Source organism: Ictidomys tridecemlineatus, chromosome 1 (assembly GCF_052094955.1).
Source record: "Ictidomys tridecemlineatus isolate mIctTri1 chromosome 1, mIctTri1.hap1, whole genome shotgun sequence".
NCBI lineage: Eukaryota > Metazoa > Chordata > Mammalia > Rodentia > Sciuridae > Ictidomys > Ictidomys tridecemlineatus.
Window position 1 is genome coordinate 249,490,204 of NC_135477.1, and position 72,089 is coordinate 249,562,292.

Here is a 72,089-nt window from a genome sequence, read left to right on the forward strand (position 1 = left end):
AAAAGTGAATAACTCAATAAATGGGCCAAGGACATGAACAGACACTTCTCAGAAGAGGATATTCAATCAATCAACAAATATATAAAAAAAATGTTCATCATCTCTAGCAATTAAAGAAACGCAAATCAAAACTACTCTAAGATACCATTTCACTTCAGTCAGAATGGGAGCTATTATGAAGATAAATAACAATAAGTGTAGGCGAAGATGTGGGGAAAAAGGCACCCTCATACATTGCTGGTGGAGACTGCAAATTGGTGCAGCCAATATGGAAAGCAGTATGTAGATTCCTTGGAAATCTGGGAATGGAAACACCATTTGTCCCAGCTATCCCTCTCCTCAAACTATACCCAAAGGACTTAAAAACAGTAAACTACAGGGGCACAGCCACATCAATGTTTATAGCAGCACAATTCACAATAGGGAGCCAACCTAGATGCCCTTCAGTGGATGAATGGATTAAAAATGTAGCATATATACACAATGGAATTTTACTCAGCATTAGAAGAGAATAAAATTATGGCATTTGCTGATAAATGGATGGCATTGGAGAAGATAATGCTAAGTGAAATTAGCCAATCCCCCAAAAACAAATGCTGAATGTTATCTTTGATATAAGGAGGCTGACTCATAGTGGGGTATGGAGGGAGAGGATGGGAGAAATAGATGAATTCTAGATAGGGAATAGGGGTGGGAGGGATTGGGATGGGGCAGGGGAGTAGCAAGGATGATGGAATGTGATAGACATCATTATCCAAAGTACATGTATGAAGACATGAATTGATGTGAAGATACTTTATATACAAACAGTGGTATGAAAAATTGTTCTATATATTAATAAGAATTGTGATGCATTCCACTGTCATGTATTTAAAAATAAAACCAATTAAAAATAAAATTTAAAAAAATAGAAAAAAAAGGTTCAAGTATTTTTAGGTCATCATGTTTCCTGTGCTATATTCTTCCTGTGGAATCATGAGCTGAAGTCATCTGTTTGCCCCACTTGATTCATGCCAATAATCAATCAGGTGATATCAGAATATTATATGCTCTTCAAGCCATCTATAAACATTTCACCTGACTTAGCATCCTCTGACAATCATTGTTGCCTAGGCCAAGTGTTTTATTATGTATTAAAATGAAGTAAAATCAAGAATTAATAAATGGGATGTAATCAAACTAAAAAGCTTTTCACAGCAAAGGAAACAACAATGTGAAGACAGAGTCTACAGAATTTTTTCTTTTCTGAACTTTCTTCTGTATTAGTTAGACATAATTCTTCTGCAAAGAAGAATTTATCCTCATCAATTATTTGTTTGCTTTGAATATAGTTTGTATAGGAAAGGCAGGGCAAATTCTTTTTTCTATCTACATATTTATTAATTTTCAGTAACAAGATGGTGCCTTCATATGTTTTAAACATATCGTGAATTCATTGATTTTTATTATTAATATTTTAATTGAGTGAAGTTATTCTTTTTGTTGGTTTGTTTTTTATTTGCTCTTACTAGTTATACATGATAGTAGAATGTATTTTGACATATTATTCATATACAGAGTATTAACTTCTCATTCTTCTGGTTGTACATGATATAGAATTACATTGGTCATGTAATCATACAGGCATATAGAATAGTAATGTCCAATTCATTCTCTATCTTTCTTATTCCCATTCCCTCTCCCTTCCCTTTATTCCCTTTTGTCTAATCCAAAGTACTTCTATTCTTCCCTAACCACCCACCTTTGTGCATGGTGAGAGATAGGGGTATAATTTCATTTTACTACATATGAATTTCCAGTTTTCCCAGTGCCATTTGAATGTTAGAGAATCGTTTTTTGGGGATTGGCTTATTTCACTTAACATGACAGTCTCTAGTTTCTTCCATTTACCTGGAAATGCCATAATTTCACTCCTACTTATGGCTAAGTAATACTCCATTATGTATATATACCACATTTTCTTTATTTTGAAGGGGACCTAGGTTGGTTCCACAACAGCTATTGTGAATTCAGCTTCTATAAACATTGATGTGGCCATGTCACTATAGTATCCTGATTTTAAGTCCTTTGAGTATATACTGAGGAGTGGGATAACTGGATTAAATGGTGGTTCCATTTCAAGTTTTCTGAGGAATCTCCATACTGCTTTCCAGAGTGGTTGCATCAATTTGCACTCCCACCAGCAATGTATGAGTGTACATTTATCCCCACATCCTTGTCAACATTTATTGTTGCTTATATTCTTGATAATTGCCACTTTGACTGGAGTAAGATGAAATCTCAGTGTAGTTTTAATTTGCATTTATCTAATTGCTAGAGATGTTTAACATTTTTTCATATATTTGTTAACTGATTGTATTTCTTCTTTTAAGTATCTGTTCAGTCTCTTAGCCTATTTATTGATTAGGTTATTTGTTTTTTTGGTGTTTTTTTTTTAGTTCTTTATATATCTTGGAAATTAGTGCTCTATCTGAGATGCAGGTGGCAAACATTTCTCACATTCTATAGACTTTGTCTTCACATTGTTGTTTCCTTTGCTGTGAAAAGCTTTTTAGTTTGATTACATCTCATTTATTAATTCTTGATTTTACTTCATAAGCTTTACAAGTCTTGTTAAGGATGTCAGGTCCTAAGCTGACATGATGTAGATTTGGGTCTATTTTTATTCTGTTAGGTGCAGGGTCTCTGTTCTAATGCTTAAGTCCTTTATCCACTTTGAGTTGAGTTTTGTGCATGGTAAGAGATAGGGGTATGACTTTATTTTGCTACATATGAATTTCCAGTTTTCCCAGTGCCATTTGTTGAAGTGGCTATCTTTTCTCCAATGTATGTTTTTGGTTCCTTTGTCTAGTATGAGATGAATGTGGGTTTGTCTCTGTGTCTTCTATTCTGTATGGTTGGACTATGTGTCTATTTTATTGCCAATACCATGCTGTTTTTTGTTACTATACCTCTGAGTTGAATTTAAGGTCTGGTATTGTGATGTGTCCTTCACTTTTCTTCACTTTTCCTGCTATGGATTGCTTTGGTTATTCTGGGTCTCTTATTTTTCCAAATGAATTTCATGACTGCTTTTTATATTTCTATGAAGAATATAATTGGGATTTAAATAGAAATTGTATTAAATCTATATAGTGCTTTTGGTAGTATGGCTATTTTGACAATGTTAATTTTGCCTATCCAAGAGCATGGGAGATCTTTCCATCTTCAAAGATCTTCTTCAATATTTTTCGTTAGAGTTTTATAATTTTCATTGTAGAGATCTTTCACTTCTTTTGTTAGATTTATTCCAAAATATATTTTTTGAGGTTATTGTGAATGAGGTAGTTTTTCTATTTTTTCTTTGGTAGATTCATCACTGATGTATAGAAATGCTGTTGATTTATGGGTGTTCATTTGTATCCTGCTACTTTGCTCAATTCATTTATGAGTTCTAGTAGTTTTTTGGTGAAAATTTTTGGGTTTTCTAAATATAGAATCATGTCATTGGCAAATAGGGATAGTTTGAGTTCTTCTTTTCCTATTTGTATCCATTTAATTTCTTTCTTCTGTCTAATTGCTCTGGCTAGACAATGTTGAATAAAAGCAATGAACCAGGGAATCTTCTTCTGTTCTCTCTTTGTCCATCATTTGAAATTATAAACTCTTTTGCATATTTACTGTTTTTATTGTAAGTAATAACTGAACACATGACTTCTGTTTATTGCAACAAAATTGTAGATGTCTTATTAGGAGCTATTTGTTTTAAGGCTATATATTGTTTGCATTGGATACTGTTATTATTTGTTTCCTTCTTAAAGGTGAGATAGTGAAATCCTTCAGTTACACAGTAGGTCTTCTGTTTAGAAAGTGGACTGCTTCAAATCCACACTGCTAGGTGGATAGACAAACAACATGAAAAAGCAAGGGACCAACTTGCCCTAAACAAATCAAGGTGCTCCAATAAAAGAATGCATTGACACCACAGTGAAAGAAATGTCAGAGAAAGAGTTTAGAATGTACATGGTTAAACTGACCTGCAAGGTAAAGCATAATGTAAGGAGTAAAATTAGAGACAAAATTCAGGAGGTGAAAGATCATTTTAATAAAGATATAGAAATTCTGAAAAGTAATCAAACAGAAATCCTCAAAATAAAGGAATCAACAAACCAAATTTAAAATTCAGACCAACAGACTAGGACACTTGGAAGACAGAGTTTCAGGAAATGAAGACAAAATATATAATCTTGAAAATAAAGTTGACCATGAAGAGATGATATTAAGAGACCATGAACAGAACTTCCAAGAAATGTGGGATAACATGAAAAGATCAAATTTAAGTTTTTTATTGGGATAGATGAAGGCATACAGTTATAAACCAAAGAAATGTACAATCTTTTCAATGAAATAATGTCAGAAAATTTCCCAAACCTAAAGAATAAAGTGTAAAATCAGATATAGGAGGCTTACAGGACCCTAAATGTACAAAATTACAACAAACACGCACCAAGGCACATTATTATGAAAGTGCCTAACATACAGAATAAGAATAGACTTTTAAGGGTTGCAAGAGAAAAATGTCAGATTACGTAGGGGAAAACCAATATAGATCTCAGCTGATTTCTCAACCTAGACCCTTGTTATATAGAATACCATATACCAAGCTCTGAAAGCAAATGGATGCCAGCCAGAAATACTATATCCCAGAATTAAGCTTCAAATTTGAAGATGAAATAAAAATCTTTCATGATAAACAAAAGTTTTAAAAATTCACAATTAGAAAGCCTGCACTACAGAATGTTGTTATCAAAATATTCCATGAAGATGAAATGATGAAAAAGAGTTAAAACCAGCAAAGGGAAGAACTAAACTAAAAAAATAGTCAATCAAAGAGAAACTAATTCAAATTAAAAACCAGAATAAACCAAAATGACTGAGAATACAAATTATATCTCAATAATAATCTTGAACATAATTATTTAAATTCATCAATCAAAAGACATAGAATGGCAGATTGGATTTTTAAAAAAGACCCAACAACATACTGCCGCAGTCCGGCTGCAGCAAAATAACCGGGGGGTGATGAACAATTTGTGTAGATTGATACAGCAGGAGTGGGAGCCGTTTATTCTAGGACAAGAGGGGTATTTATACATTCCACATAGTTAATTAACATAAACTAGATACAGCAGTCAACCAAAAAGAAATCTCCACACTTATTGGCTTGCTGGAGTTACTTCACAAACCACTCCCTCTAACATTTGCCAGGCGCCATCCTGACTTGTTTACAGACTCTAACAATATAATGTCTCCAAGAGACTCATCTCATAGGCAAAGACATCCACAGATTCAAGGTAAAAGGATGGGGGGGGGAACATATCACTCACATGGATTGTGTAAAAAAACAGAGTTTTATCCTTATATTAGATAAAGGGGCCTTCAAGCCAAAGTTAATCAGAAGTGACAAAGAAGGATATTTCATACTGCTTAAAGGAGTTATACATCAACAAGACATAACAATTGTAAATATTTATGATCCAAACAATGGAGCATTATGTATATCAAAAAACCCCTTCTCAATTTCAAGAATAAAATAAACTACAACACAATAAATAATACTGGTGGTTTAAATACACCTCTCACCACTGGATAGATCCTCCAAACAAAAACTAAGCAAAGAAACTATAGTAATTTAGACTTAACAGTCAGTAATTTTGACTTAACAGATACATGTAGATTATTCATCCGTCAATGATGGGATACACTTTCCTTCTCTACTGAGAAGAAAGCACACAGATCCTTCTTTAAAATAGACCACAAAGTAACTCTTAGCTAATATCCTTGTCTTGTTTCCCATTTCTAGGGGAAATGCTTTTAATTTTTCTCCATTTAGAATGACATTGGCCTGGGGCTTAGCATAAATAGCGGGTTGTTTCTGTTCTCTAGGCCTCATACTGTACTTTCCAATATCACCTAGAACGGAAAGAAGCAAGATAACTTCATTAAAAGAAAAATAATTCCTCTACCACAAGTCCTATAGTGTTGATTAAAATCCATTTGTGATCCGATCCATCGTGTTCTCTTTTGGTATCTTTCATGGTCAATTTAATCTGCTTGTCTCTTAACAGGATTTAATGCAAATTATATAATAAAGAAAAATATTGATGTAACTATCCACTGCCATCTGCTTCCGTTCTCTATGCCATGCCGTATTGATTGCAGCAGACCAGGTCAAACCTGAGTGTTTCCTGCTCTCAAGGATGGCCTCTCAAGGCCTCATGCTATGCCTCCTTGCTCCCAGGGGGGAACGTCTAAGTTCTTTGTTGACAGCCCAAGGCAGAACAGTAAAAACAGGAAGTAAAATAATATCTCCATTTGACGTGCTTGTAAATCAATATTCCTATGGGACTGAGTTGTTGGTGTTGGGCACTCATAAAAAAATATTTTTATTGATCAGAAAACTAAACCAGTTGACTTGTCAAAGATGTTTTCATCTAGTAAAACTTTAAAAATATGGGAATTGTTAAAAAATTTTTTGAAATTGTTTGCAGATATTTCTAATTTAGGATTCAATCTGATTTTCACGAATGATATTGAGGTTCATAATTTCATCTTTTAAAATGTATAATAAAATTCAACAGACATTGGAATTAAGAGAGGATGACAATCAGAAATCAATTTTAAAATTTTTTTCCTATAGGAATATCTTATTTCAAAACATAATTCGTGACTTTAATTTTGAAAATGTATAAGTCCTACATTTTGGAAACTTGACTATGGTGACCTACTTGATTAGTTCTAACAATGAATTGCCTCTGACAGGTCTTCAGGTGACTTTGTATGAAGGCACATGGAAATTCAGCATCCTGGTAGTTGGAAACAACTGGTAAGGGTTGTTTTATTCACTTTCCTTTCCCTTTATGATATTCCTAACTGATGAACTGATTTTGATGCTGATCTGTTCATGAGCCAAACCCAAGCTCTTGGCATCAGGATCATTGTCACAAAAAGTACAGTTTCATTCAATAACACGTCTTGATTGAGCAGAGCACTTGTGCCCTGGTGCAGGTTCTCTGTTCAATGTTAGAAATACGTTGATGAATTGATGATGGAGACATAGAGCCTGCTCACAAAAACCTTGCAGCCCAGCTAGCAGACTGGACGTGCACACTCCAGAGGCTTGCAAGTGATGTGTGATGGAAGGGAGCCATCCCGTGGATGGTGTATTAGGGTTTCTCAAGAGAAACAGAAACAGAATCAATAAGGCATCTCTCTCTCTCTCTCTCAGAGGGACTTATTTTAGAGTATTGGTTCCTGCAGTTGTGGTGGCTGACATGTCTCAAGTCTTCAGGGCAGGCTTGCAGGCAGGAGAGCTAGGGAAGGATGGATTTTAAAATCTCAAATCTGAGGTAGGTCAGTGCAGGGCTAGAATTCCTTCTTCCTCAGAGGATCTGAGTGTTTCCTTGTAAGGTCTTCAGCCAGTTGGATGAGGCCACCCATCTGCTTTACTCAAAATCTACTGATTTGAGTGTTGAGATTTCATTTTTATTTTTAGAAATTTAAAAAGTGATTGTTCTTTTTAGTTGTACATGACAGTAGAATGTACTTTGACATATTATACATAGGTGGAGTGCAACTTCCCAATGCGTGTGGAGATTCAATCTAAACTTTGCTTCACAGAAACATCCAAACTGGAGCTTGGCCGCACACTGCCCTGTGTCTGGGCACTATTGCTAGACTACGTTGACCCGATCAACTGTCACAGTGGGGGAGTTATTTCATGAAATACATCGTTTGGATCTGGAGTGGTTCTCAAAGTGAGGGCTTTTGGAGGTGAGGCTTTTGGGAAGTGACTGGATCCTGAGAGCCCTGACCTCATCAGTGGACTAGTTCATGGATAGATTCAAAATTCTATGGCATTGTTGGGAGGTGGTGGAAACTGCAGGAGGGGGACCTCACTGGAGGAAGTAGGCAATTGGGGTTGTGCCCAGAAGGTCATATCTCGTCCCCTGGCCTCTTCCTCCCTCTCTCTACTTCTGCTTCCTTCACAGGAGGAGAGCAGCTTGCCTCTGGCATGCCCTTCGGCCGTGATCTTCTGCCTCCCCTCAGGCTCAGAGCAATGGAGCCGGCCAATGGTGGACGGAAGTGTCTGATACCATGAGCCGATTTAAACCTTTCTTCCTCTAAGTTGTTTTCTCAGGTATTTTGCCCCAGTGTGCAAAGCTGACATGCTGAGCTAGTTAGGAGACTTACCAACAGCCAAAGAAACCTGAGAAATTAGGTTCCCTGCTGTTCCCTAGGAGTCTGATCTGACAGTCCATAAGCAGTTAGGAAGCCGGGAGGTGGAAACACCCTTTCCCCAGCTACACACCCATGAATATTTACCACCTTGAGTCTTGGGAGGGACAGTGCTCCCACCAGCTGATTTGATTTGTTTAGACCTGGCCTTCCAGTCCCCTCACACTACTGTTTCTTTCTCTGCATATTTACTGATTACTTTTTCATTGTCTTTTTACAGATCCATGATTTAAAATTGATTCTTTCCATTTTACGGGGGGTGGGGGTGGGTACCAAGGATTGAACTCAGGGGCACTCAACCTCTGAGCCACATCCCCAGCCCTATTTTGTATTTTATTTAGAGCCAGGGTCTCCCTGAGTTGCTTAGCACCTCATTTTTGCTGAGGCTGGCTTTGAACTCAAGATCCTCCGGCCTCAGCCTCCTGAGCTGCTGGGATTATAGTGTGTGCCTCCGGCCTCAGCCTCCTGAGCTGCTGGGATTATAGTGTGTGCCACCACACCTGGTTCTCTCCATTTCTAAAACATGAGCATTTTACACATCAATAAGTTTTTAACTTTTAATTATATATTATCTTGTATATGTGACTGATTCCAATGACACAGACTCACGAGTCAGGATATAGTGACAGTAAGTATCCCTTTCAGTTGTGATGTCAAGCTGCTCTAAGTCCTGCCTCAGAGGCAGTGGCTATTATCAGATTGTTGATTTCATTTTAGGGGTAATTATGATCAGAACAATGGATTATAAATACTTTAAAAATATAGGCCTATAGTGGTACCTTCCTTCTTTCAGTTGTCAAAATATGGGGGAAATTGTATCACTTGAATTTAAAGCTGAGTTATTTTTTATGGCTACGTAACATTTCATTGTGCAAATGTACCATAACTTTCTTAGTCAGTCCTTCGATAAGTTATTTCTAGTCTTATGCTAATATGACATAAATATTTTTGTATACATACTTTATTCCCCTTATATAAGATAAATTCCTAAAAGTGTAGTTGCTAGATTAATGGGCACTCCTGTTTGAAATTTTGATATATTAGCAAATTGCCATAGAGACATTGAACAATTGTGTCATAGAACATACTTACAGCTAATTATGCCCAGCTCCATCTTATAGATGCACAAACATGATGTCACCTGAGGTTGTTTTCAAAAAGGCAGATACATTTTGGTGGACCATTCTTTTCTTTTCCCTGATGCCCCTGGTGACCATTCACACGTTTTTGCAAGTCAGCTGCTTGGATGCAGAGGAAAGGGGACAAAGCGAAATGAAAATGTGAAAGGCAGTTTACAAGCATTATTTTAAAAAAAGAAGAGGAGGAGAAATCAAAGCACTATCTTACCAATGGAGACATTGACCCCAGAGAGCCACATTGTTATTATTTGTATCTGCTTCAAGTACAAAAATGTAGGTCACTTCTTTGTGACTTGTCCAAGTTCATATAGCTCTTAGGTGCCAGGACTAGAACTTGTACTCTCCCGAAGGATTTTTGTGACTCTATAGGTCATATATTTGTCACCAATCCAAGTGAGTTAATTCACATGCATCATTTAGGACACTGCCTGGTCCGTGTAGATACTCAGTGAAGTGAGTTACTGTTGTCTTGTTCATCGGGAGATGGGTGTGGAATGAGTGGGGTCAGAGGGACTGAGGGGACCAGGAGGAAGCCGAGCCTTGGGGGCTGAAGCACCAGAGAGGGCTTGGATGCCCTCCCCAGTCCTACCAGCTGTGGAATTCAAACAGCTCCAGCTCAGTAGCAGTGTTGAGCCACGGAGGCGGCTGAGCATTATTGTTAATTGGGCAGGAGCTAATGAGAGCTGTATTTCTTTGAATTTGCCCATCGAATGAGAACAAACATTAATGACCACTGGGCTGGAAAGGCCAGATACAGTTTACCAAATGAGAGGGCATCTTCCCCCATCAGTTATAGAACAGTGTGCCGAGGGCCAGGGCATGCTTCCTGCAGCGGAGTCCATCACCGGCTGTGGTGTTAAATACAGAGCGAAGGCCCCATCAACTGGCATCCGAGTGTGAAACAATTAAACGCGGTGCTGCCCCTGCAGCAGCGCTCCAGCAGCCACCCTGTTGGAGTTTTCAAGGCTCAGCAACCCTTCCCACGACAGAGGAATAGGAATGTGCTGATTTTCTTTATGGACTCAATGAAGAAGTCCTCGGTGGGGAGCTCATCTCTCCTAATTGAAGCAAGATGCAGAAGGCACAGCCTCCCCTGGGTCCCCACCGAGGGCAGAGCTAAGCTGTGCCCTGGTGGTGCCACCTAGCAGCTTCCTGTGCCAAAATGGATTCTAAGGTCTACTGATAGCTGAAATGAGAGACATCAGACACATCTGGTGGGAAACCCGCAGTCCGGGGAACTGTGGTGGTTTGATTTCTTCTCCTTTTCTTTGTTTTTAATAATGCTTGTAAACTGCCTTTCACATTTTACTTCTGTTTCACCAGATTCCTCGTTCTCCTCTTCCATTTTTTGTTTGTTTGTTTGTTTTTTACCCAGATAGTGCCCCTGGGCCTCAGGGAGGGTGGGGATTATTCTGAATAGGTTTTGGAGATGGTGCCGTTAGCTGGGTTTATGTCAAGAGCTTATGTCCCTCCATTTGATGCCGATGATTTAAGGGATTGAGACCATTGACGTCAGACCAGGAAACGTGTGAGCATGGAGGAAGAATGCAGGTGGGATATTGTGGAGTTTCTCTCTCTCTTCTTTCCCATCACCTGCAAGAGCTTAGAGAGAGTCCCACCATGTCTCCAGGGCACCCCCAGACCTATTTGACCCTGGACAAGTCTGCTTGGACCATCTGCTCCTGGTCCAGGGCCCACTGTTTCTGGCTGCAGTGAGCTCCTGCACTGCTCTGCAGCCCTCAGGGCTATTTACTTCTTAGGTCCTAAGGGTGCCAAGCAGCCACCTGGTTCTGAAAAGGGTGGATCAGAAAAGGGAAAGTTACATGTCACCCATGCTCCCAAACCATCTGGCCTGCGTAGCTGTTGCAGTGTTGCCCAGTGGTTAAGAGTTGACCGCCTCTGCACCTCTTACTGTGTGTCTAGGGGGGAATTGCTTATCTTCTCTGTAGGTTATCTATATCTCTAAAATATGGATAACTGTAATACCTACTTCATGAGACTGTTGTGAAAATAAATATCATGTACATAAAGCAATTAAAACAGTGCCTTCCATATGAGAGATCCAGTCCCTGAGCAGAAACACTCCACACTTTAGGACCTCTTCCCAGAACTCGAATCTAGTGAGGTTGGGATGTAGTGGGGTTGGGTAGGATGTGAGAGAACAGCTACCATGTGATCCCAACGTCACCTTCATCCTCCCTTTGTACAAGGAATCTGATAAGCTGCCAACCATATCAGTGGATGGACCTGGGCACCCACAAGGCCACAGTTCTTAACATGCAGGGCCTGGTTAGGCCTCTGAACCACCCGGCTCATGCCGGTCATCCTCTGTAGGCCCCTGGCTGACACCCACTCTTAGGGCTTTCTTGCCCTTCTAAAGCCCACCTTGCTGTCTGAGGCCCGGTGCATCACATTTGAATTTAATTCCCAAGCCCATGCCAGGTTCATTGAAATGAGAAGACATGCATTTATGAATATTCCCAACCCTCCCATCAGTTTTCTGCAGGACTCTGTCAGGCTGAACCCAGGGTTCATCAGCTCTGCCTCAAGAGTTCATGGGGTTTAGCATGTTGCTTAGTCCTGCCCTGGGAGATGGAGAGCTGCTCCTGGCTTATTTGCCCTTCTTGCTTTGGAAGGGGCATCAAGGGTGTCCCTTACAACGTTTTAATATTTTATTAAAGCAATTGAGGTTCTTATTCCCTTCCTTTTCATCTTCAACTTAGATACCTTCTTCATATTTCCCTTTGACTTATGTTAGCTTTTCCCAGAATTTTTTTTTTTTTTTAATCATGAGATGCCCTCTCCTCTTATATCACAATATTGGGCATGAATTTTGAATTATTTGTACTTTAATAATAATTGAATGAGACTGACAAATAAAATGGCCAATAACTTAAACATTAACATTTAATTTTTTAAAAAAGAAGTTCATTGATAAGCTAACCTTATTTTTAACAGAGCACAATCTCTAAAGAGATCTTGGAAAAATGTCTGGGTCTGTTTGTCTGTGGGTTTCTCTCTCTCTCTCTCTCTCACACACACACAAACACACACATTGATAGTAAGTGATCTGTGTTCTTTTTCTTAATGGCTTAACTGGGGTTTTAGTGTAGACATGACAAAATGGGGTGTGGTCCTGTGAGTTTGTGGACAGGTTGCACTCATCAGCGATATGCACCTGTGAAGTCCACCCGTCACTCTTAGCCCCAGTTTCCTTGTCTTTAAAATGGAGAAATTTGACTTCTTATTCTAGAAAGTCATTTCCAGGCCTTATAGTCCACAACTATATGGATTCAGAAGACAAGGGCTCCAATTTATAGTGGAGATTAATCCACAAACAAAAGCAAGTGGCTTATTTGCATACAAATAGAATGCTAATCAGGAGATATGGGTAAAGCTCACCAGAAGCAAGATGGACTGTCAGTACACCATTCCTCTGGAGGTGCCCAGACAACACAAGCCCAGGCAGGAGAAATTAATTTCGCAGGAGTGGTAGAGTGCCATCTGTTATCAACAGCCCCAGGCGCACTAAATGGTTTCTGACCCCCAAGTGCTGAGCAGGGGAGCCCTTATCTCTGCAGTCCTGGAATTTGGAGCCATTATCTGCTGGAGCAGAGGGATTAAAAATGATGTTTGGGGCTGATGGACAGTGGTGAATAGTCAGCCATGTGGTGACGTCCATTGCTTGTGGGAAATGAGTCTTGGCTGTGGAAGTCAGGAGGCCAAGGTGGATGGATTCTGGACCAGTATCAGAGGATCAGAGTCACCTCAGAAAAGTTCAGTAGCCTTCTCTGCAACTGAGTGTTAGCCTTCAGTTTGCAAATAGTTATCAACTGATTCTTCTTTATTAAAAAAATTATTTTTTAGGTTAAAGTGGACACAATATCTTTATTTTACATTTATGTGGTGCTGAGGATCGAACCCAGTGCCTCATGCATGCTTGGAGAGCACTCTACCACTGAGCCACAACCCCAGCTCTCAACTGATTCTTGTGACAAGAATACAATGTAATAAGATTGCAAATGACCTTTGAAAAATTATAAGTACCATTCGTATAAGGGATCAACTTTCAGGCAACAAGCATTCATCATTTATTATATGCTTGATACATTAGCCAATGTGTGTTTTGTGATTATTATAGATGCTTTACATATATCATTTCAGTTCATTCTTACAACCTGTAAGATAGTTGACGTCGTAATCCCCATTTAGGTATTACAAAGTGGAGGTAATGTAATTTGTCACAGCTATTATGTGGCTGAGCTGAGATCCCCAGCTCACTCTAGAACCTGTAATTATAACCACAGTGATATATACATATGTCCTTCAATAAAATTTATGGTAATAGGCCTTATTTAGAAGTAAATTTAATATTTTGTGTAATGTATATTTTACTTATTTTGAGATACTATAATCTTATCTACATAGTTAATAAATAATACCAAATAATAAGCAAATTCCCATGCCTTTAAATCTATTTCTAAACATAATCAAAAGCACATGTCATTATAGTATAATCTATTCAATTTGTAGTTTGACATTTAGCTCCTTTTCATTATAAATCTTAAAATGAATATCTAATTTGTATCCTTTTTTAAAAATGGAATTATTGTATAAAAGTATATATGTTCAATTTTAAATTTGATTCAAAATATTTTAATATAATTTCTAGTATGTCTGAAAGTAGGGAAAATAATCTTATGATCTCAGTTCCTTTCACTAGCTTTAATAATCATCAACACCCAGCCAACATTTTATTGTTTATTTTCTCCTTACTCTGCAATTAATATAAACCAAATTCTAGATTATATATCATCTGTAGATATTTCATAACATATTTCTTTCTAAAAATACTAGGCCTTTCTAAAAATACTATATCACTGTCCTACCTAAAAAATTTAGCAATAATTCTTTCGTATTACCAAATACCATTTCATTTCACATTTCTTTGATTGTTTTATGTATTTGGATTGATATTTAAATAGGTTCTACACCTTGTGATCGGTTAATAGTTGCTTTGGATCTCTTTGTGTCTATAGGTTCTCTCTCTCTCAGCCACGGGGTACTTGGCGATCATATTTCTTATAAAGTCCCTCAGTTTCCAATCGTATCACCAAAGTACTTAACATGTTCTTTTCTCCCACTTATTTCTTATAAACTGGTAATTAGATCTATAAACTTGATCAGATTCATCCTCCCAGGTTTAAGTCTTCTGCGCTCTCCTCACAGGTTGAAGGATACTCTTGGACAAACTTGAGTTAGTTATTCACAGGCCAATCAAACATGGAAGCCAAAACTATAGAATGAGCCTGACTGGTCTGTGGCAGGGGTTGGGGAGGAAGAGGCATTCATCCAAGCCACATGGACTGAGAATGGGGAGGTGGGTGGATCATAAAACAAAAATTGCAACTTTAAAATAGAACACAGTGTTTTAAACTGAACAGAGTAGGAATGAATGCAAAAGCAACACATGATCTCTGTCAGCAATATACTGCATTAATGGTGGTGTTCTCCTAGGATTGTAACAGCTGAACGTTCCTATCCTCTAGTGATGGTGGAGCTGTCATAATTGTGTAGCGTAACACGTTACTCACACGTTGACACTAGTGTCAGCAAACCCATGGTGCTGCCTGACATATAAAAGTATAGCACTTTTAATTATGTACAGTGCATAATTCTTGATAATAAACGATTATTTAACTGTTTTGTGTATTCACTATACTATATTTTGTCATTATTTTATAGTGCCTTCCTTCTGCCTGTTAAAAAGTAAGTTTAGCCAGCAGTGGTGGTGTACACCCATAATCCCAGCTACTCGGGAGGCTGAGGCAGGAGGATCCCAAGTTCAGGCCAGCTGGGCATCTCAGCAAAACCCTGTTTCAAAATGAAATATAAAGGATATGAAGACTGAGATGTAGCTCAGTGGTAGAGTGCTTGCCTAGCATATGTGAGGCTATGGGTTCAATCCCTAAACACACACACACACACACACACACACACACACACACAACACACTCACAAGTTTACTGAAAAAAAGTGTGCCGTGTTAGGCCTGTAGCAGCCTCTAATGTCTCATGGTTACTGTGTCTCTTGTACCAGAGGCCACCTGGAATGACTGACCCACACCATCTAGGTTTGTGTAAGTACACTCTACAACATTCACACAATAATGAACTTGCCTAAAAGCGCATTTCTAAGAATATATCCCTGTTGTTAAGTGTCACAGGACTGTACTGACCTTGGAGCCCAAGCTATAAATCTCACGTCAGAGGGAACAGTCAACCACACAGGAGGTACTCATTTCTGATGAAGAGAAGGTGTGGGCCACCTACCATTGCACAACTCAGCCTGCAGGGACTTTCAAGAACCCCTTAAAAACCTTGTCTAATCTTCCTGTGGAGAGCCGAGGAAACTGGAATCTCACAGAGCCAAGGACACCCCCAGTCATATTTTTAGTTAGTTGTGTGCTTGGAATGTGGATCTTTCAATCCCTCAAGCCAGGGTTTTTGCTGAGAACACTGCCATTCTCATCTCGAGATAAACTACATGGTCCTGTGAGGGCTGAGCAAGAATGAGTGAAGCTTAGACCAGGCACTTAAAGTACTCTCATTACTTATTTCCTTCTAAGTAACCTTTTCTGGCATGGAAACTGTAGGTTTTATATGTGTACACACACGAGCAAAGCATGTATGTTTGTGTGTTTATGTGGGACTGGCTTTTAATTGATATTCACGGTTGTATTTATATATATTAAAAACTCAAGTAAAATTTAATTTCATATCCCTTTCTCTATGTCATTCACAAAAGAATAAAATGTCTGTTGAACATTTTCATTTCAGTTCCCCTTTCCTTCAAAGGGACACACATACCTTCCAAATTCTTTATGAAGAGCCCACCTTGATGCTAATCTAGCCATGTGCCTGTCACCTGCTGATGAAAAACCAGGCAGTCTTCATGACAGCTGGCCCATGGTACAATGAGCACCATTAACGAAAAATCCCATGTCTCTATTTATCCCATTGTTACCGTTCTCCTTTTTTGTTCTTTGTTCATTATTTGCTGTCTCCCAGAATTTCCTAATGAGCTGGAAGGAGATGAATCTCAGTATCGTGGGGTGAGGAAGAGCAGGAGTGGATATGAAAGGGGAAAAAGGTACCTGGTGGAGAAAACACTTTAAGCATGATTTTTTCACATCTATGTTTCCCAGAAATGTCATTCAAAGAAGTGAGTGTTATTCAAAGAAGTATCTAATTGTATTGAGGGACTCTTTGAGGGGCGGGGAGGTGGAGATTTGAGGTTCTGTTCCTAAGTTAAAGCACAATTTATTGTTGTTTTTTTTTTTTGAGAAGTATAAAACAAAAAGAAATAACAAATAGCCCCTGACAGCTGGGAGCTGGTCTGGTCCTCCCAGCTGGACTCAGGGTCACTGCGAGCTAGCCTGGTGCTCAGGCTGGACCCTGCTGTTTTTCTGCTCACATAATCAACCTCACGGAACAACGGACATCAGGCAAGGTTACTCTGAGACCCTGATGAAGTGAGACAAAACCAGGTCACTGTGCAACCCATAAAGTTTCAAATATCCTCTCTCTCAGCTGAAGCAAGGGACTGATGTGTCTTCACGAATCAGAGTTTTGTCTTTGCTCTAGTTTGCTCTCCTGTAAATAATGATTTATAATATACCCAATCATAGAATCCCCCCCCTTTCTGACTACCCAGTGTAGACCATTTCCTCTACACCTACCCTCACTATGACCTAACCACAGCCAAGAGCCTATAACAGGTCCCTCCACCACCCTCTTTGTTTCTTGTGCTGCCAGCTTCCAATTGGTGTGTTCCCGATGGTCTTTGGCTGGAGGGCATTGATGGGGTAGGAGTGGGGTCACTTTCTTTTCTTGGATCCAATGATTAGTCACAACAAATAAAGGTTTGAGATCATCCATGCTATCCTTTTTTTTTCTTTTTCTTTTTCAAATTACCAATGACAAAAATTATTTTGTGCTTATTTAGACTATAATTTTAGGTGTTATCCCAAATAGGAAACAGATGAAAGGGAACTGCTGTGGCCCACACATGGTGGCCCCCAAGCCTCATCAGCTTGGCTCCCCTTACCTGTTCCCACAGCAGCCTTAAGACACTTCTCCTTCTCCACAAAGAGAACCCCTTGTCTCATTTAAATCCCCGTGGATCAGGCTTGCAAGACCTAAATATTGTGGATCCCTAAAGGTCACTATTTGTTAGGGGTATTTGTTAGACGACCTTTCTGGTTCCCTGATTCTGAAGGCAAAGTCATCATTCAGTGATGGTGCTCTTCTCTGTTCATGGTAGTTCAGTGCTGGTTCACCTGCCCTAGCACTAGCTCACCTGCTCTAGTGGCTGGAGGAAGCAAGATCAGGAGGCTCCTGGCCCCATAACAAGCATCAGATACCTGAAAGCTGGGTGCAGGTGAAAGAGCTGAGCAGGGTGATAAGCAGGGCTCCAGAGGCACAGAAAACACCCTCTCTTATCTGTAGAGGTCACACTGTCATGAAAGTTTGTACAATTGCCAAATCTCTGTAGTAATTTTCACTGGTGTCAGGGAGCATTATGGTGCTAACTTTCGAGCTCGCTGCATTTGCAGTGCCTTCTGTGTAGGAACAATCTTGTTTCCTCTTGCTGCTGACCCAGGACATGCCGCACAGCATTTACATGATGTTCTAGTGACTCCTTGCTATCTGGAGGGCTGTGTCCAAGGTTGCACCATGATCCACGGTCAGGATTTGGACTTAAGCCCAGAATCTGACCTCTAAACCTCTGCTCTAGTCATTATTGCTGATATTCCTTGTTAATTCTCCTTATCCACAAATTTTCAGGCTTTGTAAGCTCTAGAGTGAAATTAATTTCTGCCATAGCTGGTGCCTTCATTCACTTTCCTTTGGTTGAGCTGCCCTCTGAGAGACCCAGATGAGCTCAGACACTGTTTGGTGTTTTTGGAAGACTTTGCTTAGTAACCAGGAGCTGGACTGTGAGTCTAGGCACTGCCAATCACCCCATTTCCTCCTCTCTTTGGCCTTGATGTAGACTAAATGTTTGTGTTTCTCCCAAATTCACGTGACAAAACTCCGAGTCCTAATTTAATGGCATTAGGAGGTGGAGTCTTTGGAAGATACTTAGTTCATGAGTGTTAAGCCCAAATGAATGAATTGGTGCCTTTATTTGAAGAGCAGAGAGCTAGTCAGCTCTCTTTCTGCCATGGGTGGACACAGAAAGAGGGTGGCCATTTGCAAATTAGGAAGAAGGCCCTCACCAGAACCCAGTCACACGGGCACCCCAATGCCAAACTTCTAACCACTAGAAGAGTGTGAAGTAAATTACTATCTTTTAAGCCACTCAGCCTATGGTATTTTTGGTGCATCAACTTGAGGTCACTGAGGCAGACCTTTATAGTATATTATATACTAGGTAGTATATATAAGCTTAAGAATATAATGCTTTCTCAAGTTTCTCCTGGCACCTAGAAAGATGGAAAGTGGCTCTGATGTCTAGTAGCCCAAACTGGCGAAGCCCAAATATCTAGACCTTTCCTTCTGAGATAAGTCTAGCTATGTAGTGAGAGTGATCATTTACGGTTTCTAAAACAGCATCAAGCGGGATTACCCAAGGTTCAGGCCAGAAAAAAAAATGTTTCCATCCTTCTTCCCTCTCAGTCCTGTGCCTTGAGACAGCCAGTCATTCACTTAACAGTCATTCTGCCCCTGCCTCTCTCCAGTAGCTTCCTTTTCCCTGAAGATCTAGCTTCCTACCATGGGCCACACTTGCTCAGTGTTCAAGTTCTCAGATCTTGTCAAGCTAGGACATGGGCTTCAGATCCAGTCCTGGCAAAGGGAACACCAGGAAAAGGTGCTTTGTGTTTTTGTATATGTGTAGAGTCTTTAGGAAAGGCTAGCTCCCTAATTCAAAGACTCACCGGAGGAACCACTGGTATTTTTTCACTGGATGTGATCCTGACATCTCCCAGTGCCAACCAGAGACACTATAGCGCCTGTGGAACTGCAGAGTCAAAAGATGGACAGAATCTTGATGCTATCATTGAACTGCTGTACCATTTGTGGAATCACCCTTCCCTGGGTGGCTGCAGTTGTGGCCCAGTGGTTGAGTGCTTGCCTAGCACATGTGAGACACTGGATGTGATTTGCAGCATCACATAAAAAAATTAAATAAAGATATTGTGTCTATCTACAAATATTTATATATGAATCCCTTTCCTGGGTTTTCCTGCTTTATATCGTTATTGTTTGAGCTACTTTTAATTGAATGCTTACTAACCTGTGGCTGAAAACATCCTGCTACAGGTTTGTTTCCAACTTCTTACACACATTCTCCTTGGAGCAAGGCCCAAGGCAGCACGTTCCTCAGGAACATAGCCACAGTTTCCAGCACAGTTCTTTTGGCACCAAGCTTAAGAGCTACAACTGTGCACATACATGTGTATCATATACACGCTATGCCTGGAGCTTCCTTTCTAGTTCAATACATTTGTGTGTGAGAGATCTATTTTTAAATGACAGGCTGCAATTGCAGAGGATGCAGGGACGTGAGTGAGGGTGGAGAGATGTGGGTGGAGGCCTGTCCTCACCACTCAGGGATTGCTGGGGATTTTCCAGAGGCACTTTGCCAAGGAAACCTTTGCATTCTTTTGACTCAGCACCAGAAGGAAAATTCAAAACAGACTGAGTCTGATTTCCAGAGCTAAAGACACCCAAATATTGGGTGCTTGGTAAAGGACAGAGAGCATCGATAGTGAGGTCAGGAAAAGGGAACCTCTGCTCTGGATTTTCATGACTATTTAGGACCATTTGATGCTGAGCACAGGACAGAGGCCTTGGAAGAAAGTAGCTATGTGATCATGGAATAAGAACTAAGCAGAGCTCACTAGACATTTGCCACATAGATACTCCAGATGATAGGACATCTGATGCTGAAGTTCAGGGGCAATAATATACAAGAAGCTGAGGTTATTTGGCTTGTGGAGAAGCTGGGCTCAGGAGAGTTGTGTGCAGAGAATGGGACCTGCTGAGAAAGGAAGAGCTGGGGGAGCAGGCAGGAGCCAAGTGCGGTGGGAAGAGGGGGACTCAGCTGACTCCTGTGGGAGGAAGGCCATCAAGGTGGGCTTCTAGAACATTACTAGTCACAAGAGGTTGGCCACGACGAGGAGAGCAGATATTGATCAGGGCCACTTTTTTTTTTTTTTTTTTTGATGCTTGGGGATTTGAACCTAAGACCGCGTGCATGCCAGGAAAGCATTTTACACTGAGCCACATGCCCAGCCCTGGGCCAGTTTTTCACACACAAAAAAGCAGAATCTGAATGAGGCCCAAACCTGATTACATTATCAGAATTATTGGATGGAGAGCTTTTGTAAAAACTGCATGTATACACGTGAATCCCACGGTACTCCCACCCCTGAGATTCAGAGGTGTCAGATTGAGAGGGTCTAACTTTATCCATCCCTGGAATTTTTAATTTTTGAGAGCTTTTCAGGTGATTCCGATGATCCGACGGGTTTGGGAACTTCAGAAATGAGCAACATGGCTGTTGATAGATGGCTTTGGAGCAGATGATAGATGTACTGACGTTGACAGGCAGGCAGGCCTTAGGGATCAAGGGTTGATGTTAAAAACTCCATTTCCTGGCAATGTGACTTCCCAAGAAATGACAGAATTGCATACCAGGAGGCTTGACATCAGCCATCCTGGGGCAATTTTATATGCGCCGGTCATCTGAGGCATCTGCTGATGTCTGTATTTTACACATGATAGAACTGGGGTATGTAAAGGGTAAAATGGGTTTGCCCAAGATTGAAATTCCTATAAATGTTGAAAATGGGAACTAGAACCAGGTTTTTTTTGTTGTTGTTGTTGTTGTTATTTGTTTGTTTCTTTGCACCAGTGTCTGAGAGTGACTTCAAAAATCAATGGAGAACTAACCATGTGCACCAAAGAGAAATAGAAACTGAAGGAGAAAAAGAAAGAAAAGAGCAACACCTAAGACTTGATTAGAATGGGAACAGGGCGGGGTGGCTTAGTCTGTTCATGCTGCTTTAGCAAAATGCTACAGACTGGGACTTTATAAACACCAACAATGTATTTTCTCAGAGTTCTGAGAAGTGGAGAAGTCCGGGTGTGGGCTTTTGGCATCTGGTGAGGGCCTTCTCATGTGGTAGAAGTGCAGAAGGGCAAAGGGGCACAGGCTCCTTCCCTGGGTCCTTTTATAACACATGAAATGCACCCCTTAGGGTAAAGCCATTTATTTCCAAAAAGGAAACCATAAGAGGGATTAAGTTTCAACATGAATTTTAAAGGGGATACCTTAAAATCAGAGTGGGGGCAGGAGAAAGAGACATTAGAAATGAAAGAAAACTCTCTCATCATTTTCATCTGGCTTCATTTATTCGCCATTCATTCATTACTAGCTCCACAGTTAGAACCTCTTTCTTTCTTTCTTTTTTCTTTTTTTAGCTCATCTTACTAGAGTTCCTGCTTCCTGATGGTGTGAAGCCCCTCCTAATTCCCAAAGCCCCGAGTTGCTCCTCACACTTGGGCCCTGAGACCACTATCTGCTTGTCTCCTGGTGAGTGTCATGCAACGGGGTAGCTCCTCAGCCATTCCACATGGACATCCTTCCTACCCCATCCCTGGGGACAGTGAGAAAGTAGAATGCACTGCTGGACTCTGCAAGGAGCCAAATGTCACTCTGTGGATATTGTCTTCTTTGATTTTGTAAATAGTAACTTTTCTGCAGCCAGATAAAGAAACGACCCATTTGTTTGATACTAGGCAAAACAAATCCATAACTAGTTTTTATGAGACTCTGGATTTCTGGATAACTTTGTGCTAAGAATGGTGGAAATATTTAGAGCTCTAAAAAAAAGCAAAGTTCAACCTGTCGATATGCATTTGTGAGAGCTAGGGCACATTTTGAAGCATCTGCCCTCCTGACCATAAATACTGGGGTTCCAACACAACTGTGCTTGAGCTTCCAAAGGATGGTGGAAAATGCCATTTATGGTGCACGCCTTGGCGCCCTTGATAGTCCCTATTGTTCACGTTGAAGAGTAGGAAAAAAAAAATCTCTGTGCCCAGTCTCTCCAGAGTTTACCAATCATGGCTAGAATTATGTTCTTTAGGTTTCTGCAGTAGACACTTTGGGTAGTAATGCATTAAGCTTTAAATTAAAATAGCAATTAAAATATTATGCTAAGCATTTTCTTATTTATAACATACTAATTTATTGTAAAGTAGTTTGCTTTCTTCTATGGTTGAGTTTAATGAGTTTCTTTCAGAAGAACCATAAAAAGCATACTTGGAGAAAAGAGACGGTGTTGTTTTTTTAATAAGCAATGTAGCTGTCACCAAATGTTATAAAGATTGATTACTAATGCATTTTTAATGCAGATAATTTATTAGATAATAAGTTTTTTTCCCTTCTAAATTTCCAGGAGGAGGAAATCATTGAGTTTTCTATTTTAAATTAAAGGCTTTCTACAATTGGTTTTTCACTAAGCATTAAAAAGGATGGTCAAATTCTATTATGTAACAAACATACTTAGGATAAACCTGCTGCACCTTCTACATACGTTTTTGTCTGCTTCAAACCTCTTGAGAGCAAGAACCAAATAAGACCCATACCCACCCACTGTGCCCTGTAGGGTGCTATTAATACATGGTGGTGCTCCTTAAGTGCTGTTAGATGGATGAAAGTCCTGTGCTGCTGTTTTGTTAGAAACAAATGATTCAAAAATTCCTCCTGTGAGGACACTTGTCCTAAACTTGTTTATCAATGATGGATTGCTCAACAGGGTGTATTTCTCTCTATCTTCCAGCAGCCAAGAAGGGGGTGGGGTGCAGATGTTAAGAATCCTTTAGCCCAACTATATCACTGTTTTCTTCTCTGATGAACCCTGTCCAGTTTTAGTAATGCCAAGTGGTTAGGCTGTGGGTGCGCCGTTTAGGCAGCTGATGGAAAATTTCCTATTCAATGTGACCAAGAGTTCTAAGATGACCAAGTGATCACACAAATCTCCCCCCCTTTTTAAGCAAGGATTGAACCAGGAGCATTTAACCACTGAGACACATCCCCAAATCCCCAGATCCCCAGCACCACCTCGTGTTTTTTAATTTTTTCTTGAGACAAGGTCTCAGTAAGTTGCACAGGGCCTCGCTAAATTGCTGAGGCTGGCTTTGAACTCATGATCCTCCTGCCTCAGTCTTCCAGTATGCTGGGATTACAGGTATGCATCATCATGCCCGGCACAAATTCTTCTTAAACTTTAGCATCTGATGGCAAAGAAATGTAAGTTTACAAGGAATTTTCTCTGGGATACACTAAGAGAACCCAAAAAAGATTTTGAAAAGAAAAACTTTTCCTGAAAAATCATGTTTTCCTTAAAAATGGAGAAATTTGTATTGTAAACCATAATACAGCTTTTTGTTATATGTTAAATATGTTAAAATAAAGCAGGAGATCCCTACTTATCTTTGGTCAATACTGAATTGAGTGTAATTTCAGAAAAAGTGGACTGGGTTGAAAGGAGGGGACATGAGATTCAGACTCCATTTAATGTTCTGTTTGGATTTGGGCTGGTGTTATTTTGGAAATGTAGACTTGTACAACAATGATAAGCACGTCTTCAGTGCTTGCCAAGTTACCCCAGGGTAATCACTGAGAACAGGCCTAAGTACAGTGTTTTCAGCTATAGTTCATGCAACCTTGGATAAGTGACTCTTATTGACAGCGGATGCCATTTGGATCTTGCAATGGTTAATTTTATGTGTTGACATGGTGCCCAGATATTTGCTCAAATGTTACTCTAGATGTTTCTGTGAGGTAACTTTTTGATGAGATTAGCATTTAAATCAAAGGACTTTAAAGCCAATTGCCTGCCACACTGTAGATAGCTGGAACTCATCCAATAAGTTGAGTTTAATAGAAAAAGACTGACCTATTCCAGGCGGGCAAGGGAAACTCTGTCAGCAGACAGCCCCACCTCAAGATGAAGAAGCTCTTTCCTGGGTCTCTGTATGAAGGTTCTTCATACAGATTTCCGACTTGCCAGCTTCCTCAATCACATGAACCAGTTCTTCAAATTACTCTCCTTCTGTACACATCCTGTTGGTTGTGTCTCTCTGGGAACTCTGACTCATACTGATCATGTAGTAGATTGATTCATTGGTCATAAGCCAAGAAACTAGTCATCAAAGAACTTCAGAGAAGAGGAAATAAGGAAGTGTGTTCTCTACTTTACCACTGTGACAGAATTTTCACACGTGTGCTTGTGAACTGTCACTAGAGCCTCATCACCTGCACAGAGAGGGACTCTAGCAAGTGAGGGAGGCTCTTATAGAGCTTCCAGCCACATCTTCCTGCAGCAGTGTCAACAAATATGTTGACACCAGTGTCAACACAGCTCTGCTTTGGGTTAAGTGTTTGAGAAAAGTCATTCTGAACAATCTGAGAAAGTCAGTGATGAACACTGGTTCACTTATCTGATTCATTTTCCAAATTCATTTTTTTAACTTTTTGTAAAGATACCCTTGTTTTCACTTCAAGAGGAACAAATCTCCCTACCTGTATGAATTTAACTTCTTTTTTAAGATTCCACATATAAGTGAGATCATGCAGTATTTATTTTCCTGTGCCTATTTCACTTATTGGAATACCCTAAAGGTTCATCCCTGTGGTTGCAAATTACTGTGTTATGATTTAGAGGAGGTGTCCCTCAAAAACTCATGTGTGAGACAATGCAAGAGGGTTTACAGGTGGAATGATTGGGTTATGAGAACCTTAACGTAATCGATGCATTAATCCACTGATTGGGATTAACTGGGTGGTACCTGTAGGCAGGAAGGTTGTAACTGGAGGAGACGGGTCACTGGGGCCTGCCTTTGGGTTTATATTTTGTACCTGGTGAGTGGAGTCTCTTTCTGCTGGCTAGTGGCCATGGCCCCAGCTGCTTTCCTCCACCATCCTCTTCTGCCATGATGTTCTGCCTCACCTAGGGCACAGAGAAATGGCGTAGGCCGTTTATAGACTGAGACCTTTGAAACCGTAAGATCCAAATAAACAGGTTTTCCTCAAAAATTGTTCTTGTCAGGTATTTTGGATACAATGGTGAAAAAGCTAACTAAAATAGAATCTGCCTTTTAAACTTAATGTTGAATAATATTCCACTATGTATCTATATCATATTTTCTTAATTCCCAGAAATGAGGAGGCAGGTGGAGGGCAGGGTGGACTGGGAAGAGGGGATGTGGAAATGGTGAGGAAAGGTACATATTTTTGGTTAGACAGTGTTATAGTTTGGATGTGACTTATCCCTCAAAATCTCATGTGTGAAACAGTGCAAGAAGGCTTGGAGGAGAAATGATTGGGTTATAGCTTTAACCTAATCAGTGAATTAATCTCCTGATAGGGATTAACTGAGGGATAACTAAAGTGGTAGGGTGGCTGGAGGAGGTGGAGATTGGAATGTGGCTTTGGGGTACATATTTCTCTCTGGCCAGTGGATTCTCTCTCTGCTTTCTGATCGCCATGTGAGCTCCTTCCTTTTGTCACACTCTTCTGCCATGATGTCCTGCCTCACCTTGAGCCTGGAGGAATTAAGCCAGCCTTCTATGGACTAAGACCGCTAAATAAACCTTTCCTACTTTATAGTTGTTCTGGTAGGGTCCTTTAGTCATAGAGGTAAAATAGCTGACTAAGAAAGGAAGAATAAATTTTTATGACCTATTGCAAAGTTGATTGTAGTTAATCATTAGGTATTGTATATTTCAAAATTGCTGCAAGTGTAGATTTTAAATGTTCTCAATGTAAAGAAATTATAAGTATGTGAGGTGATGAATTTGTTAATCATTTCCCAATGTGTGTATATACCATAACATAGCATCATATCTCATAAGTATACCATTGTTTCTGTTATCTACGGGGGATTGATTTTAGGAAACTTTACAGATACTGAAATCCAAGGATGCTCAAGTCCCTTATAGAAAATGTTATGTTTTTTGTATATAACTTGCACATATCTTCCTTCATACTTTGAATAATCTCTTTGATTACTTTGGATACCTAAAACAATGGATATGCTATGCAAATTGTTAAAAACTATATTCTAGAGAATAATAAAAAAGGTAAGAAAGTCTGTTCATATTTAGTACAAATGATATTATTTTCCTGAAGGTTTTCAATCCACAGATCTGTAATCTACAGAGACAGAAGAACAAGTATATACAATGGTTTATTAATTATAAATAAAATAAAATACAAGAGGGGAAAGTTATCAATTCAACTCTTGAGTCCCTAAATTCTGATACATGATTGTTCCTAATGAGGGGTTTCCAGGTATTTGGAATTTTAGTGCTAAAATGGAATTATGCAAGGCAAACTGAGACTATAATCAGCTTCTATCTCTTGGTAATAGACCATATTTCCCAAATATCTTCTTTTGTCATTACTAATTTATCTAAAATAATTAATCTCCAAGTAAACAGTATTTCATTTTTTAAAAAATCACTCATTAAACATAAGAAAATAAAGAGTCAGTCATGTAAGGTGGTCTTGGTATAGCTGCTAACCTTCAGGATGCACAGTGACAGTCCAGAATTTGACCACTCTGATTAGTTTCCATCTCTCATATTTATATTTTTTTTTATTAATACAGTGCTAATGATATCTCACACTTCTTTCTAATTTTTTAATCATGTGATACCACTGTGAGCTCCTGCATACCCTGAACAGTCAGATATGCCAGACCTATTTCCAGGGGGACCAGTACCAATCCTAGGGTCCAGGTACTCTTGCATAATCAATTTCTCCTTCAGGACTGCTCCCTACAATAATATTCCAACCCAGTTCCCTGGTCGTGCAAGAGAACCAAGTGTGACTCTATCACTCTAGGTACACTGAAAGTTTTTACTCTAGTCTAATAAAAAAAAAGTCTATTTTCCAATATAAAAATAGTGGGATTCTTCACATTCCTTTTGTATATGGTGTGATGACATCTACTGGAAGGAAGGAATTAAAAGTTTTTCCTTAAAGTAGTTGGTAAAATCAGTGTCCACGAGGATGTCTTGACATGTTTACGGAGCCAGAGGGAAAGCATTTCGGTGGTTCTCTGGGATGAGGGGCCTCCCTCTCTGTTATCCTTGAAGTTAGAGATGGGATGAAACATGACATTTTTTGAAATAGGACACAAAAATGACTGTGTGTGGCTTAAATTTATTGACTATGAGAGGGCTAAAGGCAAGAGAGACAATGGAAAATAAACAACTCTGGCCATTAATCTCTATAAATACCATGAAGATTTCAAATAGTCCCAGTTTCAACCAGTGGAACTAATTGACTGAGTTGTTCTCTAGACTACAAAGTTCTTGTTTGCCCATCTTAATATACCCCCTAGCTCCTCACCCAGTGTACTGTACTAAGGAGATGATCAATAATAGTGGTTAACCTATTGCCAGCAGCTTTAATTTGTAAATGATTGAAAAAAGGTGTGAAATCCACGGTCATGCTTTCTTCGTGTGCTGCATGTACCCAAGAGGACAAGGCTAGTGTGATATCAAAGTCCTGCAAACTCATTTAAACAACATAAAAGTGACCTCACTGTTCAGGCTTCCTTCACATACATAATAATACAGCAAAAGTTTATTTAGTTAACAAAATGTCAGTGACAAAGCATAGCTAGTTAAGAGGGTGAAGTGAACACAGAACACAGAGCCATGGAAGTATCCTCTGGAGGGAGGGACACACTTCCAAGACAAGATTCTTCCAGTAGGATTTGGGAGTAAGGAGAGGAAGGTTTTCAGCCATGGCTTTTTTTTTTTTTTTTTTTGCTCGAGAAGATGACAGTTTAGGTTTTATACATAATCAGTTTGAGGATTTCATGGGGGTACTTAGGTGGGCAATTGGAGTTGGGAAATGCAATGCTGTTGTTTGACATGAGAATTTGGGGAAAGGTAGAAAATGGTTAGACTCAATAAAGGAAATGCTGTTCAGGTTGTTCCAGTGGTCAATCTTATCCATGTCTTTGCTTTAATCTTAGAGTTACTTAGGTACACAATGGTGGGGTACAGGGTGGCACTAAAGGGAGTGCATTTCACTGTACTGAAAGCCTACGTTAAATTCAGATCAAGTTGAGGACTCCCATATCACCCTACACACACATGTCCTGGAGGGGCTAGCCGGTTGACAAAAGATTAAGGGAAAAATTATCTATCAGAATTAGAAAGGAAGAAACAAAGTTGTTATTATTGCAGATGGCAACTTAAAAAATTATTAGCATGAGATAGACTAAGAAACAAAAAAAGAATTACATTCCCACTGACCAGTAATAAGATTGTAGAAAAGCAATAATGATAATAATATTAAAAATAAAAGTCACCAAAATCTAAAACTACTAAAATAGTTGAAAGACATTTATGGGTCAAATTTTTAAAACTTTAAGGATATGAAAGAAGACCTAAAGAGAGAGAGAGAGATACCAGTTTCATGGTTACTATATCTTGGAAAATTAATCTGTTGATTTTTAAATTTTGTTTGGTACCTGGGATTGAACCCAGGGGTGTTTAACCACTGAGCTATGCTTTTTATTTTTATTTTGAGACAGGGTCGTGCTAAGTTTAAGTTGCTTAGGGCCTTGCTAAGTGTTGAGGCTGGCCTTGAACTTGCCATCCTTCTGCCTTAGCCCCCAAAGTTATTGGGATTAAAGGTGTGTGCCACTGTGCCAGGCTTGATCTATTGATTTAATGTAATTCTCATCAAAATCACAATAGCATTTGTGGTAGACCTTGACAAGTTGTTTACAGAATTTTCATGTAAAAACCGAGACATTTATGACTTTCTCTATCAGATGTCAAGACCTAGCAAGAAGTCTATTTATTTAAAACAGTAGTATTTGACAGTGTTAAACAATGAAACAGAATTAAGAATGCAAGAATAGACTCACATGTATGGAAACTGGACATCTCTGAGAGTTGGCATTGCATGTCAGAACTTAAAGGAGGAACAACATGATAAAAGATAAAAGATGCCAAGACAAATGGTTAGCTGTATGAAAAAGGAAACAAGAAGGAACTGCTTCATTCCATATAAAAAAATGGTCATATGCCATCCTGCAGTTCCTAGGACCATTCAGAGTCACACTCCACCTCCTCTGCCTACGCTCTGTAAATGGCACAACAAAACCTGGATGACAGCACCACTATTTACAACTTCCTGAATATTTTCAGCCTACCATTGAGACCTGCTGCTTAGAAAAGGAGATCCCTTTCGAAATATTTACTGCTAATTGACAATGCACTTGGTCACTCAAAAGCTCTAATGGAGTTGAGAGGGAGACGTGCTTAATGTTCATGACTGCTCACTGACATTCATTCTGTAGCTCATGCATCAAGGAATAATTTGGACTTTCAAATCTTACTACTTAAGAAATGGATTCATTCATTACATATAAGAGGTTGTGAGGGGAATGGGAAAATAAACAAGGAGAGAAATGAATTACAGTAGATGGGGTAGAGAGAGAAGATGTGAGGGAAGGGGAGGGGGATAGTAGGGGATAGGAAAGGTAGCAGAATACAACAATTACTAATAGGGCATTATGTAAAATTGTGGATGTGTAACCGATGTGATTCTGCAATCTGCATTTGTGGTAAAATTGGGAGTTCATAACCCACTTCAATCTAATGTATGAAATATGATATGTCAAGAGCTTTGTAATGTTTGAACATCCAATAAGAAAAAAAATGTAATAAAAAAATAAAAATAATAAAATAAAATAAAAAGTAAAAAAAAAAGAAATGGATTCATAAGTCTGTACCTGCCATAAATAGTGATTCTGCTGTTGTATTTGGATAAAATAAATTGAAAACCTTCTGGAAAAGATTCACCACTTTTGATGTCATGATGAACGTTTGTGATTCACCAAGGAAACCAAAATAGCAACAGCAACAGGAATTCGGAAGAAGTTGATTTCAAACTTCATGGAGGACTTTGAGAGGTGCAAGATTTCAGGAAAGGAAGTAACTGTAGATGTGGTCAAAATACTAAGAGGACCAGAATTAGAAGTGTAGAATGAAGGTATAACTGAATTGTTGCAATCTTATGATTAAACTTTGATCAGTGAGGAGCTATTCTTATGGATGAGCAGAGAAAATGGTTTCTTAAGATAGAATCTACTTCTGCTAAAGGTGCTGTAAATGTTGTGGAAACAATAAAGGATTCAGAATATTACATAAACCTAGTTGAGAAAGGAGTGACAAGGTTGAAAGGATTAACTCCAATTTGTAAAGAAGTTCTCTTGGTAAAAGCTATTAAACCATATCGAGTACTGTAAAGACTCTTTCACGAAGGAAAAGATTGATGCAGCAAACTTCATTATTGTCTTATTTTAAGAAATTTCTATAGCCTCCCCAATCTTCAGCATCCATAATATTGATCAGTTCAAAGTGATTGACATCAAGGTGAGACCCTCCACCAATAAACAATGACCACATAAAATGCTTCAGAGGTAGAACACTTGCCTAGCAAATGCAAGGCCCCAAGTTGGATCCCCAGCACTACAAAAAAACCCCAAACAAACAAAAAGCTCCTTGAAGACTCAGAGGTCATCAGCATTTTCACTAATAAAGTATTTTTAAGTAAGATATATGCTTTTTTTTAAAGACAGGACGTTGTCACATTAGTTTTTGGTTTAAAGTGAGATATAGTCGATATTTTTTAAATTCTCTTTTTGGTACTGGGGATTGAACCCAGGGGCGCACAACCACTGAGACACATTTCATATTTTATTTAGAGAAGGGACTTCCTAAGTTGCTTAGGACCTCACTAAGTTGCCAAGACTGTTTTTTTAAATTTGTTCTAATTAGTTATACATGATAGTAGAATGTATTTTGACATACAATACATATATGGAGTATTGTATTCTTCTGGTTGTACAGAATGTAGAATTACATTGGTTGTGTAGTCGTATATACACATAGGATAGTAATGTCTGATTCATTTTATTATCTTTCCTATTCCATTCCCCCTCTCTTCCCTTCATTTCCCTTTGTCTAATCGAAAATACTTCTATTCTTCCCTAGCCCCCCACCCCCACCCCCTTATTGTGAATTAGTATCTACATATCAGATAAAGCATTCAGCTTTGGTTTTGGGGATTGGTTTATTTCACTTAGCATGATATTGTCCAGTTCTGTCCATTTACTCAATGCCATAATTCCAGTCTTTTTTAAAGCTGATTAATATTCTATTGTGTATATATACCACATTTTCTTTATCCATTCTTCTGTTGAAGGGCAACTATGTTGGTTTCATAGCTTAGATATTGTGAATTGAGTTGCTATAAACATTGATGTGGCTGCATCACTGTAGTATGCTGATTTTAAGTCCTTTGGTTATAAACCGAGGAGTGGGATAACTGGATCAAATGGGGGTTTCATTTCAAGTTTTCTGAGGAATTCCCATACTACTTTCCATAGTGGTTGCAGTACCACCAGCAATTTATAAGTGTACCTTTTCCCCCACATCCTCACTGAGGCTAGCTCTGAATTTGAGATCCTCTTGCCTCGGCCTCTGGAGCTGCTGGGATTATAGGCATATGCCACCATGCCAGGCTACTTGCTTTTTACTATGTGCAACAGTTTTATTCTATAAAGTCAATTTAGAAACACTAAATTAGTGGATAATGAACCAGTGCTCCTAGGGAGAAATAATAAATTAGCTTCCTATGAGTCTCTGGTCACAATATTTTGATCACCAGTCTCTCTCTCTATTACTGTGTTTATGCGTGTTTCTGTGTAAGACACCTGAATTAGTGATGCACTCACTCTCTGTAGCCCTATAGCTCCTGCCTGGACAATGCTGATATAATATGCAGACACTTTCCCTATAACTTATATTATGGCCTCTTGGGCTTAGGAACACTGCACAGCACATCATCAGTGAACTTGGTGGCCATTTTAAAAAGTGCAATCATCAAAAAATAGCAAAAACTGTGCTGCTAAAGCAATCAGGAAAAGGTCACTTGTTTGCAGTCTGAGAGCTAAAACAAGATGGCACAGGGTCACATTGTTCAGCCTTAGCTGGGAAATGTGCCTTGCACTGGGTCACTCATTTGCCACTTGGCCCATGTCTGCAAATGATTAAGAAAGTGCCATGAATATTGATTGTGGGGTCATAAATAAAGTTTACTGAGCAGAAAAATTAGCAAATACTGAATCCACAAATAATGAGGATCAACTGTATTCAGGGAAATAATTATTATTGGGTGGTAGTGAGAATTGGGAGGCAATTGGGGAAATGCAGCTAGAGGACTTTAAAGACTTGGAGATGGTTGTTTAGGTGCATCTTGACTGTTAAATTTACTATTTTTTAAACTAATAAATATAACACATAAATATAAATTTTTATAGTGTTTATTATAAACATACTCTCTCTCTAGATATATTTTGTAAATATAAAATATTTCAAAATATTTCTCTAGTGAGAGTCTATTCAAATGTAATTAATTTATTCCAGGGGTATTGTGAGCATGGGTTATGTGAGAAGCACTGAGTTTTGTCTCTGGAGAATCCTAATTGTTTCCAAGGAGATCAGAACTTAGAGACAGAATTCTTGCCACCAGGATTCTGGGACTTTCTTGGGATATAAGAGCATCCACATATGTGAGTGCTGTGCAGTTGCTAGACTCAAACTCTGCCACAAACCAAAGCCGCCCTGTGTTTGTTGGAATTGCCCATAGAGCCTAGCACTGCCTGTCACATGGCAGTAGGTCGTTAATGGTGTTTGTTGCAGGCAGGAAGATGGACGACACATCCGTGGGCAGTGGAAAACGTCCCTGTAGGTGTGCCTTTCCCTGGAGCATCCAGGTCTTCCTCTGTGTGCTCTTTTTCTTGTCCTTGTCTCACCACTCCAACCTCGTGACGTCAGTGAGAGGTTCCCTGGGGCTTACCACATCAGCAGAAAGGACAGTGCCTTTCTGAGAATCCAAGAATCCCTTCAATTTTGCCTCATCTTCTCTCTGTCCTCAGGCAACATTTTCTTTTCAAAGTCCCCTACTCCTATTCCAGTGCACTTAAGTTTGCCCAATTGGACAGAGATCCTCTTTGCTGTCTTTGCATCCTGTAGCTCATGAACACATTTAGAAGTGAGCCGGACAGTGTTTCATTTGAATCGTTTCCTGAGCCCAAACATGAATGTGAACTTCTAGATTCATATTTGAATCTAGTCCATTAGGCAAAATGATTCCGAGGTTATGTTGCTCAATTAGGAAAGAGATGTTTGCTCCTTAGGCACAGGTGACCCAGTGACTAAACTGGAATTCGATGGCGGGTTGGGTCACATTCCTTGAATTGTCATGCTGGTGGTGACATCGTTCTGACGTGAAAACAGGATTAGAAATATGGACGCTTTTCCAGATGTTTGGAAAATATATTTATGTTCCATCAGGCTCTCAGACTTTGTGTTCCTGTCATCCTGGTTTCACTTGGGTTTGTAGCCAAAGGAGGAGTGACTTAAGCATGCAACTTAGAGGGCATGATTTATTCTTAAAAATCTACTCCTGGCCTCAAAAAAGCAAGAGTCGTAAATCACTTAAATTCATTTGACCTCAAAAATATGTGGCTTCCCTGCCCTAAGCACCTGGCTTCTTTGTGAACGCATCCTCAACACTCAAAAATCCATTCCTTCCCCCCTTCCTTGAGTAGATGGCCAACTCGGCAGAACTTGTCTGTTTGTATAAACCCAGTTGCTCTGCTGGTGGGAGATGCCACCTGCTCCCTTCAAGTAAAGAAGTTTCCAGAAATATTAAGACAGATGCTTAACTGTTGGTAAATGGGCCATAACAAGTCTTAAAATTGTTGAGCCATGTCTTTCTGCATTTTTTTTTAATGCAGGACATTTTAGGGAGGGGCATTATTCTAAGATTAGAGCATGCAGTCCTGTTTAGTTGGAATCACAGCCCTCCCCTTCTCCACACATTCGACACCCCAGGGTTCTACTGGGGTGTGTGGAGAGCTTTAAACAGCAACCCATTGTTGCTCTAGAATATTCATTCTCTTCCTGAGCACTTCCAGTTAACAGAGTGAAAGTTAAAAGCATCCAACTCATGCAAAAGCTTTTATGAGAATGAATGTATCACACAATTGGATCTTTAAAAAATCCAAGAGTTGATGCACACTAATAATATTAGCTTCAATTATATTTAGCCTTTTTCAAATAAAGCCCTTGCAAATAGATAAGGACTGCTTCCATTTCCGCTCCTCCCACTCTGGCCCTCCTTCTCTGTGAAGAGTGACTCATGGATCAGTTCTCCACCCAAACGACAAGCAAAGGGATCAACTTCGCAGAAGGAAGGCAGCGCCTCCCTCAAGTGCGGAAGCCAAGGTCCCCAAGAGATGCTGAAATTGGCCCGGATGTTGAATCACTCTGACAAATTTCGTTTTTTTTTTTTTTAATTCTTATTGCCTTCCTCTCTCAGTTGTCACTCTCTGAGATTAAGTAAAAATAAATGTTAGCACCATTAGGAGGCTGAGACAATTCCACTAATTCACCCGGTCTGTCTGTGATGTGTTTTCAAATCCCAAGCCCAGAGCGTTTTGTTTTGGGATCTTTGAAAACACTATTTATAACACGAGTTGTCACCTCTGTTGGAAACACTTTCTGGAAGTGATAATGAACCTTGCTGTGTTTATACAACAGGGTAGTCTCAGTGAATCACAGCTTTCCCTCTGCTTCCCATTAGTGTTATCAATTCCAGCCTGGAATACCTGCAGCCTGGGTGGGAGAAGGAAAAAAGAGTTAGAAGATGTCTGATAACTAACTGCTGAGGCCTCCCACTTTTTCCCCCAGAATGAATCACCTGTCAGAGGAAATGATGTTGATAACTTGAAAACATTGAAAAGGAATTAACACTAGGAGTCACTGTATGCATTAGCTGTAGTGGTACAAGTCAGCCTTCCTGCTGTTGCTTAACATCCACCTGGGTAATGACTGTTTCCATCACGGAGCTGAGACAATAGGAGGCCCCTCTCACCATCTGGAAACTGACACCTTTATTTCTCTATTTTCATTCTCATCCTGAGATTGCTGGTTGCAGTGTCTCATAGCAGTTTATGACATTACCACTGATTACAACATAATGATTCTTCATTGATTACATGTGGTTTATGCGGGTTGTCAGAGATGGATCAGAGAGCATGCAAATAGCAATTGTAACTGCTAATGAACGGTGGGCCCACAGCTACCTGTCTTGGAGGGCAATGACAGCGTGGAGAGTACCCATTCAAGGATAAGCTACAGGGATAAGCTACTCATTTTCTAAAATGAATTAGCAGTCCGTTCAGTAAAACAACCCATCAGCTAATCTAATCAATTGAGTCTGCAAATTATAAAATTTGTTTTTATGCTATCATGAGCCGAAGAATTTTTTTTTTCTGGTGATGTCTTTATCATTTTGGTTTTATGTACAAATCAGACTGACAGCTACTTTGACAGCCATAAACTCAATTAACAGCTAGGCAAAGAAGCCTTTTTGTTTTGTTTTGTTTTTGTTTTTTCAAGCCACTCTATTCATAAGTCTGCAGTAGCTCTCAGCTTGTATGTATGTATTGTGGAGAGGAGTCCTAGGTAAGAGGTTAAACTCCAGCTTCCTTCCCTGCTCCCATGACTCTGTGACAGGATAAAGGCAAAGCTGTAGGGTTGGGGAGGTAGCTCAGTGGTACCAGGTTTGCCTAGCATATGAGTGTGGCAAAAAGAAAAGAAAGAAAGAAAAAGAAAAGGAAACAAGCTGCGTAAAACAATGATAAGACTCAACATACATGAAACCCTTCAGACTAGGAAATGTTGTTTGGTGCAGTCTAGTATCATATTAACTAAATTGTGGGGGGGAGGGAAATATTTTTGTCTTTTCATTTTGGGGAGCCTGGGCCTTGGGGAGGAAAAGTCACTAATGTTTGGGCCATAGCTAGTGAATGAACATATTGAGTTAAACTAAACTATACATTAAAAATATGCAGGGGAAAAAGAACATACAACAAATTATTTACGACCTAAGGAGTTTGTCTGATTCCTAGAAGATAATGTTTTTGTAAATTTATGGGAACAGTGTTTTGGTCAGGGGTTAGGATCAAAGATGGACAGTGAGACCAAGAATACTCAGGAATTTAATCACCTGGTACAATACATATAAAATTTAGGGTAAGATAAGAAAGGAATGGTTCCATTTCTGCTCCTCCCACTCCTGCCCTCGCTGTCTATGAAGAGTGACTCATGGATAAGGCTTCAGGATTGTGCTCTTCTTCCTTCTTCTTCTCCTTCTTTTCTTTTTTCCCTGACCTGAGGACTGAACCCAGTGACCCTACCACTGAGCTCTATTCCCAACTGTTTTTTAACTTTTTAAAAAAAGTTAAAAAATTTAAACTTTTTAACTTTTGGCCTTGAACTTGGGATTCTCCTGCCTCACCAGTCTCTGGTATTACAGGTGTCACCATGGTGCCTGGCCTGTGTCACCATGGCTCTTGCAATCACTCTATGGTAATATGGTTTGAGTGTGTTGTAATGCCAAGATATGTACTTTCAGCATTTCTGAGCTATTTCAATGTATTTTAATTTCTATGTAGTTGGTATTAAAATTGTTGGGAAATGAGATGTCTGAGTCCATTTTTTTTTAATTTGGTTAATTGAGTTGTATGGTGATGTCACAGTTTGTGAGAAACTAAATCAACCGAGGGCACAACTTTTTATTTGTTTTTGGTCATAGCTTTTTATTCCTGGAATTAATATCCACACACGTATGTGGTTAATTGAGGCTAGGGAGGTTAATGTTTATTTGAGGATTTTAGTCCTGTCTAAAAATACAGACATTTTATTGAGATCTAGTTCTACAAGTTTTTGCATATTTTTTCTTGGTGACATTTTCTTTTGGCAATACAAAAGTTCCCACACTTAGGAAAAGACTAATTATCCTGTAGCCATGGTAACAAGAAGCCACCAAAGTAGATGTTAAACCTGCTTATTTTTCCAAAAACCTCATTTTATAGCCATGGAGCCATCAGAACCAGTGTAAGCTTATTTAATCAATCAGCAACTCCCCTCAGTTAATATGCTTTTGAAATCCAGTTAATCAACATCAGCCTCTTGCTTTGGAAAGCCAGCCAGTAGGGAGTGGACTCACTCCAGCACGCAGGCTTCCACAAGTGACCCATCAGTGAAAACTAAGCCTCCACAGTGTACTTCACCCTTCTCCTAACTCTGCAAATGCCAGTTCTGAATTCTGCACTTTCCCAATACCCTATGTAGAACTGCCTACCTGATCTTCTCCAAGAAGCTGTGTCCATCCAGCATGGCTCTGCCATAACTAAGGAAGCAGTGAACTCAGTTTCATGTGCTTGTTGTTGTCTGAGACATTGAATAATGGTTGCATCCTTTAACACTCTATTGCTTCCTAACAACACCTCAATATTGACTTATCTAATGTCTTTCTGGCTTTCCTTTAGTCCCTTTTTGGTGGACCATGTGGAACAAATGACAACCTAGTCTTCTTAACTCCTTTATTCCAGCTGTCTTTTCTATTGATTAAATCTCAAGAATAAGGCATAAGTAAATGGCAGGAGGATCCCTAGTTCAAGGCCAACCTGGGCAACCTAGTGAGACCTTGTCTCAAAATTAAAAGTTAAAACATTTTGTCTTCCTTGTGGCACATACAAGACTATACTTCTAACTTCCAGTCTCTGCAATTTGGCAATGTAGATGTTCAGAGGACTTTTCCTACTACAGCATACTTAAAAGTGTCATCTTAAACACCTTTCCATTTTTTTTATAAAATAGGTAGAGCTGGGAGAAAGTGAAGGAATTTCTCAGGGCCTTTCTTGAAACCTCATAAAAGTACAAACTCAAAAGAGTTTTTAGTAGAGCTGGGGAAAACCTGGTGGCAGTTTTCTAAGTGTTAATGGGACACATGTGCAGGGATGGGAGATAAATCCTTGTCCCTAGACAGGGAAAGAGAGCCAAGTTCCCGTATAAATTTAGCAATAAAAAATAGACAAAACAATTAACTTACCTTGCTGGTAAAGGTGTTGTAGATAATACTGGAGATGCATGCCAGGCTCAGTCTCAGCTTTTAGTGAATTGGTTTTCCTCTAACAATTTCTAAACACAATTCTGGATCACAAGGCTTTGAGACCAAAATCCCTTTGCCTGTTTGGTCATAGAAAATCTAGTTTAGAGAAGTCTTAGGTTGGTTGTGCCCCCAGAAGCCTGGCAGAAGCAAATGCAAACACTCTCTAGATGAACACACTTTAAACTAAGGCCTCAAAGAATTTTCACAGATAAAGTCTTAAAGAAAATGGGCTCGTAACTTTAAAATAAATTAAACGAACAGAAGTCATCATAAATACAACTCAGCAGCAAAAAATGAAAAGCAAAGAAGTGAAGCCAGTGAACATTAAAATGATCAGAAACCAAATATGAAGTATGTCCGATATGTTTTAATAAAGTGAGATATCAGCGTTCACTGGGTATATTGGAAAAAGAAACAAATAGAACTTCCCGATGTGAAAAATACAGTAATTGGTAGGTAGAGATGCTGCTCTTAGAGGAGTGATAAAGGCATCTCTGTACCTGAGAGAGTGCCCAATCTTCTGGTTTACATTTACATGGCAGACTCCCCCAGGAGAAATAGGGAAATGATAGAAACTGGTATAAAAGGAAATGTCTTGATTCACTAGAGGAGCTCAGAATCAGTGGCCACCTACAGATGCTCCGTGGTTTGGTTTTTATTGTCAGTCTGTTACTCTCTCCTCTTACAGTTATTGTTCAATCCCCTAGAGTTGAGGTGGTCCCAAGTGGGCCCATTCTTCCAAGATACCTAGCTGAACAAACTGGGCATCCAGCCACCAACGCCTGAAATATCCCATCTCTCAGCCTTGGAAGACAGACTGCCAGCATAATTTCCTGTCCCTTTACTTTATCCTACTTTGCTTACTGTCTTTTATCTTATTACTGGAAAATACACCTATTATTTTTTGCTGGTTGTCCCTGGTATTTGGTCCATTATTAATTTACAAATGTGTCTTTTCATCCCCTTGAAGATTGCTATTGTTCTAGTTTTATTCTTCCTCACTCGGTTCCTATCTTGAGCAAGGGTTTTCCAATTAGTCTATCTCTCCATAATCTTGATTTCTTCAAATTATTCCTATACAAAGCTGCCAGAATGTTCTAAAAATGATCATCTGACCATGTCACTCCTCTTGACAGCAAGAGTCAGAGACTTCCCGTTGCCTGTCATCTTAGAGCACCAGCCCCTGACTCTCCATGTGAGTGATCCTGCCTACTTCTAACTCCACATTCCACCAATGCCTGTTTTATTCATCAACAGACCAGAGTCATTCTCTTATATATCACATGCCATTTCTCACCTTCATAACTTTTTTCCTGCTGTCTCTGGACAGAATGCCTGGCTGTCTGTTACCTTTAAGGCTGAGATTAGATATCACTTCCTCCAGGATATGGATGCTCCTCATGTCCTGCTAAGTTAGCTGTTCTCCTCAGTCCTTCTGTGCATGAAGCTTATTTTCCTGTCGGTGTACTATTGGTATATTACACTACAAATATACTACATTATTACATATACACTACCATGATAGGTTCACATGTTTGATTTCCTAATTGTAGTATGATCTCTGTATCTAAGGGCTGCACCCAGTATAAAGTAGGAGTTCAATGAATGGTTTTCAATAAATAATTACCCTTTCTCTGAGACCTTCTTGAATTCATCTTTCCTGAGGATCTAGTTGACTGTCAAATTCTGGACATTATCATGTGTCTGTAATACAATCAACCAAACTCAGAAAAGACAAACCTTGTCATTTGCCACCCTCTGTATTGCTGTCACACATTATTTAATCGCTTTTCAGGAGCTTAGTTCTTCTTCATGATAAGACTAGAAAAGTGATAAGAACTGTGGTAACCAGTGTCCAAATAGCTTGCCCTGATCCTTACATCCTGTCATTCCTTCCTTGTAGAGTCCCCTCTGAGTTAAATAGGATAAACTGTGTAACCAGTAGGACACTGTGAAAATGACAGTGTGTCATTTCTAAGGTTAGTTCATAAAAGATGTGGTTCCAAGGTTAGGTCATAAAAGATGTGGTACCACCCCCTTGTTCTTGGTGGGGGAAGCCAGATGATAAGTCATGAAGACACTTAAGCAGCCCATGGAGAGATCCATATGTTAAGGAATTGAAGCTTCCTGCTAGCATTTATATAAGCAAACCACCTGGGAAGCAAATCTTCTAGCCCCAGTCAATTTTTCAGGTGACTGCAGCTTCATGAGAGATTTCAAACAAAGTTCCATCAGTTAAGTTGCAAATTCCTTACCCACTTATGCTGGGTGAGTTAATAAGTATCATTGTTTTAGATCACTACTTTTGAAGTAAGTTGTTATAGAGCAATAGATAACTAATATAGAAAGCATGCATATGGCTTTTGGGTTTTCCCATGTATCTTCCCTCGATATATCTTTGCACATAGGTGGTGATGCTAAATATTGTTTTTAATATACAAACATGCACACAATGAACCAACTACCTCTGCAGTAACTGGAATAAAATTTTATTTTCCTTGAAATATGGCCAAATAAGAAAAGTGCATTGCCTACATCAGCAACAGAGACAGAGTTTAGATTGTCTGTGGGCAACTGGGAGTTTTCCATTAAGGAATATTTACATCTCATTTAAATGAAGCTTAATTAATTTGGAGTGGGATGATGGAGTTCTGATGACTGCTCTTGCTTGTCTCAACATGTTATATTATTCTCTCTCTCATAGTACTTTGCCTTCTTAATATAAAGAAAGTCAATAAGTCTGAATAAATACCTACATTTACTTTATAAGCTAGTCATTGCTTGGAATCAGCAGTATTCTGCTTGATTTTAAGGAATAATTTGTACAATGTCTCGATAGGATAGTATTTCATTCATTCGTTTATCACAAATTCCACAAATATGAATTAGGAAAGGTGCTGATTTCCTGCTACGGGAAAGCACAAAGCAGAAGCAGAGCAGTGAAGTGGACGGAGCAGGGCCTCTGGAGTCCAGTGGACCTCAGTGTAGTCTCCTGTGGCTTTTGAGGCAACCCCATCAAGAGTTCTTACTTCCCAGCCTGGATTTTGAGTCACCTGAGAGATAAGATTAAAAAAAGTAAGACACATGCAGGAGACAGTACGTAACCATTTTTACTGATGAGATGATTTTGGAGAATGTGGCTTAAATCTGCAAGCAAGTCAGTGTCCGAATTCTGACAGAGAGAATTAGGCCGACTTTTACACCAATAATAGTTGATGAGACGATGAAAGTGTGTGCTCAGGGCACTCCACCTGTAGGAAAGGAAGATTCCCTGGTGGAGAGAAGGCATTGGCCCCAAACCCACAGTGAGATGTTCATTTCCCACCAGGAGGTCAGCTGGTCTCCGGAGAGGCCTCCTGCTGCCCTCCTGACACTGTCCCCAACGCTGCCTCCTCTTTCAGGCATCTCCCTGATTATCTCCAGGGAAGGGTAAATTTTGTGCTCAGAAGTATCTGGAATGAGTCAAAAAGGCAGACTAGTGAAATCAAAGCCAAGGCCACTCTAAAATCAATGAAACTGAAGCCAAGACTGAAACTGTAACCCTTCTTTCATTTCCATTCCAAATGATCATCAGCCATATTGTCCAATTTGACTCATCGTAGTGTCTCCAATTCAGAGAATCTGAGATGAAATGAAATGACAACATAAGGACAAAGTATCAATAACACAGTACAACAACATAGAGATCCCAAATTTGACTGCAAACTCTCTCCCATTATAAACTTATGACCAAGAAATTAGATTTCAATGGTTAAATCTTCTTGCAGCTTAGTTAACGCATACAAGAATTAACATCTGAAAGTAAATTCTGTTTTCTGTGTAAGTAAAAAATTAAATATTCTAGATCCTTTATCACTCAACTTCTCATTCTGGTTGTTTTAGCTTGGATATGCCTGTCAACAGTTCTTAAACTTTGAATCTCAGGAACTCTTTAAACCCTGAACAATTTTTGAGGACACCAAAGTTCTTCTAACTATTTTTTTATATTGGAAATCAAAACTTAAACACTGAAAATACTTATTCATTCTCTTAAACATAACAAAATAAACTCAAGTTACAACTTATAGATAACATTTATTTGTAAAATGGGAAAGGGGGAGATGTTGGTCAAAGGGTTTAGAATTTCAATTGAATTAGAGGAATAAATTTTAGTGATCTATTGCATGAGTTGGTGACCACATTTAATAATAGTGTATATTTTCAAATATAATCCTGAAATATTTCAAAATATACATTATTGTTAAATATACATTTAATAATATACATTATTAGTGGATTTTGATTGTTCTCATCACAAATAAATCATGTGAAATGACAGATATGCTAATTAGTTTTATGTATAATTTCAGAGTGCATGTGGAATTTACCGTTATACACATCCAATAAATACAATATTTATTATGTCAATTAATATGTAGTGAAAAAAGTGTATTTTGTGTGTGTTAATCTTTTTTGCATTTGGTTTAATAGAAGACACTGTATTCTTATATAAGCTTTTGCATTTGATCTGCTGCACCTGGTTTTCATCTTTGAAAACCCTGAAGAAGTCCAACCTCTCATAGACCTCTCATAGATATGCAAAGGGAAAAGAAGGAAGGTGTATTTTTTTTTTTTTTTTTTGTACCTAGGACTGAACCAAGGGGTACTTAACCACTGAGTTACATTTTAATTTACCCAGCCCTTTTAATTTTTTTTTTTTTTTTTTTTTACTTTAAGACAGGGCCTCATAAGTTGCTGAAGCTGGACTGGAACTTATTTTCTTTCTTTTAAAATAATATTTAGTTTTTGGTTGTAGTCGGACACAATACCTTTCTTTACTTATTTTTATGTGGAGCTGAGGATTGAACCCAAGGCCTCCCAGGTACTAGGCGAGTGCTCTACTGCTGAGCCACAATCCCAGCCCTGGCTTGGATTTTTGAGCCCCCTGAGTTCCTGGGATTATAGGCATGTACTGCCACACCTACTGGGAGATTTTGGAGAATGTGGCTTAAATCTGCAAGCAAGTCAATGTCCTAATTCTGACAGAGAGAATCAGGCAGACTTTTACACCACTGGGAGGTGTATTTTTGTATCTGTTTCAGATAATTTGGGATTTTCTTTCTTGATAGTGAGCTAATACTCCTCAGGTAGTAGTTTCACAAAAGTTAGTTGCAACATGTGAACTTCTACTTCACCATGGTAAAACCTGATGAAGCATCTTGCATTTTAAAAGGATTTCTTGCCCTTGTATGACTTTAGCATCATCACACATTGCCCATTTGGAAAATACTGGTTCACTTTAGGCAGATCTTCCCATTACTGATACTTTTCATTGTACAATATTAGAAAGACACATTTGTTGATTTCACCACCCATCACACAAGGAAAGTCTGTGAAGCTCAGGATGGTGAAAATACATTTTTTAAAAAATATTAAATTTTGCTTAAAAGCCAGAATGTCATCACTGGTGACAACTATTGTGGCTGTTTTCCTTGAGCTGACAGGCTCTACTGGTTGGTTGTTGAAGAAATAGTTGGAAAATACCCACAGGATTTCCCTTAAAATATCTTCATTAAAATAAAGGAAGAGGACAGGGAGGAGGAAGAGGAGAAGAAAAGGCTAGTTTGGCTCCTAATCCTGTAAACAATTTCATGGGGCTCGGCCTGGAGGCAACTTCATACCTGGGTAGACTGCAAAAATAATCTATGCAGATTCCCATTTTGTCACATTGAATATTAAAAGGATGAATACTTAATGGGTGAGATTAAATAAAATTAATTTGCACAATTTCATTAAGGACATTCTCAAATGAATGTGGCTTTTTAATTTTTTTTTTTTTTGTGAGTGTGTGGTGGCAAAGAATTCACTGACTGACAGTACAGTTGGGGAGAAGAAGTAAGATCTGTTTCTCATCCATTGCAAGGTTCAAGCTGAGACTCTCATAAGACAGATTAATAAGGAAAAGAACATACAAATTGATTTAAGATTTTCTGCAATACAGAAGCCTTCATAAGTAAATGAAGACCCAAAGAAACAGGGAAGCTTGCATGTCGCGGGCACTGGAGCACCTGTACTTGTAGGCCACCATCAACTTCTATGCCAAGTTGGATGAAGAAGGGGATGGTTGTCGAGCAGTACCACTGGACAAAGGGGTGTGATGTGATGGTGATAAACTACCTGGACTCACCAAGCAAGCGTTCCTTCAGATTCTTCTCTATGTTCCTGTGTCTTCCCAGATGAGGATGCTCCTTACCTGTGGGTCTAGGGTGGGCATCTCTCACCTGTGGGCCTCATGACCTCCTTTAGAGGGAAGTCAGAGGATTCTTTCTAGCTTTTATAGTGTGTTCTAAGGATGAAGGGCAGGAGAAGGTCAGAAAGGACGTCGTCCTTGTGATATTTTCTCAAAGATTAAGGTGTTGGATTTGGGTATCTTAACCTTAACTCCTCCAGTACTGTGGATAGTATTTGTGCCAGAAGCCAGCAGTTACTACCTCTGCCCCAATCAGCATAAATGTTAACAAATTAGAAAAGACAAATACCATTTTACCATCATTATGAAAATTGTTTTGATTTGGAAGTCCTCTCTCACCCCCACAAAGGCTTGGGAACCCTAAGGTGACCTGTTGGTTTTCTATTTGGCATGAATATATATGTATATATCTCCTTTAGTTGATGCTTTTTCAGTCAGATTCCCTAAGTGCCTTCTTTTATGATTCCTCACTTTCTTTACATTCTTTTCAACACTTATTATTTGAATTAAGACTCTATTTTTTAGAGCAATTTTAGGACCACTGCCCTTCTTTTAAAAGAATTTAAAGAGTCAATAAGGCCCACATTGTAATGAGAACTCAAGGTTTTTCACTTTTGCTTACAAATATCAGTGGATGGCTAAAAGCAAGATTAAAGACCTAGTGTCTCTGCCTCCATGTTGTCTCTGTCTCCTTTCTCCAAGTCACTTTAGATGCTAGGAACAAGGTCTGCTCTGATGAACATCTTGTGATGGGTGGCAGCTACCCCTCAAGGCAACAGCAACTTCCTATCTCGGAAGTTGGCCAATCCTGAGATAATGATGGACAGACCACACCTGATCAATATCACCTGCGTTGGCAGCTGTGGGCCTCTCTGGATATGTGGACCTTCCACCATTGTCCTCATTCCTCTTTCTATAAAACCTCAAAGTCCCTGTCTGCACTTTGAAGACAGGGCTGAAGACATGGGTTCTCTTGTCCTTCCAGTGTAGTTACACGGATTCCTTCCATGCTTTAGAGACTTAGCTTTTCTGTTTGGTTTTGGGGGCAAGTGACTGGACCTGATTTGTTGGATCCCCAGAGTCAGACCTTCAGCTCAGGACTTAGGTAACGATATCACAGCCTTTACCCCACACTCACCAAACTGGGCAAAACAACTAATCTTTAACTCCAAGGGAAGCTTTCTCCAACAAAACCAGGTTTCTAGAATCTAGCAAAATAGTCTTGCACACAAAACTAGGGAATCAGATGAATCTGGGAGAAGGTGGTTGAAGAAGAGCATCGAACATCTGTCCTCTCCAGATGATGCTGGTTATCTAGAATTCATGAGCTCTGAACTTAAATTCAGTTGGGAAAAACTTCTCCTAGCAAGGGCATTTACCATGTCTAGGAGGAAACTCCCTATGTGCACCTCTCCACTCCCATAGGGTGGCTTTTGAGGCATTGCTGCCTCCTTGCAATGTTTATAAATTTGCAAAGATTGCAATCCCCATCTGCAGTAGTCCATCTTTCTGTCTTTGCCATTCAGTGCATTCATCACCTCCTAATTTGCATTTCCCATTTGCTTTGCCTTCTTATGCCTGGCACTAACAATTTAAATCTAGAACCTCATTTAGTGCCCTGTAATACAAATGGAATTCTCTGGCACTGTAATTTAAAAACAGTGAATGGCTTCTGAACTCTAATACCTAGGAGATTTTTCTCCATGGTTGAATCATTGCCCTAGCAGCACCTGCTTAGAAAATCTTGTAATTGTGTAGGTCAAGGGCACTGGGACACCTGTACTCAGAGGCCACCTTCACATGATAAAATAGCCACATCTTTGCTGAGCCCTGGAAGGCCAGCACTGGCTCAAGAGGCTCCAAGAGGTTCCATTCTGGAGCCTGCTGAACTCTGGCTGGGGTGCCCTGCCTTCACTACTGGAGCCCTGGTGCTTTTGCGAGGCTGTGTGGTCCCTGTGCCTATGCGATCTCTGCACTGCCTGGCTCTTCTGCCGAGGCCCATGCACCTTATCAGTGCTTTGCATTGTGCAGTCAGCCACAGTCAATGGCCTGTGGACAAATCCGACATAAGCTGCAGTCACTTACCAAGGTCAGAATGCTATGTAGCCTTAGGCTTAAAGCTCCCACCCAGGCTGCAGCCATTAAAATCCAATTGCACATTTGTATTAACCATTGTGTACAATAATGCTTCCAAGTTTAAAACGCATCACCTGCTCAGACTCTTAAGAACCAAAGCTCAAAGCTATTTCTCTGGCTCAATTATTCTATATACGTTTTATTCCTCTGACATTTTACTTCCTGTCTCTCTCCTAAGATCAGATGTACTATGCCATATATTGTAGCACTTGAGGTTGTATTCCCCTCCTCCAACTATAGGCCCCCATGCCTTTAGCCATAAGAACTGAAGCTACTTCCAAAAGACTTATGGTGTTTGGGAGCAGAAAAATTGTGTTGTCTGCACAAGAAGAATTGACAAGAAGGGAAGAAAAGAAGAAAAGAGAAGAGAAAAGAAGAGAAAAGTATCAGCCAGTTTCTCCTTCCAAACTAAGCAATCACACGGAGATGCACTGTCTCTGGGGGAAGAAGAGGTAAGGAGACAGCGAGGGGAGTGTTAGGGATACGATGGCCTCTCTTCTCTGAAGGAAAATACTATGAGAGGGGAGAGGTTTGACCTGGCTAACACCATCATAGCTCAGCTTCTCACTCACCGTATATTGTTTTAATCTTTGTAAGTTACCAGTTTTCTCCTTTTCAGAGTGGAGATGGAAACAGCTCCATGGTGATCACTGATGGACTAGAGGGAATACATGACAGCTACTAGGATGTCCATACACAGTAGCACTTCATAAATACAGTCGGGAAGAGGAATGCGCGCAAGCAGGTGTGTCACCAGGCTGAGCAGGTGTTCTAGGTGCCACCAAGAAGCAAGAGGCCCAGGGATCCAGAAGCTCAAAGGAAAGGGAGTTTTCACACAGCTGAAGTGGGCCGGGTGTCCTCGATGATTTCACGGGAGAGGCATCGCTGGAGGTGACTTTTAAAATTTCATGAGAGGCCCTCCCTTCTCTCCATCACCCAGGTCACTTGATCACATTGTTTTGACCATCTACTGACTGAGAGGCCCCAGGCCAGCAGAGATATAAAAGATAAATAACAGAATTCTGGCATCTGAAGACATAGCTAGAGAAATTTCTCTCTGCCTCCGTCTCTACCCCGATCCTGCTCCCCTCTCCCCCTCCCTCTCCCCTCCTCTCTGTCTCTCTCTCTCATACACACAGACGCTGATTTGGTCTGAATGTTCATGGCTTCCCCAGATTCACACGCTGGAATCCTACTCTCCAAGGTGATGGTTTGGGGAGGTGGGGACTTCCAGAGGTGACGAGGTCATGCAGGTAGAACCCTCACGAATGGGATTAGTGCCCCTGAACAAGAGGCCAGAGAGACCCCTTTACCCCTTTTTGCCATGTGAGATTTTACAAGAAGATGTCACCTGTGAGGACAGCTTTCACCCCAGACACTCAGTCTGCCATCCTGATCTCGAACTTCCCAGTCTCTAGTAGCTTGTAAGTTATAAAAGTCAGTGGGATTTCGTTATAACAGATCAAACTGACTAACACACACACACACACACACTCATTCACACTCACCCTCATGTTCACACATACATGGCCTAAGATAATCCAAAGTGCCGTGTCTGCGAGCAGAAGTCAGTGGTGCAGAGCATTCTTGTGGGTTTGACCAGAGGAAGCAGCAGGACAGAGAGGAGGGGCCCTTGGGAGATGTTCTCCTGGAAGCTCAAGGCCTTGATGAGAATGAGTAAGAAAGACATACCAGAAGGTTTTGGAAGCAAGGTGAAGACCTCGGCAGGAGAGGCAAATGCCGTCAGAATAAAGATTTTGGCTATTGGAAGAGATTTGTTCCTACCTAAGAACCCAAGTCAGCCTGAAGCATTAGAAGTGCAGCAGGGTGGTAGCGAGGCTGTGGTTTAGAATGAGCTACTTCCTCTCCAGTGGCACATTCCTTTGCATCTCCAATAAGTTTAAGATTATTATGTCCATTTAGAAAGCCTGCCAATGATGCAGGACTCGTTTCTCTTAAGGACAGAGAGAGACCACGACACAATGTTCTGATAATGCATCATTGATGTTTGAGTATGAGCTTGATTTAAAGTAGGTAAACCAAAGTTGTAAAAAGAGTTACTTCATGATCTCTACTCTGCCTGTTTCATATGTTGATTCATGTACAGAAGACCAGAGAAAGGAAGAGATGATTTCCCGGCTTGCTTAATGGATGGAAATAGACTTTATGGCCTTGGATAGCATAGCTTTAGTCAGATTTCTCAGAAATTTGAAGGCAGGCAAATTGCACTGTCTCGGCCCAGCACACTGTGGACAGTGGTCTGTGCCACAGACAATTAAGCGTGTTCCAGGGACTTGTCCATGCAGTGCGGAAAGCATTCCAGCTCTGTGAGAGAGGAGGCCCCTCGCCTGTGCTTGGCAATGCTCCTCAGCAGAAAGCGTGCATCGTTTAACAGCAATGTCATTTTATTGACCATTGTAAACTCAGGTCTCACCGAAGCATGGATAAACAAATTAGTATCTTGAAAGTACAAACAGGAAAAGGAAGTAGAGAATAGCTTGAGGATCAAAAGAGTGCTCTAAAGTGCAGTGGTTTGGATAATGCAAGTGTTGAATTGAGTCTTTCCCTGCCCAGGTGTGCTCCTAAAAATAGTAGGCTTTCTCTGTGCCCAGCACAATTCCACGGACCCACTGGTGCTTGGAAGGAGGTCAGGGGTGTTGTTTCTACCCCTCTCTCCCTCTCTCTTTTGGCATAATTCTCTTTTGTGGTACCAGTAGAAATGTACAGCGAATGGACTGGGATATGAGTTACTTCCTATGGCTTCAGGATACCACAAGGCCCAGGGTCCACGGAGGCCTGGTCTTGTGCTATTGGTCTTACTGGTCTTCCAGAGAGGCTGTGCCCATAGGCTCTTGTGTTGGACTGTAAATTGGCTAAGCCAGGAGCATTGCATGACTTGGTTCCATTATGAGCACCCCAAATTGGTATTGTGTTTTATAAAAAGAACACTCAAGTTACTTGAGTCTCACACTATGGGAAAAGTAAGTTTCTGTCCAGTGTCCTAAATGTTACCTGATTAGCTTAATAGGGCTGCAGCAGCCACATTGTGTGCTTTATGGAGGTCTGAAGTATCCTGGATGAGATGCATTTCTTTCATTTTTTTCCTATTAAATGGTACATAAGGACAAGTTCATCATAATCCTCGTTTTATTGCCAAATGTTCTGTTTAATGAAAAGCCTTCTTTCTATTTCCCCCTTCTACCTCCTGCACCCCTTACTCTCCACCAGATGGCAATATTCAGCCCTAAGATAGAAACCAATTGATATGAATGTGGCTCATTGGGTGTCAGGGGCAGCATCACCTCCACACACCGATTTCCCTTCATCTGAATATCTATGACATGAAGCAAATTGACACTATATTCTAGTTATTTCCATCACGTGGATGTACAGCCATAGTTCACAAGGGGACAGCCAGGTCAGCTTGGTCCAGTTCTTACCTATTGGTGAATTCTTCCCAGGTGATTTGGGGATAGTGTAATGGCAGAGATGAAGTACCCAGATGGAGATGAGCTTTCAGAAGCCTTACTTATCGGGCATAGCGTAAGGTAGTAAAGCCTAACATGACTGAGGCCCTGGGTTTGATGCTAAGGACCAAACCAAACCAAAAATCCAAATGATACAAAAAAGTAAAACCAACCCCAAAGCAGGAGCCTCCCTGAGGCAGCCAGCTCAGGAAGAACTGCCGTGGCTGCCATCTTTGGCTACGGATGCAGATTCTTCCACAAGTACATTTTTCAGCAGGTGTGAGCAGCAACAGCTTCCAGCAAGAGGGATGAGGTGGAAATGCAATGCCATTGATCTAGAAAACCCCAGTCTTTCCGGCCACCTTTTCTGGGTGTAATAAACCACAGGCTCATTTTCACTGGTGGGTGGAGGGCCAGCTTGACAGACGGTGACGCAGGCCGGCAGCTGCCCAGAGATGGAGACTGTATCTGGAGAGCTACACTGGGGAAGGGCAGGGTGCCCAGCTTTGATGGACGAAACTGTTATTCAGCCTGAGCTCTTCTGCGAAGGTTGGATGGGGCTCTGCTGAAGTAGCTCAGTGTTAACCAAACTCGTTCCTAGAGGCTGGAGGCATTCTGATTTGGTGTTTTGACCTTGCTTAATGCCAAGTATGGCAGGCGTTGCAATAAAGTGATTTCCATCTTCATTGTGGTTCTTGTCTATAGTGGTGGGAGGATCCTAGCTTGGCGGACTGGGCAAGGCCGGCATGGAAGGACAGGGTGACTATGAGTTAAGATATATTTCAAAAGCAGTCCATGTCTTTGTGGACTAACTAAGGCGGAGCATCAGGATCATTTCGTGACAGGTGTTGTTCTAGGGGTTGAGAATTGGAAAGTCCTGGTGTTATAGAGACTGTAGGGTCCTAAAATTTTAGCTCAAATGTTTTCCTGGCCCACTGGGCTAAAAAAGTGCACTGGATCACAGAGTATGCTGTTATGTGTGTGTGCGTGAGTGTGTGTGTGTGTGTGTGTGTGTGTGTGTGTGTGTGTGTGTGTGTGCATGCCCATGCATACTGAGGCCTGGAAAGGGAAGGTTCTTGTTCACCCAGTTTCCTTGCCCACAGGCTCAGATAGCTGCAGACCTCCAACCTAAGGGCTGAGGAGTGGCTTCTGGCTGTAGTTCAGGCCACAGAGGTGGAGGCTGACACAAGTCTCTGAGAGGCAGCCTTTGCTGTCAGAGCAGAATCCAACCTCTGTCCATCAGTTTTCCATGATCATCTCGATTTGGAAAGGAGTCCCAACCTTCTTCCTTCTCCTGCATCACTAGCCAGGTTCCTTGTTTGGGAATGAGGTGCCCTTGACATTGACTGTTGTTAGCCTTTGGGACTTTGGTCAAAAGACAGAGAAACTTACCACATTTTATTTGCTTATGTGTTTTTCTTAGAGCAGGCAGCAGGGCGATATGGTCAGAGAAACACACCCTAGGGATTTACTCATGTTAAAAATATCAGCGAGGCACTTAGATATGTGGGGATATACCTGCTATTGAAGGGGATGATGGAGATAACTGACTAATTAATTAGACAGATGTGTCAATACATTAATATCCACTATGGATCAGAGGCTGTGATGAGAACTGGGGATATATCAATTAAAAAATTACAAACTCGTAGCCTAACAGAGTTTACAATATAGAGGGGGAGACTCAAAATAAACAGAATAAATAGGTCAAGTAATGAAAGCATGGTTGGTAAGACTGGGGACCCTCCAGCCAGACTGCCTGACGCTCGAGTCCTGGCTCCACTGTTCAGTCATTTTACAACGTTGAGTCGTTTTGTAATTCCCCAATGCCTCAGTTTCCTCATCTGTGAAATGAGGTCAGTCGGAGCCCCAGCTTTCGTTTTCTGTCTTTTGGCCCAAGCCTCAAAGGGCTGTGGGTTAAAGGAGGTAGCACGTGCAAGGCTCTTAGAACAGGCCCAGCATGTAATGAGCCTCTAGAAGGGTTCTGTGGACACATTGCTATAGAACTATGGGTGGACGTGAGTACTCTAGAGAAAAATGGAAGTGGGCAGGGGGAAGGAGCAGGGAGAGGTGGACATGAGTTTCAGATGATGTCATCGGGGAAGGTCTCAAGAGGACATTGGAGAAAAGAGAGCAAGGGTAAAGCATGAGGCCAGCCCGGGAACAGAGCCCTGGGACAGGAATCTGCAAGGGCCAAAGTCCTTGCTCAGAGGAATCAGGCTTATTTCAATAGTCAGCCAGAGGCCCATGTGGCTGCAGGCAGCTAAGGGACAGTGGTAAAAGGAAGGTGGCAGTGGGCACAAATCACCCAGGCCTTGTAGGTCACCAGAAAGGTAAATACGTAGAAAGATGTCATGACCTCAATAAGTTGATTGCTTTCTTGGCAAAGGTGACAACCTGGAGGCTACTGTTGACACTAATCTTGAGGTTTTGTATCCAGAATCCTGGGGACATAATTAAAAACGTCCCCTGCATTTGTTTAACATTTGGCCTGCTCTTCTGTGATAGATGGTAAGTCCTTGAGTTTCCCATTGCATCTGTCCTGTTTCTATGAAAAACAATAATATAACACCAATGAGGGGGAGAAATGAAAGAAAAATGTACCCAGGATTCTGTCCCCTTAACAAAAGAGTTGTTTTGATTTGATCACACATTTCAAACTCAAAACTCTTAAATAAAATGAGGACAAAAGTATTTCCTTGCGGGGCTGGGGATGTGGCTCAAGCGGTAGTGCGCTCGCCTGGCATGCGTGCGGCCCGGGTTCGATCCTCAGTACCACATACCAACAAAGATGTTGTGTCCGCCGAGAACTAAAAAATAAATAAAAAAAAAAATTCTCTCTCTCTCTCTCCTCTCTCACTCTCTCTTTAAAAAAAAAAAGTATTTCCTTGCAAGGTTGCTATTAATGGAATAAAGGTTATTTGACCTTGAATGAGGAGGTGGATACTGGCAACAAACTCCCTCAGAATCTACATTCACAGCGGCCTGGGCTGGGCATTCCAGAGGCTGTGGGTACATCAACGGTCCAAATTCAGGGCCAGCAGTGTAGACGAACCATGGGGAAGAGATTGAGGTACCTTGTTGGGCTAATGCTTTGTGGCTTGGCAACAATTGCCTAAAGAAGTGAGAAGGAAATAAAGGAGAACACGGGTTTGGCTATGGGTGAGTGGGAAATATTGGATTTAAGATAGAAACAGGGAAATTAGGAGAAAGAACTTGATTTGTGGGGAAAGATATTGAATTCCATTTTGGACATGTAGTGTTGAAGGAACCAAAACAGTGTTTCTTAACTCTGGGGACACTTTGAAATCTACAGAACTATTACAACACTTGGATGCCTGGATGCCACCCAGACCCACTAAATCAGAAGCTCTGGGGTAGAGCCAGGGTCTGGTCTTTTGTAAAGCTACAGGAGACTGCAGTATGCACATTGGGGTGAGGGCCTCTGCACTGGAGGAAAATCAGATGCTTTGTTCCCAAGACATGTTAAGAATTTGAGAGAAATACTTGTGAGTCATCTTCATGAGGTGAGAGTTAAAGCCATTGGACAGGAAGGTTTAGGGAGAGAGGAAATGTGGGTGCAGGTAGTATCCAAAGGGATTCATCAACAACTGTGGGAAATGCACTGAAAACCTATGTTACTTTCACAAAAGCATGGAGGAAAGCACAGGATTAAGAGTTGGGAGGTTTGGATTTTACTCCCAGTTGATATTAACTGGTGGAGGGGTCTCACCATTTACTTGAGAAGTATTTATTGAGTGAGCACTTATTATGTGCCAGGCATTATTCTAGGGGGTCGGGAATACAGTAATGAACAAAACTAGGTTAAGATTCTTGCCCTCCTTCTATGTTAATTAAATGGATGGTCTAGATGGCTCTCAGACTCCATCTTGCATGTTGGGTGAGAAAGCACAGTGCTTCAGTGTACCTGGAAATAGTGACAATGAGGGGTGTGGAGTAGCAGTGTGGGTCTCTTCCTCGTCCGTCCCGGACCACTCTACTCTTCTCTGTGTCCTGGAACATGGTCTGTGGGCTACATCAAAGGGTCTCCTGATCTTTGGTTCCTGGGCTGCTTTGAGCAATGTGAGTGGCGACATTGCTAGGAGATGCGCAGGTGAAAAGAGGGGGAGGCCCAGGCCCTTCATCCTTAGCTCTCCTTCTGCTCATCACCACGGTTCCGACAGACCTCCACTCCTGGCAGGTGGCGCTCGTCACCTCTCTCGGGGATCCCACAGCTGCTTCTTCCCCCTGCTCATTTTAGTTCACAACACCGTCCCTTGTTGGTTTCCATGAACTCTGCCACACCTTTGTAACAGCCCTTTGGCTAAACTCTTCCAGAACGTCCACTGGAGTGTGCCAATCACTTCCTACTGGATCCTCAACAACTGGCTTTAATGACGGCCCCAAACCAAAGCCTAATTCTAAACCTTCTTGGTAAAGGTAACATGGTTGGAATTAGTGGAAACTTGCTGAAATGCTTCAGTGCCGGTTGACAAAGTAGCCTCTATCCTTCAGGGTCCTTCCTGAGACACAGGACTGAGGGGCCTTTTCACACTTCCACACTCATGAGTTTGGGGAATTATGGATGCAGACCATGAATCTGATTCTCTTGGACTTGAATTTATACGTACAGGCTTAAGTGTCCATTTTATGCTTTTTTGAGAAAGAAATACAGCTGACCATCTCCAGTTCCAGGCAACACAGATAGTGAAAGATCTGGATAGACACAGTGTCCGGGGGTGGGAGGAGGGACGCCGCACATTTCTAAAGCTTGGGAAATGCACACTGACCCTCCCGCAGTACGAGGGGGAGAGACTGCAGGCAGAAAAGTAAGTGGCTGATGAGTGAGAAAATCCATCCTTTCTTTAGCTTCCTAGAGTGTAGGGATCCAGGAGCGTGAGAAGCCAACACCAAGGCAACAGGGAGGTGTTTGGAACAATGTCTTAGAGGCTTTCTATTAAAATCTTTAAATTGGGGTCAAAGAACCACCAACATACAGATGGTTCTTGTTGCCATGGCATCAGCCACTCCCCACAAAGATCCCGAGTGTGTAGGAGAGTGCAGAGTCATCATCCATCCTTGAAGCCAGCTGCTTCTGACATCAGCCAGCGGGAAAGCTGATGTCAGAACAAGCTGCAGGTGAGATTCCAGTTTTCATCTTCTCTTTTTAAGAACAGGGCAAGAGAAGTGGTGAAATGATGACCCACACATCCTGGTGTTCCCAGGACTTTGGTGGCTATAGCAGTGAAAATTCTGCCTTCAGGGAACCCCTCCATCCCAGGCAAACTCTAATGTTGATCTGTGAGAGAAGCCATGTCGGCAGCTGCTGATTGATTGCTCTTAAATATGCAAAGATTGGGAAGCTGGTTTGTTTTCTTTACGGGAAGCTGAATGCTGGGAGCTCTCAGTCCTTCTCAGCATATTTCCACAGAGCAACAGGATGCAGTACGTTTGCAATGAGACCTTATAATTCTGGATTTGGAAAGCTCCATGACAAGAGGGTAGAATGTATATTTCTATACGATTGAATAAAATGCTCTTAAAAAATATTGACGAAGCTCATGGATGGCCAACACAACTTTTACATTATCATCATGGAGCATTTTTTTTTTCATTGGTAGATATTGCTTTTGGTTTATTTGCTAGGTCTTCATATCTGTCAATTAAAAAGTCTTCCTAATACTCTCTCTCTGCTCCTCGGAATCATTTTCACTTCTAAAGCAGAATGTATATCAAAGTCAATCTACTTTCTTTTGCTCACTTCTAAAGTTTTCCTTTCAGTGTCTGACTTCCGGTACAGGAAAAATTCAGGAAATCTAATATCCTGGAGCAAGATGTTGGCAGTGATGACAAGAGAGTTTAAGTGTCGTGCAGAGAGCAGAGTCTTCCTGACTGCAGGAGAGAAGCTCTTTTTGCTTTCGTCCCTGCATTTCAGCTGTGGCTTGGTGCTGGGCCCCACAGCTGAGACTCTGATGAATGGTTTGCAGGTTGTTCTGGGCTACTTCCCTGTGACATCCCCTGAGCAATGAACCCAAGATTGAAAACCTGTGCTCTAGCAATATCAGGCACACATATTTACCCTCCTGTTCCTTGTCTTTGTGTCTTTCTTCTGTTATTTCCCTCAACTTCCCTTTGGATGCTTTCCCTGACCTCATTGGCCAGGGCTTTGCATTATAGCCTTGGCCACTTTATTTCATAGGATACTATATCCATCCCTATTTATCCTTTTTAACTTTTTTTCCCACCAGTTTCCATTTACCCTTCTACTTAGGGAGTAATCCCCACTGTAAACTTGATGAGGCCCCAGGGAACGATAGTCACTAGGTTGGACCTAGGACTGTTAATCATGGGGGATAAGCAGAAAGTCATGGCGAGGGTTCGGAATGCATTGGCTGCCCAGTTGTACTGGTGGTGGGAATGGCTGCCTGTGCTGACCCCTGTAGCAGTGCCCAATGGCTTCATTTCTGCCATAGCAGTGACTCTACTAGATTGTTTCTCAGCCTTCCTGTGGGCAGGAGTAGCTTCAGTTTCAATGCTGTTCTGATGATTCTGGAAGCTTCTCAGTAACCTTAAAAATCACCATTTTAAAGTTGAATAATCAGAGTGCTTTCTGTTGCTGGCGACCAAGAAGAGTGCCTGAAACACCACCCTACTACAGTCAGCTTCTCAAGGGTTAGAATCAGGACGTCTTCTCTTATTGCTCCAGAGCCTGGTATGTGTGGTGTTCACAATAAATGTTGAAGCCAAATGAACAAAGTTTAGTCTAAACCTCAGAGCCCTCTAAGAAATCACATGAGAACGTGCAGACATCCAATGTCGTGCATTTCAGTGATGCACAATACACCTTCCATTTTACAACATGCCATTCTGTCATTCAGGATCAATTATTTAGACTATCAACCTAATTTTTGTGGATGTAGGTTTTGGGACCTCCCTCCCACCTTATTGCTGCTCTACCACTGAGTGACAATCCCAGCCTTGAAGTTTTAATTTTGAAACAGGTCTTGATTAAGTTGCCAAGGCTGGCCTTGAACTTGTGATTCTCCTGCCTCACTCTCCTGAGCAGCTGGGATTATAGGCATGTGCCCCTGCACCCAGCTGTTGTTATTTTTAAAGGTGCTGAAGAAAATGCAATCTTCGAAGACTGATGTCATCTACATTTAGACTAAGACAAGTTTCCCCAGGGTGAGATGTACTAAATTAGATGCAAAAACTATCAGAGCCAAATGCACATCCGTCTCTCTCTGCGCTATGCTTCCCTCTGTTGCTCTCTCCACCTCTCCACCCACTCCCTTCGCTTTGACGAATGGCAAACTTCACAGCAGCCACTGCAGAGTAGCAGCCTTCTGGCTCCCTGAAGCCACCTCACCCTGATGGAGTGCTGAATCATGACAGTGTGCACTGTGGCTGGACATCGCCACGGATATCAGGTTTCATGTTATTCCAGGAGACCCACCGTGCATTTTATCTCAATGAAGAGTTCTTGGCTCAAGAATGAGGGAAGCAGGAACAGTTAAAGCATGACAATCACTCCCCGCTCTTAATGGTACTTCTGTTTCCACCAGACCACGCTGCGTCTCTCTCTGGGTCCACTGTCCTTCTGCTCCATTTCATATGGAGAAAAATAGTGATTGGACGGTAGCACAAAAGAAAAACAAAGGGTGGGCACTGGAGTGGAGAAAGGAGTCAGAAAGTTGGGAAATGGCAAGATGGAAACAAGAGCAAAAGGTCTCAGCAGAATTAAAACTCATGACATAAAGGGAAAGGCCTGAAGTCTACCAGGAGACAAAAGAGAAAAGCAAATGACTGGAAGAAACTTTCAGAGAAGTCACTGGTGTGCAAATTTATTTATTTTGATATTGGGGATGGAACTCAGAGGCACTGAGCCACATCCCCAGCCCTATATTTGTATTTTATTTAGAGACAGGGTCTCACTGAGTTGATTAGTGCCTCGTTGTTGCTGAGGCTGGTTTTGAACTCACCATCCTCCTGCCTCAGCCTCCAGAGCTGCTGGGATCATAGGTGTGCACCACCGCACCTGGCTACTGATGTGCAAATTTTAATTTTAATATTCTGCTTGATTTCCTCCTTACCTCCTTCCAGTGTTGAATGAGTACTATGGGTACATTGTTATGCTATCATCCAGTGGAAGACTCATCCTGATCCAAGGATTGATCTCTACCTAAGACTGAATGGGGACGTCTCAAATCTTCATCCAGAGGAGCAGCTGGATTGCACCGGGGAAAAGAATCACTCTTACTTCTAAATGTTGATATGAACATGACAAACAATCAGCACTTCCAGGCCATAAAATCATTGAATACATAAAGAGAGAAGACACAAACATTTAGAGCACACAGCTGTTTGACTGGAGAGTCTAGAGGAGAGGCTGTTTTACTGAGTCATGACAAGACGGGTGTGGAGGAAAACGTCAGAAAGGAAGAGATGATGATTAGGTGGGGGAAGCTTATGTTAATAATTCATTTTGTATTTGTGTTGTTGAGAATTTGAGAATGCTTTTTGATAAATTATTCATGGCGGAAGGTAAGGAAAACATCAGATGCCATAGTACTCTGATCTGCTCCCTTAGAGAAGAACACTTCCTGGGTCCAGCACAATGAAGTGAAATTAGCTTATTCAGGGTCTCTGAATATACTCGGTGAGCACCTTCCATAGACGCCCTAAAGTGCCCTAGAAAATAAAGACAGCCTTCTCCTCAAGGCACTTTTTTGCATCACTTGCATGATAAGCCTGAAGAAGTGTCTACTTCTAGAACTTGGCCCATGACCCTTCCTTAGACAAAGTGAATGTGAAACGCTGGGTCTCTGCACGTTATAAAGGTGAGAGGCTGTGCCTCTCAGGTAAGGGGACATGTGAAAATGGGCAGGGAGTCATTCCTGATGCTCGTACTCTTGGAGCACTTAGCACACCTCTGCATCATTAACAGATGCTTACAAAAAGTCTTCTTGAACAATGAGTGAGTGAATTAATGAATGAGCTAGTGGCCACGTTCAGGGTACAGAAGGTAAGTCACACAGCATATAAAGCAAGCGTCATGGTTTGGATATGAGTGTCCTCCCAAAGCTCCTGTAAATGCAGGGATGTTCAGAGGTGAAGAGACTGGATTGTGAGAGCATGATGTAATCAGTGCATCCTCATTTGAATGGACGGACTGGGTGGTAACTGTGGACAGGTGGGGTGTGGCTGGAGAAGGTGGCTCACTGCCTGTGTGCTCTGGAAAGGTGGTTCTTCCTGCGGCCTCTCTCCCCTCCTTCTCTCTGCTTCCTTGCTGCATGAGGGGAGCGGCTTTTTCCCACCCTCCCTCTCTCCATAATGTTCTGCCTCACCTTGGGTCCAGAGCAATGGAGTTGGTCACCTGTGGACTGAGACCTCTGAAACCGTGAGCTAAAATAAATTCTTCCTTCTCTAAGCTGTTCTTGTCTGGTATTTGGGTTACAGTGATGCAAAGGTGACTAAAACAGCAAGATTATCTGAAATGCTTGACACATGTTTTGCCTTCTTTTTTTTTTTTTTTGGTAAGGCCATTAGTGTTGGAAGACGGCACTGCTTATGATACTGAAGAAAGTCAACTTGTGTCTGTGACTCCTTTATAATTTAGGAAAGGTTAGGAGTTCCCCATAGGGATACACAGTAGGAACATGGATTAAAGTATTCAAAACAAGTTTTAAATGTTTTAAGGAATATACTTTGTGTGTGTGTGTGTGTGTGTGTGTGTGTGTGTGTGTGTGTGTGAGATACTGTGGATCAAACCCAGGGCCTTGTGCCAGCTAGGCAAGAGCTCTAGCACTGAGCTACACCCTTTTCCCCTAAGAAGCAGACATTTTATGACAGAGTGAAAATGGTTTAACTCCAGTTGTTGGTTAGGCATGGTATCCCGAACAGATATGAATATTTTTTTCCTTCTGACTTTCATGAAATTTACCTTTTAGGTTGCCCAAACTAATGGAAATAAGTTCAGAAGAGCTTTAATAGATGCCCAAGGATCTGGAATAAAAACAAATGGAACAAAATCTTGGAATCAAGTGAATTATATATATTTGGAAATGAATACACAGGCAAATGTCTCTATGGACTATCACCAAGTTAGCAGAATTTCTCTCTTTAAAATGGGAAAATAAGCAACGGAATGGTAGGGCCGTTTCTGAAACAGAGCTGTAACTATATTTTACTTGAAGGTCTGCATGACGAATGGGCCCTGTACTTCTGCTAGTTCCCCTGGCCTCTCCCACCCCACCTCAGTCTCTTCCCTTACTCCCCAGCCAAATCAATGACTTTGTGAATAGAGATGGAATTCAGCCAAAAGTGTCTGAAAATGCCGTCTCATGTTCCCTGAATCTATAAGGAGGAAATTATTCAGACAATTGCTGCTTCTGAGGGTAGAGTATTAAATTGATCCTCGGACAAGGAATACCTCATAGGACCTAATGCAATAATTCCCATAAATATCATTGTGGTTATTAACTAGAAGTAGGACTTACCCATTTCTCAGAGCTAGACAAGGAAGAGTTCTCTGTACATTTTTGTGTGTAGTTGTTATGCTTAACATGTGTGTGTTCTTGACATGCTCAAGCCAACCATTACATAAATCACGCTAATGAAAGCTTCTTGTCAAATGTGCAGTGTGCTTGATCAAACGCTTCCATTATGAGACTTGGTTTTCTAGTACTTACCTTTCAAATACAATTATCTTCGGGACTGACATTTTCCTCTCTGCTTTTTCTTAGCTAAGTGGGATTCTGTTTTCAACAGAAAGGTTTAGTGGAGTCCCTCCTGTGACATTACTATATTTTTACAATTTAAACTTGCAGGGAATGTGATTTAAAAGATTGCTTTCTTATTATGAACTGAAAACATTTCTAAAAATCTTCTTTCTCCAAAACGGCCATTTGTGCATTCAGTTTTCATTCACGCATCCGCCCGTTCCTTCATTTAATACATGCTTGTTGAGGGCTTCCTTTGTGCCAGATCCAGGGTTCCAGGCACTGGATGATTACATGTGGCCACAGGTGACACAGTCTCAGGTAATGATAAAAAAAAAAGTGAAATAGAGCAGTTGAGTAGGCGATGGAGGAGCACTGGGTAAGAGAGTCCTTAGTCAGGGTTTCCAGGTTGGCAGACATATCTGGTGACATGCCTTTTAATTAGAGCCCTGAGAGAAGCAAGGAATGAATCAAGAGGAGGCCGGAGTTCAGAAGACTCGAGAGAAACCTTGAGGAGAGATTAGGTGGGCATTTCTATATGAGGTGAGCATGCTGTACTTTTTACCCCTTGAAAATGCTGTTTAAAAATAGCTGAGTTATTGGCCACGTGAAAATTCAATCGCTTCCTGATTTTGAATAGAACTCTTATTCCACTGAGCATGAATTTTGGTTAAGTGTGGCTGTTTCAGGGCACGAGAGATGGATGTTCCAGGTCTGGAGAGAGAGGCAGTGGAGGAGAACATTGGCATGGGCTTGCCCTGGCAAAGCTTGTCACTGAAACAAAGAGATGAATAATTAAAGGCTCTGTGACAACGATTATATGAGCTCTTGAAAATGTTTCCTATGAAAGGAATTAAAATAACACTTTCCTCCAATCATCATCAAGCACTTAAAGATAAAATGCTTCCCGGGGTTTTGGGAAAGAGGATGCTGTTCCCTCACCAGTAACACAAGGGCTGGTTGTTCATTTTGCTCCCTGGACTTGGAAACGTGTCTGTGAACTAAATAGATGACAACATCAGAGAGTGCTTTCAGCACGCAGAATTTGACCGGCATCAGGCTGCTCTCTCTGCAGATGTGCCAAGAGAAGGGAAGCCTGAGGGGTTCAGATTATTTCAGACAAGCTCTATGGTGGGGACAGATGGCTGCTGTGTGGCTGAACCAAGTGGTTGGGTTTGATTGTAGTTGCTGCAACTGAGTCAGTCCAATCACTGTCCTCTTGGGGAGGTTACCTGTGTCCCTGTTAGCATCACCACGGCCTTCCCCGTTCCTTAAAGATTTCAGCTCTCGGCTACCTGTCTCCAGTGCCATTCCATCTTGACTTTGGGGGATTTCAATTGCTATGTCCCCTTCCATTTCCCCGACCTTCACTGACTGATGGTCTTTCACCTTCTTCCATCTCAGCCTCTCACTTCTTCCTTTTCATTCAATAATCACCGTCTCTGCATCTCCCACCTACTACATTTATAGGTCTCTCCTCTGGGGTCCTCACAATCCAGCAGCCCACCACCCCCAAGGGCCCCACCATCTCTCCGTGTCTCTTACTATCCTCCTGTCCTCACTTTGTTTCTTAAACTCCAGGGTCAGTCATTGCAGTCACTCCTTTCCTGCATCCTCAACTCTTGTCCCTGTTTTGATCGGTGGTGCTGCTTTGGCTCTCTGGACAGGTCAGGAAAACACATGGCGACGTGGATCGGTCTCACTGAAATCCATGGTCACTGACATCAGGCAGGCGGAGCAGGCTGCTTGCCCATCATGCTGATTGCAAGGATCGTCTCCCTCCTACTCCATCCACATTGTCCTCTCTTCTCAGACCTCCAAATCTCAGCTGATGACCTTCCCATTTCCTTGAAAAAATTTAAATGATCATAAAAGAACTGCCCTTAAGTTCCCTCACCACACCCCCTTCTCCCCCTGATCTGTGTCCACGTGCTCCTCCTCCTGCCCTTCCTTCCTTTTTCCTGGAAGAGGCAGCCCTCTGTGCGTCGCCCTCCCATCCCGTCTGCTTCAGCAACACAAAACTGTCGGTTCATAAGGCATTGGAAATCTCCCCAATCTCCCGGGGCATCACCATCAGCACACATGCTTCTCTGTGTTCACTGTTAGGAGAGGGAGGGTTGAGAGAGAGAGAGAGAGAGAGAGAGAGAGAGAGAGAGAGAGAGAGAGAGAGAGAGAGAGGAGAGAGAGAGTGCAAAAATGCTCGTCATCTTTCAGCAATTACCCTCTTTCTTTTCTTCCCTTTACTGTGAAACTTGCTGAACTCTCTGTTTCTGTGCTGTTGTCACCCCTTTGAAGGCTCCCATACTGCTCACATCAAGGTCGTCAGTGACATTAGTACTGTGGAGGGCAGTGTCCTTTCTCAAGTTCTCTAACTGGACCTTTGCAAGGATTCAACACAGTTTATTTCTTTCTCGAAACATTTTCTGCTCTTGGTGTCCACAACACCTCATTGTCCTGTTTCTCAGGCTCCTTTGACCATTCCTCATCTCCATCTTCCAATACTGAAGTCCTTCCGGGCTGGATCTTGGTGCCCGGCTCTTCAGCACGTACGCACCACCTAGGCGATTTCCTCACACCTCACAGTTTAAAATACAACCTCTTTTAGGGATGATTAATGCTTTTATTTTAATTTTTTAAATGCCATGAATCCACTTGGCAGATTGATAGAGTCTGTGGACCTTCTTCCATAAATAAGATTTAAAAATATACAGGATTTATAAAGAAACCAATTATATTGATTATGTTTCTCCCAATAATATTTTAAATGCCCAATAATAATATTTGTACTTTATCTGCAACTAGATAACAAGATCTACCAAAGTCTGAATAATCATGATAATTTTGAATTTGTACTGAGCCTAAATTATATTTGAAGAAATTTAACAACTATGAAAATATATATGATTTCTATTTTAGTCACAGATGCTTCTAGTGCTAAGAGATTTGTGTATTACAGGTGGTTCCCAATTTTCTATGGTTTTACTAACTTTTTTTAAACCTTTGTGATGGTGCAAAATTATTCATACAACTATCCTTGTTTTTCACTTTCAGAATTGTATTCACCGAATTACATTAATTATTCCACACTCTTTTATAAACTAGGCTTCAGGTTAGTTGATTTTGTTCCCTTGGTGGCCGGTGTTAGTGTTCACAGCAAGTTTTATGTATTATGGCTACACTATGATGTTAGTAGGGTAGGTGCATTAAATACATTTTTTTACTTATAAAATTTTCAATTTATAACTGGGACCTGTTAGCTCAAAAGCCTGCCGGTAGCAAACTCAATTTTTCATACATCTAATTGTTTTAAACATATCCCAAATGAGCAGATTTTGAATCATTTAGAAGTTTTTTATTTTGCATGCCTCAAGAAATTCTTCCCAAATATCTTCTATCCATAAGGAACAAAAGTCAAATAAAACCTGGGCTACAAAGCCCCCAGTTGCTGCTGCCCTTGGCAGAGGCTCGGTGTAGGGCTGCTGCATGATATCCCCCAACGTGTAAGCTCCTTCCCCAGTAGCCCTTCCTGAGGTTCCTGGCTGCCCCCACCTTCGGGGTAATGGCCCCTGTATGGCAGCCTTTGCAGTGTCTCATGCTGTGGGGACCTGCCAGGCCTGGAAACCCTTCAAAGTGGCACCCGGTTAACCCTATGTGTATACTCCCACCTGTGCTCACATGAGGTCCTCCATCAGACTCCAAACCCCTCAAACTCCCCACAAATGGGAAAGCCAGTGGCAACAGGTCTTGTCCAGAGGTGGAGCGGCCATCTCTTCCTGGGGCCACAAAGTCAGGGCAGATGGAGGACCTTGAGCCTGAGAAATAAAGGGGTTTGTTCACACTCATGTAGTGCTGTGGAAGGGTCGGAGCATCTCTATTTTTTTCTTTTTTAAAAATTTTTATTTTTTTAGGTGTAGATGGACACAACACAATGCCTTTATTTTTATGTGGTACTGAGGATCGAACCTGGGTCCTGCCCGTGCTAGGCAAGTGCTCTACCGCTGAGCCACATTCCCAGCCCCGAGCATCTCTATTTTTGAAGATCACTTTTACTTGTAATTTTGTATAAAAATATAGAAACCAGGTGCTTTTAAAAATGGATCCTAAACTTTCTGAGCTTGTGTGATAGACCTCTGTTATTTAATCAAGGGCTTTAATTTTGGGCACGGCTGGATAAGGTGCTCAATCTTTTTGCAACATGGCCTGTGTGAACACAGCTACATTAAATTGTTGGTTTATTGTAGAGTGTGGGCGATTTTTGTATTTTGTATGATAGGACCATTCACCACTTCTACTCCAATGGCATGAGAATAGTTAACTCTGCTAGGAGCAAGAGGTAAGCTGCTGCATTCCAAATATAAAGCAACTTCAACAAAATTGATTTTTCTGGATAGAGTCTTTGAGAGAGAGAGAGTTGGTTATTAAGCCTAAATACAGGACTCACAGTGTGTCACGGTTATAACTGGATCCCCCATTATAGCCCCATAAATACACATTAGCCATTTTGAGAGTTTAGTTCTTGAGAGTTTCACTCATGTGGAATGAGATAAAGGCAGAGTTCGACAGCAGGCAGGAGCAGAGTGAAACATTATGTAGAGTGAAGGAGAGGAAGAAAGTCAAGTGATTGACCACTGGGCCCCGGGTTAATCTGTCATCCTAATCAAGTGGAAGGAGAACTGCTGAGTTTTCAGAGTTCGACTTGTGGTTTAAATGCCCCAGTTCTCAAGAATGGCACCTCATCCCAAGGCAGCCACAAAACTCTTCTAAAGTGCTCCAAAGCAGGAGCTGTGCTGGATGAGGACGAGATTGTAGGAATCTTCCAGAAAAGGGAACAGTTGCTTGATCTTTACCAGGTTGTAGGTTTCTACTCAATTGTGCAGTTTAAATTTTTTTTTGAAAGACTCAGTTTTATTAAGGTATCAGCTCATATCACACGATGCCAGGTGCCTCCTGAGTAGCAGAATTTAGTGAGAACTTAGTGGAAGTCTCGGATGCTTCCTGGCATCATCCAGACCAGAGCTCCTCTGTTCAGAAAGTGACATTTAAATCAACAAATCTGTGCTCAATTTCCTGTCTGCTGAAGCCCTTTGCTTTCTACCTCATTGATTTCTTAGCTTTTGCTCCTGTGCTCAGGATGTCGGGAAGCTTCGGATTCCTAAAGGAGAGGGTTAGAATCCTGGCTTCACCTCTTACCCAGCCAGATGACCTGGGGGGATTATTTAATGTTTCTGGGTCTTTTGCTTTTTCACCTGTAAAGCAGTTGGCAATGTCTGCTTGATGGGCATCCAGTAAGGCTTACACACACTGTCATGGTTTAGATGTGACGTGTCACCCCAAGGCTCATGGGTTGAAAGCTTGGTCCCCAGCACAGCAGTGTTCAGAGGAAGCTCTTTGGTCATGATGGCCTCTGACCTCATCAGTGGAATGATCCCTAGGGACTCATAGCTGAAGGGACTGTTAGGAGGTGGTGGACACTAAAGGAAATGGAATACAGTAGAAGGGAGTGAGTCTGTGGGGCTGTGCCCTTGGAGACTAGATCTTGTCCCTGACTCCTTCCTCCCTATCTGCCTCCCAGCCACCATGAGGTGAGCAGTTTCTTCCACCACATATTCCTGCTGCCATGATGTTCTGCCTTGAGTTAGGCCTAACAGAGGCAGCCAACCATACAACCATATGTCTGGTGTTCACAGCTTCTCTAAACCTAGTTAACTAATCACCTCCCAAAGGGCTACCTCCAAACACCCGCATTAGGGGCTAGAATTTGAACTTCTAAGTAAGTGTGCAGGGGAGGGGGATACAGACTTTCCATCAGAACAATTAAATTGGCAAAAAATGGTTGAGTGGAGTTAAAAGACACATTGGAAAGGGGTGAAGAACAAATTGGGGTATGGAGGGAGGATTGGGAGTGGAATACTGTTTTCATGAAGGCTAGCCTCAAAAACAAGGTGAGAAACAGAATAGTAAGTTGAAAAAGAGAGATTTTTTTCAAAAACATTTTTTTAATAGGAAATACTTTTTTAAAGTCATATAAGGAAAAGGGAGGAGGGACTGGTTGAAAAGGGAGGAAAGAGGAGGTGGGTCACAAGGTATGGCAGAAGGAAATGTGGTACCCAAGTGGAGAGGATGGCATTTAAAAGGACCCTGGACCTCCACTCCTCTGAGGTATGTGAAGTGTCTAATTCTAAAGTGGGAAGGAAAGAAGGTAAGAGTTCTTGTCAATAGCCCATCTTCTCTTGGATAGAAGATATCCTAAGCTCAGGGGTCAATAAACTTGGAGTGGTGGATTAGAAGACATGCCAAAGGAATTGGCCAGAGACACAGAAAAGATTTGGAACATTATTAAGGACCTAAGTTACTCTTTTTTAATCAGCATTTTATTCCCACTTTTAAGAGTTTGAGTGAATTGAGGCCAGCTGGCACAGGTATAAGCCTTTCTCCAAGTATTCTTACACCCAGGAACAGGAATTAAGAAACAGCATGATTGCCTTTCTCCACAGGTAAAAGCTGGCAGGTCAGGAGTGGAGAAAGGACAAGGAGTTGGGGCTTGGTAAGTCTGCAACTTGAGTAACCATGGTGATCCAGTCCATGGGGAACAGACATGGGGAGCAGAAGAGTAATCCTTGGTGTGATAGTCAGCTTTTCATGGCTGTGACAAAATACCTGAGAAAGAAAAACAACTTAAAGGAAGAAAGGTTTACATTGGCTTCTGGTTTCTTTGTATGGTTGGCTGCCTCTGTTCCCTTTGCACAATTTCAGCAGCTACCTTTCAGGATAGCTACAGGAATGAAATCATGGACCTAAACACCCAACACCAGGGTAGGCCCCCAGCCATCTAAGGACCTCCCTCTAGGCCCACCTTCTAGAGGCACACAGAACTTCTCAATAGTGCCACTCTGGTGACCAAGCCTTTAGCACATGAGCCTGTAAGGGACAGTAAGAAGATCCAAACCACAGAACCATCATCATTATTCAGTTCATTCCTTAAGTTCTGGGTCCCAGAAGTTGTCACTGCTGAAAAATTCTTCATGTTCAGCAGATGGTAAACAGACAAGCACTAGTGATGGCCAGGGAAGGTTGCCAAGGCAGACTCTGAAGGGGTTCTTGAGACACATGTAAGGAAGACAATAAAGACACAGGAGACAGAGGCACAGAACACGTCTGTGATGTGGTGAAATATTATGAAATATGTCTTTGGCCCTCTTCCCCAATTTCTAGCATAAAGACAACAGGATCGTTATGCTATTCATAATACGTCCCTTTCAGCCACGTTGCTGTTTATACTAATGAGATAATTCTTGGAGGACCCTTAGGTAGCTGTAGGGTGGGGACCAGTCAAGTTGCCAGAGACACCAACCATGTGATTAGAGGAGTCAGCCCCACTTCCAATCCCCAGGGAAAGGAAAGGGGCTGGAGACTGAGTTGATCACCAGTAGCCATGGAAAATCAAATCACTTGGTGAGAAGCATAGGTCAGAAAAAGTAGACCAAAGGTCAAACCCATGATCAGCATAAGGAGGGGGAAGGGGTTAGAGACAGTGAAGTCAAACCAGGGAAGCGCAGTACTAGCTGGGGGTGGCGGGAGGAATTAGAAGAACGTCTAATGACATACAGAAGGAAGCCTGACAATGATCATTGCATTTGCTCATTAGAAGCTCATCCATTGCTGTCTCAGTTTAGCTGTTATGATAAAATATCACAGACTGGGTGGTCTCAATAACAAACATTTTTTTTCCTCACAATTTAAAAGGCTCTAAGTCCAAGGTGGGGGTCTGCATGGTCAGATTCTTGGTGAGAGGCCTGTCCTACTTTACTGATGGCTACCCCTAACTGTGACCTCACAGGGAGGGGAGAGTATGAGAGAGGGCTTAAGTTCTCTGTTCGCTTCTCATAGGGCCATTAATACCATCGTAAGGTATTAATAAAGACATAGAATAGACTAGCCATTCTGCCAGTCAGGAGCCAGACCTCAGCTGGTCCTGAAGACTGGGCCCAGTGAAGCTAGGGTGATGGTTCCTGTCTATCACATGGACCTGGGCTGGTCTTGGCCTTAGCAGGAGATGGAACAATTGGGCTTCTGCACAGCAGTCCTGGTGAGACCTGGTGTCTGAAGCCGTAGGCTGCTGGGATGCCAGTTTTGGATGGACAGCCCAGGCAGAGACCCTGGGGCTCGCAAGCTTCAGGGTGAACATAAGTGCCCCTCAAAGTCTTCTTTCTCATTATTTTCTGCTTTCTAGTTCATAAGGCAAGCAGTTTTGTATATGTACATCCTGCCATTAGCAGGCACTCACACCAGAGGCCCCAAACAATGGAACCAATAGACATTGGACTGGAACTTCCAGAACCTTGAACCAAACCATACACAACACAAAACAACAACAACCACCACAACAACAACACACCTTTTCTTTCTATAAATCAATGGTCTCCATTATTTCCTTCTAGTTATACAAAGCTGACTAATAAAGAGGGCTTATAAAAACCTCTTTTCTTGTGTGGTTGCCCGTAGACATGGGATTGCATAGGACTCTGGGACTGAGGCATGTCTGACATGTGGCCAAGGTCTCAAGTCAGTCAGCCTTACTCTGGAGCCCTTGGATCCTGTTGTGAAATCAGATGGCCTCCTCTAATATAATCAGAGAAGCCAGCACCAATAGAAGTCTGCAGCTTCCTCTTAATTTCTACATCTACTGTCTTTTATCTAATAAAATGATATCCAAGTCATATTTTAAAAAATCTTTATCTTTCTCTTTGCATATGAAAATATAAACTATGAGTATGTTTTATGTGTATATGTAATTTATCATATGAATATATTTATATGATTTGTAATACTTCATGCACATAATACATCATCACTCTTTTTATATATGAGTATATGGGTGTAGACATACACATATGTATTCAACAGACTAGTGTGTCTATACTCCCGATGGGGTACAGGATGTTCTACCTTAAAACATGGCACTTTAACATATTGAATATTGTAAGCTGATGGAATCTGAGACAGGACAGGTACAGGGTGACCTTACCCTGAATCAGGTCATAAGACTCTCAGGTGAAAGGTGCCTCCCTACACCTAGAGAGAAGAACCTCCTTATCTCTGAAGAAGGGGGATGCAGGGGAGTCTGACTGACCAGCTTCACTCCTTGTCCTCTGACACCCCTTCAGTCCTATCACAGTCTCATGACTTCCCACCTCTCATCAAACCTAGTATACAAATAGTCAGGCTTACCCAGCCTTTGGGTCTTCACTTCCTTCTGAAGTGTCCTGTGGCTGTATTTTGCTGACCAGAATATAAGGAAGAGACATTTCCTGCCTCTATAATCCAGCTACATCAGTTGATTACTCCAAAATTATACTGGATAACTCAATTGTTTAATGTTTTTTTTAATACAAATTCATGTTTTCACAGAAGGATTTGAGAACAATACAAACAAAATAAGCAAAACTACTTATAACCCACCATGACTATTATCATTGGGATGTATTTAATGTTATCTATCCTGAAAAGTTATTGATTACATGATGAACCTCAAAGACAGGAAAACACAACCAAGCTGAGGACTGCTCCCCACCCCTCATATAAACTGGAGACACAAACTCCCACATGCCACAGAGAAGGAAATGGTAGGAAACTTTTATTAACTTAGTGCAGGGGAGAGGAAGGAAAAAAACAGAAAACTTGCCCTTGAGAATTTGGGTCACAAGTGGGAACCTATATTAGACTTGGGGTCTGAATTTATAGCTCCCTTGTGGTCCAAAAAGTCCAAAGAAGAGAATTTAGCTTGATTAAAAACCTGGCGGAAGCCATTCTAAATCCTCTCTGAAAGAACTGAGTCTCTTTCTCCAGGCTGTTAGTGATGCACCACGTGCTTGGTTGTGGATGTATCAAGAGTGTAAGAACAAGTGCATCTTACGGTAGATGGAATATTCATTTAGACTATATTTTATGAATTTTTCCAAGATTGTGTTCTGGCTGCTGTTGTGTACAGTGGTGTAGGGACGAGTTTTACTGTCAGATAAACTCGTGTTCAAACCACAGCTTTGCTTCTGACTGCATCTGCTACTTTATGTCCAGTGCTTCTTATCCACTTTGTTCATGAGAAATTGGGTGATAAGAGCATCGACACCCCAGGGGCTTGTTTCAGGGGGTAGGAGGAGATGAACAGTGTAACCAGTACATGATGGTTACAAGATGGGTTATTACAGTTTCTCAGTTTTCAAAGGGTCATAAGCTTCTTTTCATTACAATGAAGACAGACATACACTTCCTTATTTAAGAGCTGCCTAATATGCTGAGAGGGAGAACAAGATTGCTCTCCTTCAACATTGCAGTTGTTTCCAATTTTTAAAATGTATAATCAAAGCTAAAACAGAAATTCTTACATGCATTGTGACATAATGTTAATGTTTGTCTTCTTTTTTGTGCAGTATTGGGAATTTAACGGAGAGGCACTCTACCACTGAGCTACACCCCCTACCCATTTTTATTTTTAGTTCGAGATAGGGTCTTGCTGGGTCACAGAGGCTGGCCTCAAAATAGGGATCCTCCTGCCTCAGCCTTCCGAGTTGCTGGGATTACAGGCATGCTGCCTAGTTATAATGTTATTTTTCAAAAGAGATTTCTAGAAGAGTGCCACACATTTAAAATTATCTCTATTTTAAAATATCTTTCTGAGCAGTCCTTAATTCCCTCTAATGTGACCATGGACCCCTCATTGGTTTATTTATTTGATGTCATAAAATCTTTTTCTCCAACTTCCTCCTCCAGACTTGGAGGCTGCCATTCACTTTCAAACTCTTTTGGTGAGACTCTGCAAATCTTTATTTGAACTCCCTGGTTTTAACTTGCTAGCTCTCCTTCCCTGCCATCCCAACCTGTGAGACAGGAATTCCCATCCTGTCTGTCCTCTCCAGTGAACTCCTTCCTTCCACTGGGTAGTCCTCTTACCAAGGGTCTTAAGTGGATCTCGTCCCCATGT